Source organism: Larus michahellis, chromosome 3 (assembly GCF_964199755.1).
Source record: "Larus michahellis chromosome 3, bLarMic1.1, whole genome shotgun sequence".
NCBI classification, from domain to species: Eukaryota; Metazoa; Chordata; class Aves; order Charadriiformes; family Laridae; genus Larus; species Larus michahellis.
Window position 1 is genome coordinate 73,674,049 of NC_133898.1, and position 62,645 is coordinate 73,736,693.

General features: G+C 43.8%; 1 protein-coding gene and 1 long non-coding RNA gene across 2 annotated transcripts; both read left to right on the forward strand.

Moving 5' to 3' along the window:
- Positions 1 to 31,989: 31,989 nt before the first annotated feature.
- On the forward strand, positions 31,990 to 34,036 carry LOC141741019 (uncharacterized). The gene is made up of 2 exons (XR_012586232.1): positions 31,990 to 32,129; positions 33,289 to 34,036. It is a non-coding gene; the product is annotated as an uncharacterized LOC141741019 (long non-coding RNA).
- A 16,150-nt stretch (positions 34,037 to 50,186) lies between these two features.
- On the forward strand, positions 50,187 to 59,592 carry HDDC2 (HD domain containing 2). The gene is made up of 6 exons (XM_074580834.1): positions 50,187 to 50,417; positions 50,889 to 51,010; positions 51,958 to 52,060; positions 54,430 to 54,498; positions 58,105 to 58,243; positions 59,454 to 59,592. The coding sequence occupies exons 1-6, from the start codon at positions 50,352 to 50,354 to the stop codon at positions 59,546 to 59,548; spliced, it is 594 nt and encodes a 197-aa protein (XP_074436935.1). The 5' UTR covers positions 50,187 to 50,351; the 3' UTR covers positions 59,549 to 59,592.
- The last annotated feature ends 3,053 nt before the right edge of the window (positions 59,593 to 62,645 follow it).

Consider the following 62,645-nt stretch of genomic DNA (forward strand, 5'->3'; position numbering starts at 1 on the left):
CCCTATCTTAAAACCAGACCTGAAAGTGGCTATCTTGTCTCATCTCTGACTACAGGGGAATCTGGGCGACTAACTTAGATATTAGGATGGATGACTCATGGTTAGTGTGCTATAGCTAGAGCCATTTCAGTGTCAAATAATCCAATGCTGCTTTCTCAGTCAGCTTGGAAAAGAGCAATGTTAGGTTAAGAAACACACCATGGTGTGTAGAAGCATGTGAAATAAAAGCTCTGATGAAGACAGTGGTTACTGGAGATTAGCTGCAGAAGTAATTTGACAACAATGGCTGATTTTTATCAATTTCAGTTGATACAAATATACTTGAATCTATTGGTGTTAGATTTATATCAGCTGAAGTTAAATGTTCAAAGTGTTCAAAGTTACCCAAAGTGTTAAAAGTTTTTCTCCATCTTCCTGCTTTCCATTAAGCTCCTCCATTTTTCCTTCAGCCTCACACACCACTAAGTATAGAATCATAGATTTGTTTAGGTTGGAAAAGACCTTTAAAATCACTGAGTCCAACAGTTAACCTAGCATTGCCATGTCCACCACTCGACCATGTCCCTACGCACCACATCTACATGTCTTTTAAATATCTCCAGGGATGGTGACTCAATCACTTCCCTAGGCAGCCTGTTCCAGTGCTTGACAAAGTAGGGAGGAGGTTTCATAGGGATATTTTTTATTCTCACTTTCCTTTTGCGTACCTAGCTGATCCAAGTTAGTGTGTGATCCCAAGATTGCTATTGTCAATAAAGGGACACGGGGAGATGTGTAACAAGAGGTAGTTAAAGAGGGACCATGGCTTTGGCACAGGTTTGCTCATAAGCCAGTCTAAGCCAGTCGTGAAACCTCACCCTTGATTTATAAACACTAATTATCTTTTAATGTTACCATTGTAATTAATGCTCTATTCCCATTTCTTTGTTTATACCTCTCCCTGGGGGAATAATTTATATTTTCATTGTGTTTCTTTGTAGAGAAAAGGCTAGGAACTGCATTTTAAAATTGCATGAAAGCTTAGTAGTCCCTTCATGCCCTATTTTAAATCAGTTGGTATTAAATGACTCACAATAATGTTACCTTAAATCTTAGTAAGTGTAACACGTGTCTGGCCAAAGCAAAATTGTCTAACCCACTAGTCTGAAAACCAGTGTTTCCTTTGTGAAAATTTTGTGAGTGCAGAAGAAAAACTGCGTCTAACATTGAAAATCACTTTTAAATCTTTGCTATCCTACATAGACATGCAAATGTCTATGTCTGATAAGACAGTGGTGGTGTACATGAGGGATTCCAGCGAAAAGAAACTGAGTTTCGGTTACTAGGCTCCTACCAGATATGCTGGCCTCTTTAGGTGAACATCAGGAGACAACTTTTCTATTAATAAAAAATGTTTATGAGAAACATCATGATACATGTCTAAAAGGCTAACACAGAAAAATGTGGGGAATATATTCATCTTCAAAATGAAGACTCGACACTGCATGAATTTTGCTTTTCCAGAGCAACTTATGCAGAGGACAAAACTATACATCCCTTCTTTCAATGCCTTCCATTTAGTCTTTCAACTTTCATGTCTTTTAAATGAAGGCCTTTATGTATTAGGCCATAAATGCCTGAACTTCCAGAAAGTGCTTATTTATTAAATTAATTTAATAAATTTATTTATTAATTTATTAAAAAGCAATTGTGCAGGGGGTTGAATGGACTCACTAATATACAACTTTCAGACTGTCCTCTTCCATCCTGCTTAATATATCTATTTAACATGGGCTTTGTCCAAGTTCAGAATTGTGGAAGAATCATTATCCTCCCCCCACACTGCGTTATTACTAACAGGAATGACTAAACTGTTATGGGTTTCAATGCTGTTGAGTTAAACCCAAGATTACTGCAGGTCCTCACACAACTAATCATGACAACAGATAAAAAACTCTCTCCCTCGATCTTGGTGATATATTGCTAGGGTTAGTCAGTTCATGGTGTTTGAGATTTGTGTAATTCACACATCAAGTAAATCCCTGTATCTATGTGCTCAGGACCCAGCATCAACTGCTGTAAATGGGGAGCATCCTGTGGATTTGAATATGTTGCTTTTGAATCAGGACTTTCTGTCATTTCTGGGGCACTTTCCTACTGTAGGATGCTCTGCTCAGAGTATTTCTCTCTTCCTCCTCCCTTTTTCCCTCCCTTCTTTCCTCCCTCTTTTTCATATTCATGGAACCAAAATGTCCAAAATGAAGCTACAGCTATGGACAATACACAGGGCAGCATGTCAAACACTTTCTGTTTTCACTTTGAGACTGGAAAAAAAGTTGCTTCTCTCTTCCTCTGTTTCTTCAGAGCTGTTATTTTGATAGATTTGCTAGCCAATAATTGAACAACCAGCTTCAATTATAACAACGTAACCATAGGTAAGATGACTTCTGTAATAACTATGACAATTTGAAACAAAGCACTTGGCAAAAGCATCTTTCATTGAATGAGAAGACAAGGTGTCCTCTGAGGTCTGAAAAAGTCCAAAAGTTACAAATTTGGTCTTGGATCTCTCATTTTCATCCTGGGTAGCAAAGGAGCAGAACAGCACAAAAAACCTCCAAAAACTCTGAGTCTCTTTCAATCCACAGCAACTGCCTGAGGGGCAGTCTTGTCTATTATGTGCTTTTCTCGTAGGCTGTTTCTGGTAAACAGTTTGCCTTAAAAATGTCTGTCACCATTATCCCTGCACTTACAGGGAATGCCATTATTTTGAATGCACAAAACGTCCCACTGAGACAGCCATGTAATCAATACAAGACTGCCTGATGATGTTCTGAAAAATATTCCTTGAGGATCCTTCCGTATAGCTATTTCTTGAACTTGCTCCCTGTGGTAGAGTACAATTGCCTGAATTTTTCCAATAGAGAAACCCCTAGTAAAAAAAAAAACCTGTAAAAGTAGCCTGGTGAGCTGCAAAGGGACAAGAACCTTTGCGTGGGCTTTTCTTTTTTCATGGTACCGCTTAGTTACTCTGAAAGACGAGTGTCCTTTTTTACTCTTTGACACATGAACTTTCTGAAAAGTAAAGTCCAAGCAGCATGCCATTCCCTCCTTAACTGCCAGATAGATTGTATTTCTTTTTGCTATGTTATATGCTCCACTGAAGAGAACCTGAAAAAAATCAAAAGCACTGCAAATTCGGGCAGCGTGTTTATGGTGGTGGTGTATAGGACTCTATAAGAACATAAAGTAACAGAACATTGACTGAGTTCATGAAAATACTACAGGTCTACCTATGTCCCCTACCATCTTGTCCTGTCTGCAGGTAAAAATATTTTCACAGTACAATTCAGTTCCTGAACTACAACTGAAAATCAATCATAAAATATTAATGTGACCAATATCTATTATGAAGTTACAGAAAAATCTGAGGAGAGTTCACTAAGATCCTTACATCCTCCAGCAACACAAAGGAGGGCCTCAGAATTTCCACCTACATTTTATTTGTTGCAGATGAACAGTGTTACTGCAAAGAAGGAAGACCTCTGGAATGTAACAACAGAACTTTTAATTGTAAAATGTAGGAGGTTGTTGTCTCCTCTTCCTCTGGTGAGGTCTCAGTAGTCCAAACCTCACCTAGGAAAATGAAGGGACCCTGGGACACTACCGTTTGTGAAGCACGCAGTAAGAAGAATAGAAGGAAGAAGGAGCTGAGGTTAGGAAAATTTGACCTATGAGAAGGCTCAGAGGAAGTGAGTTTGTTTAGTCTAGAACAGACAAAAATGAAGGAGAACATGATAGCAGTTTTCAAGTATGTAGGTATTTATAATTAATTGCTCACTATATCCATTAGTCTTAGGACAAGAAATAATCAGATTAATTTTAAGTAAAAAAGGTTTAATTTTGATCTTAGGAAAAAACACTTCTTACTAGAGAAATATTAAAACAGTGGTACAAACAGCCTAGGGAGGGTAGAGGGAGATTTTTGAAAGGAGGTAGGACAAACCTCCCATTCAGGTTGTCTTGGTAAATGTTATCCTACCTCTGAGTAAGTGGAGGGCATAGATAATCCCCTGTGGTACTTTGCAATTCTATATTTCTGTGATTCTAGGATTAATTTCTGGAGATACATAAGGTCTCCAGCAGCAACAGCTCTTTCCAAAGCTGCTCAGCAGCCTTCCCACCTCTCTGGCAAACCCATGGCACCTGCAGTGCTGGATCATAGACCTTTTCCATCTTGGCCACACCAGAGAACCTTGCTATGCCTACTGGATACACTAATAAATACCCAAGATAAGATAACCTTATTTCACCCTGGCAGTGTCTGATATTGTCTTCCCTTCAACCATCTACGAAAGGCTACATACAAAAAATCCACATCCACATAACAAAATGCATGAGACAGAAGACCAAACCAACTGGCCGGAACCTTGTAGTTTTAATATACAAATACCATGCCTGGACACAAGGTAAAAATAAAGTCTAGTCTTCCTGTTGTCCATCTTGGAAACCGTGTGAGCAATTACAGCATCTTCTGTTGTAGAGGCCTTGACCATATTTGTCCAACTAGGACAGAATTATTTCCCTGCTGTTTTTCCCAGTCCTCTACCTAAAATGGAAACCTACATTTTACAGCTTCCATTTTCTACTATCTTGTAAATCCTTTGTCTTCTTGCTAAAAAATATCAATAGTGCCCTGTATGAAGGAGGAATCTTATGTGTCTCTACTCACTGCATAGCAAGAAAAAACTAAATTGGGAGCCAAGGAAATTGTTTGGCTATTAAGTTCTGAGTATTGATAATGAAGATGGTTCCTTACAATTGTGCTTTTTTCTTGCTAGATCTTTCTTTCTTCTAGTAGCCTCCTAAACCAGACCTTTACTTACCAAAATTACTCGTAATGCTGCTCAAAACAGGAAAAGCAATTGTGGAAAAGAAGAAATGGTTTGTTCCCAGTGCAGCTCACTTAATATCCTTCAGCTATCTTACACGCTTAGAGACCCCTGCTGAGTTGCCTGTTCAGAGGAGTTTCTGGTATTCTTTGTGAATGTAACTGATTCTAACTCTTTTATTCAAAATTAAACCTTTTTTTTCCTTTCCATTACTATCTTTGAGACCCACCTGTCCATGTTGGGTCTGTGAGGATGCCTTAAAAGGCTCTGCAGTCCCACTCCAGGCCCATAACAGAGCATACATGAATGCCCTGTGAGAAGGAATGCAGGGAGGCCACCAAGATCTGCTTTGTCAGTTCTCACCATCCCGTTGGGGAGAATAAAACTCTTAAATTGTTTCTTATTCCATAAAGTTGTCTTTACTCTTCTAATTACAACTGCATTGTTGAGCAATCAAGTACGTGATTTCTAACAGCCCCAGTCAACAGCCATTGCCCCAGTCTCTTCAAATTTGTCTTGGAGCAAGCTGTAGGTTGCACAACTCCTCATCTGATCATGATATATACACACATTTTAATGAAATACCTGGTTCTCTTCTAAAATGTAAAATCCATTGCTTTTCTTCAAAGATGGTATCCCAACACATTCTGTTACTCTTTGCCATTGCATGCTATATGTAGGTCGCTTCATCATTTCAAAATCCTCATTGTGTTGCTGTATTACTGCCATCTCACTGTAGCCAAAAAATTACTCCCAGTAACTATAAGCCGTGCTTTCCTTGGCTTTTCTTCTTTTTTACTTGACTACATGCTGCCATTTATGAAAATGGGCAAGTCAAACTGAAAAATTGCCTGTAATCTATCCATTCTTCCTTAGCATTTGAGATTCCTGTACACTTTCTCTGTGGAGGTTTCTTCCCATATAATTCTTTGTTGATCAACAACCTGTCAGTTTCTCCACTTTAACACTGTTCAAGACTCTCCATAGCACCCTTGCTTTCCATCCCCTACTCCCTCCCTTCAGCAGCATTCATGGTTTATTTTGTCAGCAAAAGTCCTTTCCCCTGAGTTTGACAGATCTTCTCATTCAAGTGGGACCTTGATCTGTGATTTGCTCAGGCATTCGTCACCTTGAACTATGGAAATGATCCTTATGTAGTTAATGATAAAAATTATTCTGTGGTTTTTTGCATGTATTCCATACATCTCCATTTCAATACTGTTTATATCAAAGGCATTAGATCCTCTATACATTAATTTGCTTATTCCAGAACATTCAGCACAAACAATGCTCAGCAGAACAACACATTAAACAAGTTTGTACTGTCTGGGTCACTTAGAGAAATGCTCTAGGGACTCATTGGAGGACTCTATCTCCAGAGTATCATAGAAGAGCTCCATTCTACACCCAAGTCTGTCACAGTTTGTTGTAAAATTTGTCAGAAGTGAAGAAATGTGAATTGAATATATAGTTGCTTTACCATCCTGGAAATGGGATCCAGAGAAAATAACATTAGAGTAGGCCTTGAATTCTCTGCTCCTTGCTTGTGTTTCCATTTGCACAGGAGAGACTCCAAATAATTTCAGCAAATGAGTCACAGCAACAAAAAGCAGGAAGGCTCTGAGACCACGTCCCTGTGTAGTGGAATCTGTGCAACACCATCCTAAGAGAACATTTCTGCTGAAATGACCATAAGCCTGAGCCTGATATTCTGCACAAGGGTTGTTTGTGGCATCTCTTATATACCTCAAGGGAAGAGTCTTACCTCCGGTGCTGTTTGCCTTCTCTGGTATTTGCTCACAAATCTGACACTCTGGGTCTCACACTTTTTCTCTCTTTTTAGTACTGAGATTTAGATGAAAACAAGGAATCCAATTCAGATACTTAAGAATCACCAGCTCCAGAGTGCTGGTGAGTCTCATAAACCTCTAATAACATCTTGAGTGGAGCATCCAAACTGGAATAGAATCCCTACAGTGCTGATGGCTCTCCTTACAGACAGAAATAAGCCACAAGGGTAGCAATTTTGTCCATGTGTTTCTGGCATATAATGATGCTGGTGGAGATCACTGCTCACTTTCTAAAGATTCATATGGAGTTTTCCAGGAAGATCAGACCATCAGAATCACTTCCCATTTACCAGTGGCTCTTCCTGGTCGTCACTCACAAGCAAGAAAGCCAATGCTGTTTGCTCCAGACTATCCTTTCCCTTCAGCTCATCCCTCCTGGTTGCCTTGCTCCCTGGTCTAAGTTTCTCCTCACCACAGGGTACAAACCCTTGCCTGTTACAGCAATAATGCTCATACCCTTGGTTGGTGAATCAGTGAGTTCAGCTGTCTTTGGGAGGTGATTTCTGCCTTTAGCTGCAAGGAAGCAGTTCCAGGTTACCCAGATGCTTAGGAGAACAGAGCTCTCTCTGCCCTCTCCGTGGGAGGCTGCATTCATCTCATCAGGAAAGGGAGGGCTTTTCCCTCCCTTTCTCTCTAGTTTAAATAACCTCAAAGCAACAGACTGGCTTGATCAGAGATGAGGGGTGCACAGTCTGCTCTGGTGGTTGTCAGCAATGAAAGTAATGTAAATTCTTTGGGTTTTCAGGCATCAGCCAAGCCCAAATCCTCTAAGTGTGGAGCTGTCATGTGCATGACTGGCTGATGAGCTGCATTGGCCCAGACATGCTTGACTAGTATACAGACATGCGGCTGTGGGTAAGCCTGATGCAATGATGTGACGAGACTAGACCACAGGTCCTGAACTGGCAAGAGAAGTGCAGTGGAAGTCAACTCAAAGTCTGGAGCCTAACGGGGAAGTGTCTCATCCCCTTCATCAAGAGATGAGCTCACTAAACATAGCAGAAGGAGCATTGCTGCTGCTCTCACCATAGAGACACGGAGTTACAGTGGTCTGTTTTGGGCACCTGCGGATCAGAAGATTAAAGAGAAGACAAAGCTGTGAGTGGATTGCCCATATAAAATGAATTCTGCTATTTCACTTTGTTCTTTTCTTAGCAGAATACAAACTTACTAAAATAGCAGCTGAAATTCAAAATGCAACGTACCTGAGTCTGTGTTTAGTTAAGTATTTAATCTGTGTCTTTGAGAAATATAAACTGCTAAAACTCTGAAGGTAGAGTGACATGACATAACTCACTCTGTATGTATTGAGATGTAAAGAGAGAAACTACATGTAGTAAGTGTTACGATACAACATTAAAGAGTATGGTAGGGATCTCCTCTTAGCACTGAAAGTTACAAAAATAATTAAAAAAACTAGATTCAACTTTCATTCTGAGTGTTTCATCATATTAAAATTTGAATTATAACTTATTTATTGTGCTCTGTTTTGAATTCCTAACCCAGATAAAAATTCCAGTAACTGGTTTCACAAAGGCCTGAGTAAGGCATTGAGAACTGGAACCATTGTTTTTACATGATAGTTTCGCAAACACATGGGCATGTCTTTGAATGAAACCAATGGGAACATTAAGCATTGCCTTCTGGGAATATTAAACATGGAGATTATTAGCTGATCTCCAAGAACACAGCTTTGTGTCAGGTTCTATTTTCTCTGTTTCTACACAGAAATACTCCGTATGTATGCTGGGCTATGTGTGGAGCAATTTACTCTCATACACCCTCATTTAAAATTGTATTTAGTAGCTTAGATCAGGACCAGTTTTATATTTCCATCATTCCTTTTTCTCTTAGAACTCAGTTTTAATATGGGGTTTGCAGAGATGTGGGTACCTGGGGTGTGGAAGGCAATGTGGAAGAGGAAGCTGGGCTGGGAGCATGTAGCACATTTTTCATTCCTCCCTGGAGCAAAGATGACAGCTGGGATTCGTGCGCCTAAGCAGTGTCTAATACAGGAATGCTCGTGGGCAAAGCGCCATGCCACAGGCTATGGCAGAAGACATTGAGAAATGAAAGGAAGAAAACCATGTTAAGATCCGTGAGTTACTTAAAATTTAAGGAAAGAAAACTGTGCCTGTCTTACACAAAATACTTACGAAAACAACTCTTGAACAAAAGGATTTTGGGAAGTATTCTCAATAGCTTCAAATGGCATATTTCCAAAGTGTCTCTTGAAAATAAGGAAGGGAAGATTTATTTAAAGGTGCCTGTAGGGGGAGATGGTTGCCCAGGAGATTGGCAATAAACATTTCATCTCCAGGTCACCAGCCCAAGCCAGCTTTGCTCACTAGTGGCCAAAAGCCTACTGTATTATTGTCATTTGGAAAGGACATGAATCATCTGAGAGTCTGTGGAGACATGAGAATGTCTGATTCAATAACATATATAAATTATTTTTTTATAATCCTTTTGGGGACTTCTGAAGTACACACAAACACAAACATCTTTCTGAATGTTTATACAAACACTAGTCTAGAAAATCTTAGTCATTTTAATTTAAAAAATAAACTCACTAACTACACCAACTAACTTAAAGCCTCACCTCCATTCCCTTCCCTTCCCTTCCCTTCCCTTCCCTTCCCTTCCCTTCCCTTCCCTTCCCTTCCCTTCCCTTCCCTTCCCTTCCCTTCCCTTCCCTTCCCTTCCCTTCCCTTCCCTTCCCTTCCCTTCCCTTCCCTTCCCTTCCCTTCCCTTCCCTTCCCTTCCCCTTCCTTCCTTTCTTCCTTCCTTCCTTTCTTTCTTTCTCTTTCTTTCTTTCTTTCTTTCTTTCTTGCTTGCTTTCTTTCTTTCTTTCTTTCTTTCTTTCTTTTTCTTTCTTTCTCTCTTTCTCTTTCTTTCTCTCTTTCTTTCTTTCTCTCTCTTTCTTTCTTTCTCTCTTTCTCTCTTTCTTTCTTTCTCTCTTTCTCTCTTTATCTCTTTCTCTCTTTCTTTCTCTCTCTTTCTCTCTTTCTCTCTCTCTCTCTTTCTTTCTTTCTCTCTTTCATTCTCGCTTTCATTTTTTCTTTCTCTTTCATTCTCTTTCTTTCTTTCTCTCTCTCTTTTCTCTTTTTTCTCTTTCTTTCGCTTTCCCTTCCTTCCTTCCTTCCTTCCTTCCTTCCTTCCTTCCTTCCTTCCTTCCTTCCTTCCTTCCTTCCTTCCCTTTCTCTCTTTCTCACTCTTTCTTTCTCTCCTTCTCTCTCTCTTTCCTTTCCTCTCTTTTTGCTCTCTCTCTTTCTTTCTTCCTCTCTCTCTTTCTCTCTCTTTTTCTTCCACTTTCTCTCTCATTCTTCCTTTCCTCCCCCCATCTCTCTTTCTCTTTCTTTCGTAAATAAATTCAGTTGATTTATGAAGTCCCTTAAAGAAGTCACAAAACTTTATAAGAATCCTTTATCATCTGTTTTCTTTTAAAGTATAGCAGACCATTGGAATTTTGGAGAAAAATAAATTATGTTTGGGACCATTTTTCCTCTAGAAAAACAATAATAAACAAGACACTAAACAAAATGTTTTGCAGCAGCCACTGTCTGAAGTGTATTGTAGCAAGGCATGATATGCTAAAATGCAACTTGATCAGATTTGATTTGGGGTGATGTCTTTCTTTAATCCACTGGAGAAGAGAACAAAGCTTAAATGATTTTATTTAATAACAAACAGACAATAATATCAATAGTACTTCCCATTTAACTTATGGCAACCATTAATATGTGCTGTGCGCATACCCAAGAAAAAGAGGCATTTTCCCCATTTGGTTGGTTTCATCTTTTGAAGTATGTCTCCACCAAAAAGCAGATTTCAATTTCCTTCAGGGACCACAAAATACCCAGCTCTTTTCCCCTCCCTCACTGTGGTTAGAAGTTTATTTTTCAGTTGTGGTAAGTGCTTTGCACCATATTTATCTGCATGTTGTTTGTTTTAGGAGTAGAGCGTAGAACATACTATTTTCAACATAGTCTTCTACCAGGGGAAAGACTAACAAGCAAAAGACTGTACAGAAATAGTTTAATGAAATTGTTATGGGTAACCATACTGGTTGAATCAGAAAGTCTGCGAGAGTCTCTAGACCATAGCTGAGGAGCTGCTTCTGCAAGAAATATGCAACTGAGACGCACACAGGCCCAACCAGCAGTGGAGCTGGGTTGCCCTTGGTTTTGCACATAACCCCAGGCAAATCACTTCACTTTCCTGAAGCTTTGCCCACATAAGGTACATTTTCTATATAATTTCTGCCCTTGCTTCTTTCAGTTGCCTTACAGCTTGTTAGGACTGACACTCGTACAGGGTTCTCGCAGTCTTTCATATTGTTGCAATGGCAAATTGACATTGACAGCTGGTGAAAGCATAAAGTCTCATGGAAAGTAGGCAAGCCACCCTAAAAGGGCTCTCAGTTTCCATAATTTGTGTGATGATCCTACCACCAGCAATTTCAGTAATGCCCATACATTTTTAAGCAATTTGCAGGTATGTAAACCTGAGTAGGACTTGGTCTTCTTTTGGAGGGCACCAGAGACATGGTGGTGGAAGTGATCGCTGTGTAATGAGATAAAAAGGTTTGTCATCTTCTTTTCTTCTGTTTATTCTGAGGCAAAGAGAGAAAACAACAGCTAAACCAATATTAAAATGCTTGTTAAATACATTTGTGTGTGTGTGAATGCGTGTACATGCACATTTTTCACATTACAAATTCAAAGTTGACTATATTTTTCTTCCTGAAGAATTATCTGCATGAATGGAGAACAAATATGGTAAAGTATCTTTAAGTAAAGTCTCAGCAGTCTGCGAAAGATGATTTTAATTCATTGTTTATTTATTTGTTGTGAACATTTGTTTTGTGCAAACGCTCCATAAATGGTTGAATGGGGTGACCTAGAAGATTTTATCTGAAAGTAGGAAAGAAACAGATGAAATTCTGATACTTCCAGGTAAAACTCATGAGGAAAAATGTGTGTGTTTCTTGTTTACATGTAGAAAACATGATCTGTTTGTTTCTTGATTTGTCAGGTTTGCTTTATATATTTTTGCTTTGAATGTACTCCTTAAGATTCTGGTCTTTATTTGTTATGTGAACCACTGCAAATTTTGCAGCTGCAGTGATTCTGATCCCAATTTCATTACAGTATCACTCTTCCATCTTCTGATACTATCATGTTGAAATCAGAATAAACTCAGTGTGTCTCAGTCTTGTCACAGCATCCCTCTTACACATCATTACTCTTTTTCTGAAGTGATTGTTAGAGCTATTCCAAATGCATTTTTCTGAAAAAGCATTTTTTGTCTCTATTTCCAGAAATCCTGCCCGATCTTATTGTTGAAGTAATTTTTCACCCCTACCTTTTTGTCCTTGCTTAATTATTTCACCTGTGCAATGAACAGTACAACAGATTCTTTGCCTTCCTTAGTTGCCCATGTTTGTATCGACCTCATACAGAGCTGCATTAGGCAGCGTCACCAGCAGGTCAAGGGAGGTGATCCTTCATCTCTGCTCAGCACTGATGAGAGCACACCTGGAGTGCTGGGTCCAGTTCCAGGCTGCCCAGTACAAGAAAGATGTGGACGTGCTGGAACCAGTCCAGCAGAAGCCACCAAACTGGTTGTGGGCTGTAGCGTACGACTTCTGAGGAGAAGCTGAGGGAGCTGGGCCAGTTCAGTATTAAGAGGAAAAGGCTTGGTGAGATCCTTGGTGGGATGTTCAACATTTGGAATTGCCTTTTCACATAAAGAAATTATGCATTAAAAATGAATGTAATTTCATAGTTAAAAGGAAAATAAGGCAGCTAATATGTGTCACCAGTCTGCAGAGGTTTCCAACAGCTGGAAGGAAATATCACAGGAAACAAAGAATAACGAAACAGGGGGTAAGACATGGAAAAGTGTGATATTTGTTTCACCAATAAATGTAGCATACCATCATGATAAAGTAACATCAGAGAAAAAATTGGCCCAAAACATTTTGAATGTCATTTATCTAAATCATGCCACATCTCTGAACTGAGATGGAAGCTAAGGATTTGAGTATGCAACATGTGCATGTGGCCCCAGAAGTTAAAATAATATGACTGAGGAAACGCTTTCTATTACTTATTGTATAATAAATCGACATAATAAACTTTAAGAACTTTTGGAAAATTGCCTTTTCTACATCAGTTGGGTTTTTTGGGGGGCATAAACCACTTGGAATTGATGACATTGAGGCAATATTTTTGTGTATATTGGGTAACATTTATGTGCAGTGTAATTTGATAGAGTCATAGAAGGGTTTAGGCTGGAAGGGACCTTAAAGATCATCTAGTTCCAACCCCCTGCCATGGGCAGGGGCACCTCCCACTAGACCAGGCTGCTCAAAGCCCCATCCAGCCTGGCCTTGAACATTTCCAGGGATGGGGCAGCCACAACTTCTCTGGGCAGCCTGTTCCAGTGTCTCACCACCCTCACCATAAAGTAATTCTTCCTAATATCTAATCTAAATCTCCCCTCTTTCAGTTTAAAACTGTTACCCCTCATCCCATCACTCCACTCCCTGGTAAAGGCTCCCTCCCCATCTTTCCTGTAGGACCCCTTTAAGTACTGGAAGGCTGCTATAATGGGTTTCCATCAGAAGGTGAATTTGGCCCTTTGAAAATAAAATCTGTCCATAGCTGGTAAAGTTTTGGCTTTCATTAGTTTTTGGCACATGGAACATTTTGGAAGAAAATGTACTTTTTAATTAAATAGAAACAGTGGATAGGGCCTGAACAGTAAATTAAATATATGAATGAAAATGGGTGGGAACTTAAATAGACATGAACTGACAGGGCTGCTCTATGACATTTTTCAAAAGTAATTTTTAATTAATCTACAATCCAGTTCTTTTGCCTGCATTGTTTTTTTGGTTTGGGTTGGTTTTTTGGTTGTTTTTCTTGTTGTTGTTGTTGTTGTTGTTGTTGTTTTAATGTACTTGCACATATATATTGGTACTTTGTATTAGCCTGCAAAGAATTTAAACAGATTTAAAACTGAAAGAATGGAATTTTAGCAGCTCTACTAACTCTATCAAAAGCCATATTCCACAAAGCACTTTCATCTAAATCCCTGTTTAAGCAGCATTGAGAAGTACTAAGGGTTACAACACGACTGAAGCAATGATGACATTAACACTTTTTTTTTTGGTAATTAAGAATGAATCAAATCAAACAGCCTTCACAACCTTTGTAAAACCATTTCTCAGGACAATTCCCACTGATATCAATGGAAGCCTTGACTGAGTGTAGACTGAATTCGTATTAAGAAATACTTACAGTTAAGCCAGAATTTTTTTACTAAAAGCCTATAACATATTCTGTTTTAGGGCCATTTCCAATTTTTTAAGAGCTGCATTTAAAATACAGATATTTTTAAAACCCAGTTTAATGTCAGAGGGAGTTTAGGAAATTTTCATGCTAAATTGTGACACATCGTCATTAATGCTAAAACTGAACCCCTTTTTTTTCTTTCACTTTGGTTCATGTGAACTTGTACTTCTGCACCTTTTAGGCATCATATTCAAACAAATTCACAGTCACCATGAAGCTTAACTGAACCGTACAGAACAACGAATCTTGCATGATTCCAGTCTACTGAGTTTTTCCCCCAGCTTTTCCCGCTGCTGAGCCCAGGGCACTCATCAGCACGCAGCAGTCGTGTTGCAGAGCTCACCTCAGGTGTGGGCTGATTTCCAAGACCCTGCTCAGGCTCTGGTGCGAGGTTCGTGCAGGAGGCTTGGCAGGAGCCCTGCGCTTCCCTTCGGGAGCATTGGGTGGGAGGAGGTAGCAGAGCCACTGCTGACATCCCCTGAAATGAGACCTCGTCCCCCAGGGCAAAAGGATCTGTAGAGAGCAGCTGCCGATGCCAGGCACGACGAGGCTGTCATGTGCTGTGCTGTAACGCTGCATCAAATGGCAACTTGGTTTTCAAATAGTACAGGCTGGGGGTTTAATCTAGGTTTTATTTACACAAAAAGCCCCAACCAGTTGCAAGACCAGCTGGGACATAAACTGGGACTTTGCTGCTCAGGAAAATGGTCCATGACTACCAGCAGGGAACCTGTCAGCTGCTACCGGCTCTGCATTTAGCAAAGATGCTGAATAATGCTAAGTACTGCGGATGTTGACAGGTAATGAAAGCAAGGTGTCCACAGCCTAGCTAGCCCAAAGAGACCTGCGGCTTTAGCTGAAAATGCCTGCAAGCAGGAAGAGCTCCAACAGCAATGATGAGGATATTTGTGTGGTCAGCTATTTTTTTGCAGTGTAGTGGTTACTGTCCATATGTATGAAATATGTACGGTCATCTATGTAGATAATTAGCAAATGCATGATCCTATATTTTAGAAGTATTTGGTTTATATAGACAGACTGGCGTGTGACTTCTAGATCCTAGCTGCAGGGTGCTATACCCATTGCTTGATGTTTGGCCAGTATTCTGCTGCCTGTCACACTGCTTGAATGGAGGAAACTTGAGTAATGAGTCTGATATCAAGTCAAATTTGTAGCAGGAGGGGGGTCTCATGACTCCAGTTAATGGGAGTGGTAGCCCTGAGAGAAAAAGTCATTTCCATCTCCTAGGAATCCTAACTCCATGCCAATGCCTGCTCCACAAGACCAGCATTGTCTCAAGCACTGATTCTAATCAGAGACCAACGCAGAGTCTCCCTTGTTCATGCCCCATCCCCATCCAGCAGCATTATTGAAAGAACTAACAGTGCCAATAGCATGTGCTGTTAGCATGAAGTCTTTGCCTACACAAAGGCATGTGTAGGGTGTACTTTTGGGACAGATCTTTTGCCTAAAGGATCCCAGACCTCTCTTGCGGACATCTAGTGCCTCCTACCATGACAATAACAGTCTCTAATTGTCAGTCACAGCTACTTAGCTCTTTTTGATCTTTGTTCTTTGCCGCAGGACTCACCCTGCAATAAGAAGACAGGATGCCATGTGCTTCCTAACAGCACTGGGAAAAATTTAAATGGAGACCTCTGATCTAGTAGCATGTGTTATTGTTATGAGTTTCAGTACACTTCGTACTACTTTTCAGACTTAATGGTCCTGGGACAAACTTTTCCTTAGACTTTTTCAGCAACTTTGCAAGCAGAAAATTTGCTGAAGTCAATAGAAAGTATTCCAGGGTGAAGCCTGCTGAGGATATGGGGACCTTCTCCTCACCTGACTGGGAGGAAGCAGCTATTAAGCAGCACTAGGAAAGAGTTAGAAGATTCATGTGATGGTGTGTAAGATTAATTGTCATTTCTGCTTCTGGAGAGCCCGAGTAAATGTGATGTCAAGAGGGCATTATTCCATAACCCCTTTGTATAATGACAACAACTACCTAAAAGATAAAGCAGCAGCATCACACCCCCGTATCTCCTGCTGAAATTGAGAGAAAATTAGGTTGTCCAACTTCAGTTACTTATTCTGTAATTTGGCCAAGATAACAAGGCTAATCTCATTCTTGCCAAATCTATGTCACAGGGTATTCATGTGGTCAGCACCTTGGCAGCTACATTGTACGCAGACCCTGTTTCGATAACTCTTTTCATACAGATACTGTAGAAAGACCTGGCTTTTACATACAAAGTAATTGTGAACCAGAATGTTCTTATTGCATGAGTGCAGCAAAATATTTCTGGAAAATTGTTTTCCTCCTCCCCGCTAATCAGTTACAATCGCATGGGATAGCCAGGGTGTAGTGCAGATGGAAACAATCAGGGCTCAGGAAAATATTCAGTTTCCATTAGGAGATTACTTTTTTTTTCCCCCCAAAGCTTATGGTTTGATTACTCTTATTTTGATGTTCTCCAATCTCTTGCAGCACAAGATTATCCTCTTCTCCTAAGAACATCTTGATTAGAAGTTTGAGAGTACAGGTTTAAATTCAATAGAACCATTGACTTATTTAGAGAGGAAACCCATGTCTTGCACAAGGTGACTCTTCTTAGACTCCCACTATAATCAGCAGAATGACAGATGCTCCTCCAACCAATGATTCACAGGTCCCACTTCAGGCTCTTGCTCTGAATCTGTCAATGATACCAAAATTAGGTACATAAGGTGAGGCTAAGTGAATCCTTTCCTTTGGTTCTTTCTGATGATTAGTGGGTCAACTTGCATGAGATTTGCTAGACTATCTGTTTATTTTCAGAGAAAACAAATAATATCCTGAGAAATGGTTTAGACGTGTGTAAAGAAAGCAGGAAAGAAATGTTCCTAGCTGCCACTTTATGCCACATTGACCCTTGCCTTGTGGCAAGAAGAAATACCGAGGAGTCACCACAAATCTCCCTGACTCTTCCGTGTACCAAAAGGTTGTCCTCCTCCTAACCCCACACAGAGTTCCAGCAGAAGGCATTTTGGGGGCAAGCTGAGGAAGTAAGACAAAATGCCCAAAGGAATTTCATACAGCGGTGATTTTGTAGAGGGTCATTTCAAAAGGGATGCGTGTTGGGGTTACTGGTACTCTACCAAGTTGATGCATATCAGGCCTCAAAAAATTCCACGTCATTAGCATTGGCACAAGGATATATTTCCCTGTTATCCTTAACATAAGCCAGTATAGAGGAAGAAGTACTGAAGGGAAGGCATGACAGATGTGAGTCACCTCTATTAACTTGCAAAAGTCATGTACATGTGTCAAAGCAGCATATTAAAATGGATTAGCCATTCATACAAATAAGAACAACATGTGCATTTGTTTCAGCTAGGATAAAAATCACAAAGGCAATCAATTTTCATACAGCATATGTGAAAGAAAACTTGGCACAAAGGACAGCTTACCCCAAGTGTTCAGATACACGTTTCAAGTACGCATATTATTTTTTTTCAGCTTTTAGGTTACTAGTCTGCTCCAGCAAGCCATGAGAAACCACAACTTGAAGGGAGAAATAATAACTTTACGCTCCCAGTTTATTCTCTAAAGTCACTACTTTTTGTCTTATTTGAACTTTTTTTCCATGTGGCTTTAAATCCTATTCACATAGCCATGCTAAAACAACATTAAACTGCACAGTAAATACACTGTAATAAATATAGTTTTATGGATAATAAGTATGTATTTGGGGCATTTTTACATGACTCTTTTTAATGATAATTTTAGCATATACAGAGTTGCCACTTAGCATGCATACAGCACATTTTCCAGCAGTTGGACTCCCACTGTCAACCATGCATGACAACAATGTCAATGGATGGACTATATTTAATCAAAAGGTTTTGGACCAAAGAAGGAGGTTACAGCTTAGACAAGCAGAAATATTTTGGTATTGCCACATAATATTCCCAATAATTTGCTCCTTTCATTGTGATTTTGTAAACAGCTACCAGCCATGCTTCAGAGATGATAGGAAGTGTCACTTTGCTCATTGGTTCTCACATGCAGCACAAATTTGTTGTTGTCTAAGAGCACGGAGCCATGTCACATACCAAAAAAAACAGGGTAGAGAAGCCGTATATCCCTTGGTAGAGATGTAATTCCTTAGCTCCAAAAACACTTCCATAAGCTCTCTGATAGAGCAGGGGATCAGAGTAACAGCTCAACAGACACTCAGCCTCTCTGCTCTACAGGTATTCTTTCTGAAAAGTAGCCAGATAAAAACATTTGGGGTAGATAAAATCAGAGTAGTCAATTCTCCTTCATTTCCTCTGACAGCTTAGCATATCCACATATTGCCCACTCTTAAATTAGACCCCAGTGTTCTTTTTATTTCAATGGCAACAACAAATTTACACGACTACAGTATTGCTTTGGAAAACAATTAAAAAGCCTGAGATATTCTTTTGGTCACACTTTGGGTAAGTGCCCTTGCAATTGCAAAGACACCACCACAGTCACCCTGTGTTTTCAAGCATAAAAGTGTAATGATTCCTCTTCTGAAGCAGAAGCACTTATGCCTTGTGCAAAATGCAGCAATTGCATCAACACACAGCCCCGGGAGCAGAAGCTTACTGCTAGCAGAGATAGGCTGTGTGGCAAGGCAAGGTGGGAGCCTCCGGATTCGCTGGTGGATTTTGTTATGTGTTGGCTCTATTCAGGGCTGGGGAAATGCGATATAATCACAACACCAGGTATCAGGTTGTGGCCATACATAGAGATTGCTGCCTGCTGCTGTTGAGCCAAATTAGCTTTGCTGCTGGTGTCAATAGCAAAGGATTTGATTCTCAGGCACCTGGCTCATAATCCACTTGAAATCTTTTAATTGTTTCCAAATAAGGTCTCTTCTCGAAGTTGGTCACTTTTATGTTTCCCCTTACATGCCAGAAATCAAGTGAATTAAAAAATATCTCAGCCATCCCTGAGGTTTTTTGCATTCCCATCATTCAAAGGTGGAAACAGTTTTCTGTTTTAATTAATTGGAGAACAAAAATCAGTATCTGGCTGCGATGTAGAGTGTTGGTTTTTTTCCCATGGAATCATTGCCCCCACAGAAAATAGACATTTGTGCTGGAAACGCTGACTCAGATGAAATCAGAAGACTGTGATCGGGGATGTCAAGAGCACCAGAGATTAACGTTGCATTAAATCCTTGCGGTTGAAAAGAAGCCACAGCAGTCAAGACCCTTCTCCCTTGGACACCCGCTATGCTTCATTGCCTTCCAGTTTCTCCCTTCTTTCTCACATTTCACGACGTGAGTGTATAAGCGTGTGTGCACACACACATGTGGGAGGGTGCTAAGCTCTGCTCTCATCATGCTCCGTTTCCTCTGGTAGTGCCTGCTTCCCTCCCTGCTGCTTGCGCTGCAGTGCGTGCCAGCAGCATCTATGCACACTCAGTGAATTATGCCGAGTCGCCTCAGAAGCCAAAGGAGGAGGTGACAATTGGTGGACATCTTTCTCTGCCTGACAGGATACGTAGAAACAGTCCAGCTGGACAGACTTCTTTCTGTGCAGAGGGGACCAGCAGATTATTTTTGCAATTTATTGGCTTGAAAGCTCAGCATTTTAATGCCTCGCTGACTAGAAAGCTATTGGGCACGAAATCCTGAGAACACGAGAACTGGCCTTGGAAAATGGTGTTTGTTCCTCCCCCCATTTTTCTGTCTTCATTTCAGCAGGCAAAGAGTATAGTCAATGTTGAAAGGAGAGGTATAATAATACTGGTAATTTATAAGCTGGCAGTGGGATGGAGTTCATAAAGTAAAGCAACAGCCATTCAAGTTTCTGAAAATCCCTGTAACGAATAGAATTGTAGCTGACGTTGTTTTGCCGTTCTCCTGTCTCTTCAGGGAAAGCTCAGCTGGTAATAAACAGCGATGGAAACAGAAGTGGGCTTTCATTTGCAGAGATGGTCCCTTCAGCTCAGGTGGAGGCACAAGGGCGAAGAAGGGTAAAAAGCAAATACTCCTGCTGCGTCTGTCATAGTTACAAGCATCTGGTCTCTCAGCATCAGGTAATTCTGCATCTTTTGAGATCTGGAAATTATTTTAACACTTAAAAGAGTTTAAAGGTTACTGTTATTCCAATGAAACCTAAAGCAGGACGTGCAGGGGGCAGGAGGAAGGGGTGACGGCCCTGTTGTCAGTGTGGGAGCAGACTGCTCGATCCTGTACTTGCCAGCGAGTTTCCTGCCAAAGGCACTTGTCTTGCTCAAAGGCCATTTAGTTCTCAGGGGAATGATCTTCTTGGGCTGGATCCTCCTGGGTGATGCTCTGTACTGTGCCTCTGAGGCCTTTTCTTGTCCAGGAAAAAACAAGGCTGGTCCTCTGGGCACATTTGCTCAGGGCTCCCAGCCTCAGCTGGAGCATCTCTAGGGAGCTACCCTCCACAGTGGCCATGGGGTCTCCACAGTCCCACAGCTGGTCCTCATGCTGCGCATTGCCAAAAGGTCCTCAGCACCAGCCCCGATGTCACCCCCCAAAGTAGCAGAGATGCTGCAAAGCCCCTCCTGGGCTGCTGTGAGGTACCTGAGCTGCACTCACAGACTTTTGAGCACTCCTCCTCTGTTTAAAAAGACCAGCAGAGAGATTCTGCACTACAATTGCCCTTGCAGGGAAATTGTCGCAGAAAGCAGTTGTTCTCCCCAAACCTTGGGGAACAGTCTTTTTCCATTACAGTCATCATAAGGGCAGTGACCTAAATGCAATGGTGCTTGCACAGTGGATGCATAAACAGCCCTCCCGTATCATCTTGTTTGTGAAAAAGAAGCCAGGTTTTGAATCAGCATGTCTCAGTACAGGCCTTTTGGGCAATCAAAGGATATGTGATGTACAAATTATATTTCCTTTGTCCTGGTGCCCCTAGGAGAGCCAGGAGAAGTTATTTTGAATTTATGCATTTGGCCAAGCACCAAATATTATGAGCCAGACGGAGTAAAGGAGTTCCGTGCTAACATTTGACTTGTAACGTGATTATTCAAGTGCTTAAGCTGGGACATACTACAACATTTTCCTGAGTTTGGCGTCATATAGTCAGTTACTACCTCCCACTGTGGAAAACATAAGCTCTGTGTTGTTCAGATCATGCTGAAGTCTCTCAAGAATGGGATGGCGCAGATCTGGATTCCTCTTTGCCTGATCTGTGTGTGAGCTGTAAGCACAGGGGCTTTCCACGTAGTTTTAGTGAGTATTGTTTAGGGCACAGAGCATATTTCAGTTTATCTCTTACCAGGTAAAACATCACATTTCCCTGATGCTATGATGCTATAACTGCTCATCATGCTTGTCCCAGAATTACTTATGTCTATCTTGTAAAGGAAAAACATCATCTCAAGTTTGAGACGTTTTTTTGTGTAGGCAGGGTTTCATGTCTGCAATATGCAGATTTGTTAGCAAATGGGAAAGCCTAAAACAATCCCACCACAGAAAGTGAAAAACAGGGAGACAAAGACATCTTGAATATAAGAAAATTTGGTGATGTAAAATAAACTGGTTTTTGAGGTAATCATGCTCCATACAGTAAAATAAAAGCTACAGTTCTTTACCTCTAACAAGAAGAAGGACTTGCTTTTGTATGAAAGACTCAACTTTCTCTTTTATCACGTCTCTTTCAAAAGGACCCCCACTACAAAATAAAAGATCCACAGAAACAAAAGGCTTGTATATAAATAAAGATGAGGTACAACAGATCTGGGACACATTATCTTCCAAATGTACAAAAAGACACAACCACAAAAAATGCAACTCACAACGGTTTACGTTCTCATACCAATGAGTGGAAGCTCTAGATCCCTGTACGCAACAGACTGTTCCTACGAGTCTATGATCTTTTCCGAGACACCTTCTAAGCCCTGTTTGGAGCTTGAATGAAGTCATGTTGTGTACTTGCTTCTAATTTGTAAATCTAAGTAACTTGGCTTAAAAGCGTTTCAAAATGCATTTTAAAATATATCTTTATAGTGTTGAATTAGAAACAGAAGGCATTAGTCTTCGAAGTAAACTTCCTAAAACAAGCAAAGTGCACCCCCAGTGCACCGAGAATTACTTATATAACATCCTACATATATAACTAATGGTAGGTAAATGTAATAAGAATTCCTGGTGGTTACGTCTGTTCATATAACTTTATTTGGGTGTATAGATATAAACCAATTCGTTTAATCTAGCCTGGGTAAAATGTACATGAGGGGCAATTATTAGAACAGCAGGTACGTGCAGCTGTGCTGGTGGATCTCTGCAACCATCACATAGAGGGTATTTCTGTTCCTTGCTGTTATTGCCACTGCTTTCACTCAATGTTCCCCAACGCAAGCACATATTCACACACACGCTTCACACCTTCCAGACACACAGCCATAGCCACAGGTGCAATCTCAGAGGACCGACAGCCCACTATTCATTCCAATACCTAACCCACTCTGCCTGCAAAAGGCATTATTACATATGGAAGACTCAGCTGGACTGAGAAAGAAGTGATTTATTGGCCTCATGTTTAAATTTAATCTTCATAATCTAGGAAAGAAATACGGTCATTCTTTACAACAGAGCTCCGCTGGATTTCCCTGACAATAATTCTAGATTTGCTACATACCTGCCTGCAGAAAAAGTCCTACTGTAGCTTCTGAAAGCACTGAGACTGACACTTTGAACTCCGGCATCATTTCTGGTGTCACAGATTACTCAGCAATTGCAATTATATATGGCTGGGCTCTTCCTGCACTCTCTAGGATCCTGCAAACAACTTAGTTTTCTTTCAGGCACCAGTGGTTCTGCTGACACCAACTGAAGTCAGATGAAGTTAAATTTATTGTTAAAAAGTGTTTAGGATACTGAAATTTAGTGCAACAGCTATGAAGACAGGTCAGCTGCTTAGTAGGTCAGAAAAACCTCAGAAATAAATTCTGCAGAGCTTTCTGCAAGTCTTGTTAGTTTTGAAGACAATGGGAACTTGGATGCTCAGTACTGAGCAAACGGACACAGGTCTGCTCAATGAAACCACTCCAAGTAATTGCAGCCTTCAAAATCATGCAGGCAAAGCCAGGGTTGGAGCACCAAGGTCATAATCAGTGAGACAGACCACGATGTCATCCTCAGTCTATGGGGTTGGGGTTGGTTTCATAGCCCCCATCACATGGTGCAGGAGCAGGTCTCCCCACCAGTAAAAGAAGGAAAGGCAGGGAAGGGGCCAAGCCCTCCTAGTCTGTCTCTAATAAATCTCCTCTGGTCTCAGACATCTCTGTCCCATTTTAATCACGACTTCCATCTTCCTCTGCCCTGCTCCTGTATGTGCCAGCAGCCTAGCTCAAAGCAACCTGTCCGCATGAAAATGTTTCCCAGCCCTAACCTGGTAGCAAGGCTAGAAAAACGTTACTGGCCAGCCACTCTGACAGTGACTTTATGTCCAGGTTGCTCTCCTGCTGAGGCAGGGGCAGGACCCAGCCTGCGGGCTGTTGTCATCCAGCCTCTCCACAAGCCTCTTTCTGCTTTAGCCCAAGTGCCTAACTGCACCCACAAGGCTCTGGAGAGTCCCCAGGATGGCTTTCAGCAGTGCCTACACAGCTCAGCTGGGTTCAGCATTGCCCATCTTCAACTCACTTCGATCTGAATGTCCTCCTGCGCCTACTACTGAACCGTGACCCCAGCCTCAGGGGTCCTCCCGTGACGATTGCTTACAACAGATGGAGGCAGGTGGAGGAAGTTCAGAGACCAAAGGAATAAACGGAAGGAAAAGCCTTCTCTTTTATCTATTTCAGTAAAATTTGTAATTGCCAAATGCATCTTCTCTTTCCTGAAGTGATAATCCTGTCCCCCTTCCTGCGTGACCTGGCTGTAGCCCTGGGAGGAGGAAGTCATTTATTTCAAGCCCTGTTGTTTTAAACGTGTCTCAGCCTTTAGCTTGGCATCTGAGGCTGCCCAAGACCCGTTTTTCACCTGCCTGCCTGCTTGCCTGCCTCCAGTCACCCGGCAAACAGAGCTGGGGACTGGGCAGCCGCAGCGGGAGCCCCTCACAAAAGGCTGACATGGGAGCCCAAGCGAGGCTTATTTGTTTCACACCATTCCCCCAGCGCCCGTGCTGACAGACAGACAGCCTCCCACCAGTCCCCGTGGGGCACCGAGCAGCCCCGGCACCGCGGGCGTGCAGCTGGGAGGATGCCAGCGCTCTGCATCTCCTACCTGTTGCCTTAGAAACAAACAAAGGGACATCGGCTTTTTTTTCTGTCCTCCTTTCTTTTTCTCCCCTTTTTTTTTTTCCTTTCCTTCTTTTTGCTCCTTGGGTAACGTGCTGTGTGCCAAGTCTCAAGGTGGGAGGGAAGAGAGAGAGGGGAAAAAAGAAAGGACAGAGAGAGAGAGAAGTGAGAATATTGAAGAACAAGGAAACATATTTTGAGGCTAAATCTGAAAGCAAGAGGCATCAAGACAGCTACTGGGCTCATCCCTGACTGCTGCTCTTCTGCGGCGTGCAGTGGGAGGTCATGGCTGCCACACCGAGAGCAGTTGCACGAACCAGCTGTGACATCTGGCTTACATTGAGGGATCTGAACGCTGGAACCGGACAATGTTTGTTTTCTCTTGCTTGAGCCTGAATCGAAGTTTTAATTAAAGAAAGCTCAGAGATGCTTTTGGCGAGACTGCCCAGGATGAGCGTGCAGAGGGTGCTTTTTCAGGGATATGAGCTGGTCATGGTCCGACCTGCTCCCTGAGGCAATGGGTGCGTTTTGGGGCAAGGGAGGAGTTGCAGAGTCTAAAGCAACGGAGATGGATTACACTCAGAAGGACCCTAGAGCTGCATTTGTGTCCATGGAGATCCACACCCCAAGGAATAACCACTGTCCCCGAGGATCCCATTGCCTCCCATGTGACTCCTCTTTTTGCCCGCAGCTATTCCCATGGCGGATCAGCCTCACTGCCTTTATCCTTGCAAAATTACCTGATTCTTCCCGTGGTTCCTCTTTCATTTACAGCCAGTCCTAGGGCTCTCCGCTCACCGTTCCCAACGAGGAGCACTGCAGTGATGCCCACTGCCACCACTGGCTGCAGTTCTGCTGCTGCTCAGCTACTACTCTACGCTATTAGTTCTCAAGCTTTTGTATTAGGCAACACTTTTTTTTCAGATAATTGTTTTTCAGCCTGTTAGTAGCTCTTTAGGACAATTTCTGAAATAGAACAGCCCTATCCCAACTTCTGGGCAGCCAGTACCACCATAATAAAATATTTCAAGCACATCAGATCTCTCAAAACCCCTTAAGTCAGCTCCCAATCCCCATTAAAATTGCAGCAGCAGTTCATCTCTCCAGGGCTAGGCTTGTTTGGAAAAACACCCGGCGCACATCCTATGCCTCCAATGCAAAGCACACCCTGTACAGCTGCAGCTCAGGCAACTCAGCCCAGAGTCAATATGTCACAGTCGATCTGTAGCAACAACCGAAAAACAGAAACCCAAAGCAGAGAGGTAGGTTTGCAGGATCCCCTTCTACAAAGAACATTATTAAAAAGCATTAGTCTGTTGGATATAGCTGAGACTTCTAGATTGGCTGATGGTGATGTCACAGCCACCCGTGTGCCTTATAAATCTATTTTTTTGTTTTTATGTGCAAATGATGTAATGCCCACAAGCTTCCTCAGTCAGGGTTCATTATTTAATTTCTCAGGTGGCTGAAGTCGTAGGCTTTGTGGCGTCTACGGCCACCCACGATGTGTTCTCTCTGCCCAGAAATGAACTTCCTCTCAGGCCTTGTTTTCTAATTGGCATCTGCAGAATTAAAAGTCCACTGACCACTGCATGTCATGGGAACACTTGGGAAAGTATCTCTGGAATGATAAAACCATTTTGATCCCAAAATAATGCGTATGCTCAAACTAAGGCCTTCTCTGATAGAAAGAAGACAATTAGGGCCAAGTTTTGATATGGTGCCATGTTAAGAAAAAAACCCAGTTTTCATGAGCAAACATCTGCTTGGAAAATAACATTCGCCAAGCAAGATAAAATCTTTGCTTTACCTAATCTAATATTCCACCTTCGACAGAATTTTATCCCGAATTTTCTTTACTAAATGGGAGTGTATCTTCACTAACATCACCGAGCTTCTAAGTCATTCCTGGGAGTGGTTCTCATCAGTGGAGCCATGAGGGTTTATCTGTCTCCTTGGTCTTACCTATTGGTGATAAACACATCTCATGCTTTCTTTTAATCCTGCTAAACTCGATCCTCAGTGTTGTTTGTTTTGCCTAAATGTTTATAAATCCAAGGAGTTAATTATCCGTGAAAAAGTTTCCTGAACTCGGAGGCTTTCCTACACTGGTCCAGCTGGCCCTGAGAAATTAGCCTCCTCCATAATTCTGCCTAGTATCACGGTACCAAGACCAGTGATTTTCTGATAATATCTGTGATCCTTCACTTTTTGGCAGACTGAAATATTGTGCCTTATTAGCAATTAAAATAAATTTAATGGAGCAGTGCAAAGGTCAAATTATTACTGTATAAACACTGATGAACATTCCTTAAACTGTGTAAATCCTTAAAGCCTGAAAGGATAATCTTCACAAATTACTGTTACTTTCATGAACCTGGAATCAAACATCTCAAATAAAACTAGCTTTTAGAAGGGCCTGGTCCAAAACCCAGTGAAATCTATGAGAATCGCCTGCATCCCAAAGATTTAGAGCAAATTTCCTCACTGCCAGAGTTCGGGTTTTTACTGAGGAACGACAGTACAAAAGACAGTAGTAGATAAAAGCACATATTTATATAGGAACATAAATATATTTGCAAATATATTATAAGCTTGCAGGCAAGTCCATTCTTCTACAGTAGGAAAGTCACATACAAGATACTTCAGATAGTGATTATTTGAGTGTACATGCATCATAAATACTGCAAGAACACAGGGAGAGACATAATTTTCTCACAGAAGAAAATCAGATGAAGAGAATTTTTAATCTACAAGGTTGTGAATGACTGAACCATATTATTTATCTTCTGAAAGAACTTCAACAGAAAATAGCACCATCAGAAAAATGGATGTTCATGCTGCAGACAATACAAGTAGCTCCTGCCCTTTCTCACAGTGAAAATGCTCAAAGAATGTCTTTGGACAGGATGTTTCCAGCAAAGAGTCTCAAAACAGCATTTTACTTTCTCTCAATTGAATATAAACCAGAAATTGAATGGTGGCAAAGAGAAAAAAAAATCATAAGGAAACTTTTTTCCCTCAGCAGCACCTTTTTACTCAGGGAGAATTTCTGCGTTGGAAGAAGAGGCAAAGACAAAGTGGAGCTAGTCAAAGGATTTACTCCCAAATGTTTCTTCCTGTATTTTCATTCAGTCTTTTCTTCACCAGATGTGTATTACCAGGGTTTCATCACTGTAAACCTGTTCCCCCCACCTTCCATCTGATTTTGATGTCCTCATCTTATCTTAGGACTTCCAGCACCCCCGGTCTCCCCCATCCATCCATTCTCCCCCTCTTTTCATTTTTTTAATCAGCCTTATTTCTGGTGGGGCAACGTGTGAGTAGCATGGCACAGGACTCAGCAAGATCACCTTTTACTCCCAGCCTCCCAATGGCCTGGACATTACCCAAGTAACAAGTGATAGGACAAGAGGAAATGGCCTCAAGTTGTGCCAGGGGAGGTTTAGGATAGATATTAGGACAAATTTCTTCACCGAAAGGGTTATCAAACATTGGAACAGGCTGCCCAGGGCAGTGGTTGAGTCACCATCCCTGGAGGTATTTAAAATACGGGTAGATGTGGTGCTTAGGGACATGGTTTAGTGGTGGTTTTGGCAGTGTGAGGTTGATGGTTGGACTCAATGGTCTTAAAGGTTCCTTCTAATCTAGGCGATTCTAGCATTCTATGATTCTTCTTTGCTTGTTTTCCCCTACCCGCCAAGCGCTTGTGCCTCACTAGAGCACTGCTCCAGGCACTGGCTGTCTATCAGCGGGCACAAGTTTCATGAACACGACGCCCGGGACCCAGCCGGACGCTCAGCCTTGGCGGGCGCCGCCTGCCAGGAGCAGCACAGTGCCCTCACCGTGCTCGGAGAGGGGGCACACAGGTCACAGGGCAGAACCCAGGGCACTCAGTGATGTACCAAACAAATTTTGCAGTGCTGACTTCCGAATATTATGAAGATTTCCACGGAGGGTACGAACAGGGACTTAGAACACTCTTCTCAGGAGGACCCAGCCCAGCATGCCGTGTTCAGTGGCAATGCATGGCTGGCCGCAAAAGTCCCCTCACGTCGCAGACCTGCAGCTGACAGCCAGAAAGCCGCGCCATGAGGAGAGCCGAGCATAAACCCTCCCCTGCGTGCACACAAGGCCTGCTGATTCCCAAGTCTCGAGATGTCCGCCCGGGGCCCTGAGGGCTGCGTCGTGGAGGGCAAAAAATAAACAGCTGAGCACCACAGGCTGCCGCCGGGCACCCTGCATTCCCATGAGAAACTCGCCCAGGCGGGTAAATGCGTCACAGCAGCCTGCAAACCGGAGGCCTGGAGGGTTTAAAAATACTGCCTAGCCGCAGATTTCCCAGGCCATATATAGTTCACACATCTCACGGTAGCAGGAAGGAGCTGCAAAGACAGGCAGGGACACAGAGAAGGAAGAAAAGAAGGGGGGACGCGGCTGCCAGCGGGCAATAAAAACAGGTTAAAAATAGCCCGGGCCGCAACAGCTCCCTCCCAGCAAGGGGGTGCGGGGGCCGCTGGTACTCCCTGCCCTCGCCGGGCCCTCTCTCCACCGCCTGCTTTCTGCCAGGAGGAAAGGGCAGGAAGGAGGCTTTCGGTTCCTGTAGGCAGAAGGAGAGAAAACGACAGCCCTGCTTGGTTTTGACACTGTGCGGGCTCACTGAGGCTTGCACGGACATCTGGCCGGCGCTGCGGGACCCCCTCCCCGAGGTATGGGCTGGGGGCTCGGGGGGAGAGCGCGGCCTGGGATGGCCTCGCTCGCAACCCCCAGCAGCAGCAGGTGTAACCCCAAGGGATGTGATGCCACACTGCCCAGAGATGTGATGCCGCCCTACCCAGAGATGATGTGACGCCATGCTGCCCAAAGCGCAGCCTGTGCTTCAATAAGGGCTTTAAAACAAGTCTCATCTTCCTCCCACCACCCTCTGCGTGTTCAGTGCTGACCTGGAGGCAAAGCCGAGCTGTCCAACCCTACTCTGGTAAAACAAAGAGAAAGCAAAAACTGCTTGTTGTGCCCATTGCCTCTCCCCTCCCACAGCCCAGCCTCTCCATAGCCCCTGCAAAGACAAAGCAGCCACATGCCACACAGGGTTATCTCTCTGCGAGGATCTTCTCCATCAACATCTCCTAGCCTGGACCCTTCCAGGGAAAGCGAGAGTATGAAAGTGACCCTTGGCCTCCTGAAATCTCCTTGCTCATTGGGATTTCCAGCAGCCAGGTGAGCACAGCCTGACCTGTGGCTTGGGTGGAAAGAAAGAGATGTTGGTATGTCTCCAAAGGCCATGCAATTCATCGTGGGGCCAGTTTTAATTCACTCCTTAGAATGCTGGGATTTTTTTTTTCTTTTATTCTTGGTCACTTGCATCCTGCAGGCCTGGCTTCCCCAGCCGCAAACAACTTCTATCAACTCCTAGATGCCGACACGAGGCACCGAAAGGGATCCAAGCCAAAAGTCCAGATTCCAAACATCCCTGAACTTTGGGGAAGTTCAAATCAGAGCACACATCTTTAGTGAGAAGAGGAAAGCTGTAACATGATCCCAGCCCTGGGCAATAGAGGTAACACTCCAGTGTGGTCTGAAGGTGACTTCCAGAATATGCAGTGTGGAGCCGAGCAGAGGAGGAGAGGAAAAAGCATGAACACATTTTTCATATGTTAAAAAAAAAAAGCTCTAGGAGGGAACTGGGTGTCTGCTATCTGTGGGAGGGTGAGAAAGGTTGCTGACAGAGTAAAGGAGGTTAAGAAAGGTGGATGAACTCTGAATGGAACAGGGAGTGACACCAAAGAGCCCTGTAGGCTGTCAGAGAGGTGTGAAAAGTCAGGAAAGAGCAGAAAGACCAAGAAAGCCAGCATTCAGGAAGAAGTCCATCAGAGAACATCTGGATATCTGCGAGGTCTTTAGACTGACAGCTGCATTCAGGCTCACACACGTCCCTGCCATGCTCTCTGCCTGCCTTTCACAGGGACCAAAATCCTCCCAATGCCTCAGCTCCAGTTCTGTTTGCAGGGGAAGGATGCCTTCAGCTGGAGGGGCAGCGCTGGGCACTGGCTGCGCTGAGTGTGGGACAGTCAGGAGCATCACCCCTCTGTGTGCTGCCGGCAGCACCCACCCCAGCGTTGCCAGCTAGACGGGGAGCATGGGCTTTTTGCTCTGGAGCAGAAGCAGCTGCACGCTGCTCCTCCAGCTCTTCATCGGCTTGCATCTCAGTTCATCACTAAGGCTTGCAAGAACTAAAGCCAGGCACTAACAATGCCAGGCTGCACAAGCAGAGACGCCCTTTTCGCTCCACGTCAGAATATAGAGTCTGATTCCTGTTCCCAGAAAGGTGCCTTGGATGGCCCACAGAAAGGCAGCAAACGGCCTAACTGGGTTTGCCTAATGCTATATTAATGTGCTGGGTGTGCTTGGACATACTACTCTCTGCACGCCGCAGGAACAAGCTTCAGCCTGAATTTAGAGGGCACCAGGCTGCAGGACTGGGGAGACACTCCCATCAGATTACACAGCGTTAAGGTTTAAGGCCAGAGCTGTGCACCGATTAAGGTGACGGTGGTTCAGGCCATCCTTGCAGGAAGGTGGGATGACGACCCCAAGCGTGACCATGCATGTGGTGTGCATGCAAGGGTGACCCTGTGTGCGCCATGCCCCTCACGTGGGTCAGAGGAGCGAACTCCTGGAGATATCTAACCTCCCTTCAGCCAGCCGCCAGTGACTGGTTAGATGGCTTTCCTGCCATGCCACAACACCGGTGACAGAGAGTAAAGGATAGCTTCCTGGCTCTCACTTCCTCAGTTAACGAATACCACCACTAATTAACTGACAGTAACATGGAGCTATTCTTGGCCCTAGGTGGATCTTACTGAGGTCATACGTTGCGGATAATGTAATTTATTACCCTGTGAGGCACTTTGGGATACAGTGTGAGAAGACCACTTGGAAAGTGCCAAAGCAATAATCCAAGTCAGGATTTTCCCCAGTAAGGTAATACGTTCCATACTTGCTGTGCCTCTGAGAAATTAAGCATCAAAGTTGCACTGGCTCCGGTGCAATGCTGTAAAGATTTCCAAATACATCGGTGGAAACAGAGGACTACTGTGCTCAAGAGGTGGGTCCCCTCTTTGGAGCAAAAGCAGTGCAAGGCATTTCTTTTTTTCTTAAAGCAACTCCGAGGACCAAAAAAATCCCACCCTGTGGAAAGACACTCGGCTGCCAAAGAGAAGTATGGTGCTTTGGGCAGGCGTGCAGCTCTCCCGGTACAGCAGTGGGGTCACGCCATCCGGCCCACGTTAGGGCTGGAGCTGTACTCTAGGTGAACTCTACCAAATTAGCTGTACATGCTGCTGCATTCCCGCCTTTCTCCGAGGATCAAAGTGGCTGGACCCACTCCCAGCTTTCTGCAGATAAGCAGGTCACAGGACTAGTTAGCACCTCTTTGCTGCTTGTAATACACCGTGTTACAGATTCCTCTGTATTTCCTAGTTTGTTCCTATATACGCTGGATACTGGTGGTCACATTTTTTCCCTTTAGCCCTCTGAGCTAATCCAGTGACCTGGGATACTTCTACAGACTCTTCACACCAGTACAGACTCTCTGGCAGCGTTACATCTGATTATACACTACTGCCGCTGTCCTTGCCCAAACGCTCTTTGTGATTCCCTTGTTTTATATAGAAACCTCATTCTGTCCTTCGAAAGTCTTCTCCCACCAGCTCAGCAGCACGGGGGCAGGTGCAGCAGCAGCTCAGCAGCCTGCCTCGGATTAAACCCTTTCGGGATGGTGGAGGGAGAAAGACGAGGCTATCCGGTTTGGTAAGCCACGAGGCATCCCTAACGCCTAAGCAAAATGCATGTGAAGAATAGGGGGGAAGGGGAAGACAGGAATAATTGGAAATCCATTTCACTTGTATAAAAGCTTTAATTAGTTGTTTATCTGCAGGCACACTGCGGGCTTCACAAAGGCACGCACAAGTTACAGCAATTAATTACTGGGATCTGGGAGACTGTCTCTGTAATTAAAATTTGTGATCAAGCAGCAGCAATGGGTGATCCAAATGCAAACAGCAGAACATGTACAAATATATTCCTCTTTAAAAAGATAACATAGTTTTGTGTCATAGGACTGGGTGATAAATTGACTGTAATTTTAACCATTGCTGCTGTTTAAGCAACAGATACATTTCTAGTATGCAAGCGATAGCTTTAGAGTGTCATTTTTTTACCTATACAGCTTATCTGTCAGTAGAAGCAGACACATGTTGAAACTATGCAAGAATTTACATCAAATCCAACAAATAGCTTTGAATGAAAAAATAGCGATAGAATTGACAAAAAAAAATGTTTTCAGAAAGATTTATTTAATTTTTGAATGATAGCTCATGACCTAATATTCCTATTTGAGTTAAAAAATAAAAAGAAATCCCGAAATCCAAAGTACTCTGTTGATTTGAAGATAAATGTTTTTTCCAGTTCTCACACCCAGCTATAGCAGCACATGATCCCAGTGTCCTTCCTCCCCAGAACATAAGAAGTTTTTAAGGGATGAATGAGAGACAAATTTTAACAGAGGCATCTTATCAGCAAAGCAAAAGACATGAAAATGCTTTGGATAAAGCGTTTAAATGTTTTATTTAATTTGTGAAAAATACATTGAGTATAATAATAGAATAGCACTGAATTAAATTTGCACAACTCCAGTGGGACGGGAAGCATCCTGAAAATTTTGGCTTGGGATCCTTCTTTACAACATTTTTTTAAAAATATCTGATAACTGGAGCAGTGAAGACCATTCCCAAAACAAGATTGACCTTCATAATTGTTTTCACATATGCTATTTTTGGAAAGGCTGATTGATTGAAAATGATTTCCAACTAGTGCATTTTAAAAGTGACACTTTCGTCTTTTCTTGTTGTGAACTCTTTAATTGACAAAGATATTTATGATTAAAAATTAATCATAACCTCTTTTCCAGAATATTTTTGTCCAGGGCGTCGTTTCAGACAAGCTGTGAGTATTGTCCTGCCTGTATCTGAGCTGTGTGCATCACAGTCACGGTGGCATTTTCTGTGCTGTGCTGGGTGGCCGAAAAACACTTGCAAAAAAAGTTTTGAAGGCACTGCTTCCAAGTGTCCATTGAAACTCCCATTTCCATGTTTTGCAAGCCACGAAAGATCTACTTTTTTTAAGGAATATTGCAGCCAAGAAGCCAACAGAAAGGTTTGCTGCAATGTTTCCATGCAGACGACAGAAAAAAATGAGCCGGATGAAGTTCAAACCGACGCCAACAAACTGTATTTAGCGGAGTACAGCCTGTTTCTCACAGCTGCGTTCAGAGGCGAAGAAAATGTTTCCCTGGGTCTACGGACTCTCTGAAGGGGAATGGGCTTCCAGCAGGGAGGATGCCCAGCGCCGTCGTGCAGGAGCTTCACAGCCACGAAATACGGGAACCTACGGCAGCCGCTTACTGCAAAAGGTCTTCCCTTTTTCACATGTGGCAAGTCACAAATTCAAAGCAAAAAGTCGCATGAAATGGAGCTGTAACTTTATATCTAAACGTGTAATTCCATTATAAACTGAGTATCTTGGCCATCGGCCACAAGAGAAGAAATGTCCGATTAATCTGTGTTAAAAAAAAGAGAGTTCATATTTCAAAAACAAAAAGTTAAAATCCAATACTAGCCCTTAATTACCACACGATGACCACAAAAAAACCCCACAACCCCCCCCCCCAAATTCAATTATCTGAAATATTATTTCTTGATAGTACTTTAGCCTTCTAGATTGGACACTAAAACTTTCCTCATGCAGAAATGGCAGAGGGTGAGACCAACGTTTTTTCCCCTGGCGACAAACTTGGTTTTGCAGCTTTTCTTAAGCAGAATGCATTTTCCTTTCAGAATAGTGTTTACCTAAAACACTTACCTTATAACATATCGGCTAGGAGCTATGTTATGAGGGAATAGGAAATTGCAAAAAAATTGGTGGAAAAATTGAAAAAAGAAAAGAAAGAAAAAGAAAGTGAAAAGGAAAGAAACTGAAGAAAAAAGAAAATTGAAACTGGAAGAAAAAAAGCACGTAAATCTTAGATCATGGAAAATCAGCTTTGTGAGAAAGTAAGGATTTATCTTTCACTTTTCTGCACATGCTTATTATTTTTTTCGTTTTTATACCAGAATGTTTACAAGCAAAAGTCAAATAACAGCAATGTAAAAAAAAAAAAGAATCCAAAATACTTGTGAAATCAAGGATTTTTATTTTTTTTTTTGGGGGGGGGGCAGAATCTACAGTTTCCCCTTAGAATAACTTTTAAAAAAATAAAATGCTTACCATTAGTAGAGTCACGATCCACACCAGGGAGGGTACGAAACTTTAAGCCGTGAACTGAGGCTGAAGAAAAAGTCATTAGTAAATTAGCAGAGACGAACTTCAGTCAGCCAAGTAAAAGACTCCCCTTTCTACCAGTTAATTTAGACAGCCGGTCCTCTCCAGCTCGACAGCCATCTGCACCTCTTTAAGTTGTCATATTTGGTTTGATTGAAATGTTCACATAGTAAAAAAAAATAAAATATCCAGAACTTTGAGACAGCAGGAATCTTACTGACAAGTTTTGTAAAAATCAAACCTATTAACCAAAAAAAAAAGCAGCTAGACAAAGAAGCCAATATACAGACATTCTATTGGAATGGGTTTTATTATGAATTATGAATTGCACAGTAACTAATTTACAAAGGTCGGCCAACTATGTTCTCCAAGACAATTACAAATCTCACCCCAACAATTTTATAATGTGACTCTTTCGCAGCATTATTTGGAATGACCCTCCAAATAGCCAAAAACCAGTGAATACCTTTCACGTTGAATCATCGTTCAAGCATTGCTGTCATCTTCCTAATGTCACCGCACCGACCTGTCAGTGCCCTGCAATGGAACGTTTTTTGCACAGCAGTTTATCGGGGTGCCTTGCACTGGGATATTGCAACCACCAGCAGTCTTGAAATGTTTTCTTGAGTCTCTCTATGTGTGCTGTGCCGCTTCCACATCCGGAGCTCTCTCTCTGACAGGGATCTTGCTCCTCCGCTTACGAAAACATTCAGCAATTTTACTCTTAGCAAAAAGAAAAAAAAATTAAAAAACAGAATACATATTCTCACAGAGGAGAAACACAACTGCACCTGCACATTTGCCTCACCTAAAGAACCTTAGTTTAAAAGGCGGGTAAGTTAAAATCAGTATTTTTCTGCACAGCAGAAATTCAGGTTGATACTGCTGTATTAGATTTCCCATATGAAAAATACAGGACATGAAAAGCAGTGGCACCTCAGAAGACAATTCATAATACTGAAAAATACCTGGGAATTTCAATGGTACATGGCTGCAGGTCTTAGCTTTAAAAAATTGTGAGGATTTATGATCCACTTGCAAAGAAACAGTAAAATTGTGGGTGTAAAGAAGCACATCATAAAATCCTTGCATAAATTTTTACACGTAACTAAAGAATGTGGAGTCAGCAAAGCAAAACCTGGAAATGTTAACATCTTTTTAGTTCTCATTCTAGTATGTCCTTCTTTTTTTTTTTTTTTCACTTAAATAGCTGCATATGGGAAGTCCTTCTATTTTTAAAAATGGCACAAAGGGATGATATTTTGTCACTAAAGATGCCCAGAGAGGTTGTGGAGTCTCCATCCTTGGAGATGGAGTCGAAAGCTGTATGGACGTAGTCCTGGGCAACCTGCCCTTGGTGGCCCTGCTTTTGGCAGGAGTGTTGGACCAGATGAGCTCCAGAGGTCCCTTCCAACCTCAACCATTCTGTGATTCCGTGATCTTCATTAAGAAGAACAATGTTTGATGTTGCAAGAACATGTCTACAAATCACATACTGCTGAATATTGTGTATGTGCTGTACAATAAAAAATAAGTGAAGTATTTTTAACAAGGAAAAAAACAGATAACTGTCATAGTTTAAATAAGATTAAATTATACAATTCTGATTTCATAGACAGTGTCTTTCAGCTGAAGGCCTTAGTGCATTTTAAGTGCTGTAAGATTTAAAAGAAATTCTCTTGCCTGAGTTCTCTAAGTCTTTATTTGATGATTAACAGACAAAACAAAGGGAGACAGCTTACCGTTCTAAATATAGCATTTCATGGATAGTTCATCATGGCACACATGATGATTTTACATGATTTTAAATGTAACATGGAACAAAACTGCCATTCCCTACCCCTACCCTGCACTGTGTTTTTTAAGAGAAAGAAGAACTCCACAACACAAAGCGTAAACTTGTATTTAGAAAGTCTCTGTCTGAACCATCAGTGGGGCCTTTTCTTTTCCCAGTCAGAGTCCTCTTGGCCGGCTAATCTGTATCACGTAAGATCACAAATCACAGTGTTTGTTTTTCAGCGCATGCTATTTTCTATGCTGTCTCAGGAAAGCTCACCTACAGTTGGCTCCCCTCCTCCCATTTTATTCTTTGTACTGGCGGATGGTCTAAACCAGGAGAAGTGGTTGGACTTTGAATGCATGGTCATTTTTCATAAATTTACTGTGCATTGTATACACTCCATTCCTCTGTTTCTCCCTTACCCAACCTCTAGCCGGGATGAACTCTCCACCAGCCCCAAAGTGGCTCCCCTGAGGTTGAATGCAACTGCAACCACTTGCCTTCACATCAGTGGTTGAGCAAGAGTGCAGTCATTCCTGCTTGTTAAACTGTGCCTAAAGGAAAAGGATTTGCTGATACAAATTTGAGCTGTAAAAAAAGTTACTTCTGGGTTAAGAAATGATGGGTAGTTGTAAACAAAAGACTATCTTGCCCTACCTCTTGGAGGCTGTAATATTTTTTCTCAGCTCCCCCTCCATAGTGCCCCATAGTTTGTAACTGCACTTGGCAAAAGCTTATCTTCCACAGTGCGAATGTGGAAGGGTTTTGCTTATCTATCGTGTTCATTATTATGTGATTAGACAGTAGCCACCACATGCTGTAACTATGATGTGAAATGAGGAATGTGTGAAGATTTACTGCTTTCTGTCTAAATGCAGCTTGGAAATATACCTCTACAGGAACAAACTTGCTTTTAGACGTAAAAAGTATAGCGTACATATTGCTTCAGGACGCTGAGGAAAATCCACATAGCAGGAAATCCCCACGTTGACACACTCAGGTTGGTGCCACAGTTCTGACCTAATCAGGAAAGGAAATGGCTTACAAGTAAGACCTACAAGCCAAGGTCAGCAGCCTCCGTGAAGCAGCAGTCAGGGGTGTTCGAGGCTTGGGCTCGACTCCCATGGCGGCATTCAGTCATGCCCATAGCACCTTCTCAGCCTCCCAGCTTGTTAGAAGTAATAGACAGACATCAAATTAAGAAGAAAAAGGTTACAGTGGAAGTAAAGAAAGGCTGGTTTCTTCCTTCCCACTAAACCGTTGTATTCCCTCATGAGTTTCCACAGCTCCTCCAACACCATTCTTCTTGGACAAAAGATCATGCACTGTCATTCGACTTTGTAGGTCTCTCGTGCTTTGCCTTCTGTAACTATTCCACAATGGAAAACGCTGTCACCTTCTGATGACTGCCATGCACTGCCAGGAAGGCTTGTGGGGCAAAAGACAAAAGCTGCAGGCGGGCAGCATTTCATACACGGCCAATTTGGAGAAAGTGGGAGAGTGATAAGAAGGAGACACCTCAGACAAGTGGTGGGGTGCATGTATTCCCTTCAGCCATATTTGGGCTGTAGAGAGGAAAGCCATCTACACACCTCAGCCTCATCACAGAGTGCTCCCACACGTTGCCCAGGCCAGGTGGCCAGGGCACCAGGCCCCTGGGGACTACTGCTGTGCCCCGTGGCAAGACATTGCTGTGCCCTGTGGGAATGCTAGTGCCTGCTTAGGACAGGGCAGGGTGCCAGAACCTCAGTGAAACCATACAGAGACAGTCACACAGAACTGAGAGAGGAAGTTAGTCTTGCATGGCTTCCCCCATGGTCCATGTCCTCCCCAGGCTGGTTCAGAGGTAGAGGCTGATTTAAGGAGTGGTATCAGGGAATGTGAAAACCCTCCCATTTTCAGCTGTCAAAGCTCATTAGGATTTTACCCACACGTCTCCTCTCAACAATGGCATCTCAGCAACATAGTGCCCCTGCATCAAGACACAGTATCAGCTGCTGAGGGCAGGGTTCCCCCTGGGCCACCCAAACCCCTCACAGCTACATCAAAGGAATCATAGAATTGTTTATGTTGGAAAAGACCTTTAAGATCATTGAGTCCAGCCATAAACCTAACACTAAACCATGTCCCTAAGTGCCACATTTACACGCCTTTTAAATACCTCCAGCGATGGTGACTCAACTACCTCCCTGGGCAGCCTGTTCCAATGCTTGATAACCCTTTCAGTGAAGAAATTTTTCCTAATATCCATCCTAAACCTCCCCTAGTCCGACTTGACGTCATTTCCTCTCGTCCTATCACTTGTTACTTGGGAGAAGACACCGACCCCTACCTTGCTACAACCTCCTTTCAGGTAGTTGTAGAGAGCGATAAGGTCTCCCCTCAGCTTCCTTTTCTCCAGGCTGAACAACCCCAGTTCCCTCAGCCTCTCCTCATAGGACTCTAGACCCCTCACCAGCTTTGTTGCCCTTCTCTGGACACGCTCCAGCACCTCAATGTCTTTCTTGTAGTGAGGGGCCCAAAACTGAACACAGTATTCGAGGTGGGGCCTCACCAGTGCCAAGCGCAGGGGGACGGTCACTCTCTTAGTCCTGCTAGCCACACTGTTTCTGACACAAGCCAGGATGCTGTTGGCCTTCTGGGCCACCTGGGCACACTGCCGGCTCATATCAGCCAGCTTGACCAACGCCCCCAGGTCCTTTTCTGCCGGGCAGCTCTCCAGCCACTCTTCCCCAAGCCTGTAGCGCTGCATGGGGTTGTTGTGACCCATGTGCAGGACCCAGCACTTGGCCTTGTTGAACCTCCTACCACTGGCCTCAGCCCATTGATCCAGCCTGTCCACATCCCAGGACTCTCCCCAGAACTTATTCATGAGTTTTCTTTAGAGTCTTCCCACATGAAAAGTACGGTGGCATTAAACTGTGTACACAATTATTTTTTTTTAAACAAACAAAGCCTCCAAGCCTGACAGGCAAGGGCAGGGATGGGATTAGGCAAACATCCTATACAGACGGTTCCTCTTTCTGTCTGTCAGCTTGTAAGTGCTTTCTCTACTGGAACTATACAGTACTAACTGAGCCGGAAACAGCTATTTAAAAAGTGATTATAGTGTGACATTTTTGTTTGACCCAACATCAAGCCATGTGCAGCTTAAATGTCAGCAAAGCTATTTACTATAGGGGCAGACAGGCCCTAGCATGCTTAAATCTACCCAGCGTCTTAAAACTGCTTGCTGTCTCCACTCAGTGCACATGAATGATGCTGAAGCCAAGATGTAAAGTAGAGCGCTCCGTAAGCTGTGATGATTGACTAATATGCTGGGTGGCACAATGCATTCCGCGAGAGGCTCACAGGGAGGAAGACAAAATAATGTGTAATTAAAGTCAACCTCAGGTTAGAAAGCAGAGGCCCGTGCAAAAGGCTCCCTTGGATTAGCAAGAGCTTGCCAATAGCTGGGGTGTTTTGTCCAGGGATGTCTGAGGAGCTGAAATATTTGGACAAAAATAGCAAGCAGAATTATAGAATCATAGAACCGTTGAATGGTTTAGGCTGGAAGGGGCCTTAAAGATCATGTAGTTCCAGCCCCCCTGCCATGGGCAGGGACACCTCCCACTAGACCAGGCTGCTCAAAGCCCCATCCAGCCTGGCCTTGAACACCTCCAGGGATGGGGCATCCACAACTTCCCTGGGCAACCTGTTCCAGTGCCTCACCACCCTCATAGTAAAAAATTTCTTTCTGATACCTAACCTGATTTAGATCAGTTTGAAGCCATTACCCCTCATCCTATCACTACATGTCCTTGTAAAAAGTCCTTCTCCAGCTTTCTTGTAGGCCCCCTTCAGACACTGGAAGGCAGCTATATAAGGTCTCCCTGGAGCCTTCTTTTCTTTGGGCTGAACAATATTTTTTTTTCTTAGTGCAGGAGCTGCATCGGTCTTGTGAGGGAGGAGGGAGCAGAGCCCCTGGCTATGGCCACGGGTCCTGCCCTCCACAGCCCCCACCCCCCCCCCCCGCAGCCCCTGCAGCAGAGCACCGTGGCCTCAGGGCTGTAGATCCCCCCCGGGGGCTGGCAGAGCACAAATCAGGCCGCCCAGCTGTGGCTGCCAGGCAGGGTGACAGAGGGGAAGGGAGGCTTCAGAGCCGTGTCACCAGCCAGCAAAATAATAGCCGAGCAGTGGGGGAGAGCGTGAGGCTAATGCAGCTAATTACGTGTGTTTCTCCTTGCGTGAGAACCGACAGGAGTGAAGCGGATTCAGATCCTACAAGGATGCACGAGCACGTACGGCTATAAAGTGATATACAGAGTTCTATAGTCTCATGAGCTCTCCCTGGAAGACAATGAACTGGTTTGCAACGGATGGAGATAAGTACGCTTATAGGTCCTTAATGGGACTGGAGGCATATATTTGGACAGGGATCCAGTCTGACCTTCTTCTCTGAGCCTAAAATAACAAACAAATCAGTGTGCCTTTATTTTGAGAAAACATTGCTCACAGTAATAAGGGTGGGTGGGAGCGCTCAAAAGGAAGCAGAGCTGTGATAAAACTTCCATTTTGTTCTTTCTTGCATGTCAGAAAAAAAAATTTACGTTATAATTCAGAGCGCCTTTCAGGGTTTATTTTTCTTTACATTGTTACATGCCTGATCACATCTGATTTTGGAAGCTAAGCAGGGTTGGACTTGGCTGGCATTTGGGAGACTGCTGAAAATGCAGTAGACTGAGAAGGATCTGTGCATTCGTTATATGAACATGTAGTGAGGGGGAACTACAAGAATACTCACAGCTTTTCCATATTTTAAAATATTGCTTTTCTCCATACATAACAACTGAAATACCACCATGACCAAAAATAATATCATGAATCCTAAATAAGCGTTTTTTCAAATAATAATTTAAAAATGAGACTGCTTGTGAATACTTCTTAATACTCTACAAAGAGTACAGAAAAACCCTTTGAGCAAACTGATCATCAGGTCATTAGAGATAGGAAATAAATTATTGAATTTCTGTCTGCTTGGTATTTACTTTACTAAGTGTTGACAGTGGCAGGGGACTGCAGAGACCTTTTCAAAACTCATTTAAGTACAATAAGTGAAAACAGTATAAACTTTTTAACAGAGAAGATATGAGAGATAGCCAGAGGATTTTTTTTATGTGGGGTTTACTGTTGTTCTTGGTGTTTTAAGTGATGACGGGCTTGATTATATCATATAAAGGTTCCTTCCATCTTGCTTTACCTTAGAAAATTCCAGAAGATCAAGGCTGATGTGTTACAATTTTGCTTGGAGGCTCCCAAGCAAGAGTTAAAACAGAAGTTTCCTTCATTAAATATGTTCATTTGTCATTGAAGTTAAAACAAATATTGTTTAAATAAAATAACAAATGTAACTAGAACTCCCTTCCTCTGTTGCTTTCTTATCAAATGTCATCAGTGGATATCGCTCAGATCCTGAGTGGGCCTTGCAGTGCAAGGTGAGCTTCATGTGTTTTGTTGTGTCTCCTGTTCCGCCCCCCACCCCCCCCCAAAAAAAAAAAAGGCAAAAAGGCAAAACCAACAGTGAATGTGTTACAGAGAAAACAGACCTCCGAGTATCTTTTTTCCACCTTTAAACAAGAAATAAAATGACACGGCAAAGCAAGGCAAGCTTCACATGTTATAAGCCTCTCCCAGGTAGTGCCTGAGATGCCCTTGTTCTGTCTTGCAGCCCTCCTTTGTTGTACCAAATTGTGAGGGATTTCTAAATCCTGATTTGGATGCATCCCCCAGCAGCAGAGAGAAACTGACAATTACTGAAGCAAGGCAAGTTTTTTTTCAGTTTAGCAGGTTTTTTTCTAAGCCAGGCTTGTGGTTTCATTTAAAGTCTGAATGCTCCCATTCTCTGAGAAGCCCAGTGGCTTTTCAATAGCAGATCAAATGATGTTAATCGGGCAGTGTGACCTAATCCTCCAATTCAGCTGCCTTTTTACATTAGAAATGTTCTGCTCATGTAAGATTGATTTGCTCTTGACTTTTTTTGTTGTTGTTAAATGTGCTATTCTAAAGTTCTACTCCTGGCTCCGCAGACCTGTTACACAAATAAGGGAAGATCACTTTTTCTTCATTTTGTAGGTTTAGATAGGCTAATCCTAAGGGTTCTGATAGAAAATCTCTTGTTAATCACAGAAAGCCCAAGATGTTATGCAACAGCAGTAAGAAGAACATTTTTCTTTTTGGTAGTGATCCCACAGGTTACCTACGCTGAACAGGACTACTCTGGTCAGCTATTGCCGACTATAGGAGGAGTACTATAAGTGTCATTTCTCCTCAGCCTTCAGAGATACCTTCCATTGATGTTCACACGTGTTTCACCAAAGACCGAAACAAGCTCCTGATGTGGCAGCTCTGGAGCACGGCCTCCTGTGATGGGGCTGCTGCACCACTGCCGGGGAAGGGCTCCTCTGCAGTGTCCCCTCTCCCTCCACATCGTGCATCCGTGGGTAGATTGCAGATTGCAGCCACACCTGACGTGCAGGACCACAGGAGAGAAAATAGCCTGCTGTGTTGCTCCGTAAACAACTGATGGCTTATGAGGTGCCATCTGAAATGGCCTCAGGCTGGCATGAAGGTGGGGGCGGCTGGGTGACCCCCCAAACACAGCCTGTCGGACGCAGCAGGTTTTCTGACACTGTTAACACCAGAAGAGCTCCTGAGGGCTACAAGCACTGACAGACAGACCATCAGCACCGGTTGTGTCTACCAGCCTTCACAGCAGCATCCCCTAACGAAGGCCACACGAGGGGAGCCTAGCCAATTTATAGGCCACTGCATTTACCTGTATTAATCAGTTCCCGTGCACACGTTTGGAACTAAAACTCTAGAAAGCCTGGCAACAGCCATCGCTCCCACAGGCAGCACGCAGGTGCCTGCCTTCCTGCACAAACCCGAAGGCTGGACCCTCCTGAAACACTCAGCTCTGTGGTCAAATGACTGTTAGAGGCCAGCACAACTTAAGTGTCGATCACTTAGCAATAGGCTGGATTTGGCCAGTATTTGCAGATAATAACCAGCCCATAGTTAACACTATCAATGTTAACCTACTTCCTTTGACCTTGCCGGCTTGAGCTGCAGAGGAAGTCTCAGCAGAAGATGTCCAGCCCTTGGCACAGACATCAGCGCGTGGTGTCTCTCTGACCTGCTTTAACAGCCTGCGTAGGGCGGCAGCAGGGAGCTCCCTGGGCACAAGGACACACAGCCCGGCACCTGCGCGGTGTGTGGCAGAGGGAAGAGCCACATGGCACACACGTACCTGTCACTGCAGTCGTTTGCTCTTTTCTGGACCATTACTGAGGATTCTTGCAACAGATTTTCACTGGCTACTTCCACACCGTTGCTAAGATTGCCTCAGGTGCAGAAAGGTATAATACAGTCTGGAGAACTAAAATGACCATTTACAGTATCTGGCAGGTGCCCTTCATCTATTTGCTCTTAAGGAGGACATCAGGGCTGTTGTTCCTACCTGTTGGGTCTGTGATACGCAATCATTTCGCTATATCCAGTGAACTACCCAATGGGGTAGTTACTTTTCACTTTTTTTTTTCCCTACCAGATGGTAACAAATGAATCCAATCAATTAATTACTTTGCCTGAAGGTACTTTGCCAACGCGAGGTTTGCAGTGTCCATGTTGGCAGAACACATAAACGTTTTCAAAATCCCACGTGTTATTGTTGGCGTTACGTAAGCCACAAGATCCACCTTACGAGTAGTTAATGGGTCTGTTCCCCAGTCACCTGGCATTTGTGGGGATGATTTTCATATTACTGCGACGAGTGTGTAAAACATCCCCTTTTCCCCAGCGCTATTTTCTTAAACAAATTGAAGCACAACTTCAGCCTGGCACTGGGTAGTAGCAAATGTGGTCGAAGCAGGAATTTGTGGGCAGAGAGCGCCATCTCCAGCTACCAAATAATAACTACTTCGTGGTAATAAAACAACTACTTTGGTATTTCTCCTTTGGAATTGCCATCTGTTCCAGCAAAAGACGGGGGAAAAAAAAACCTGAGACTGATGAAACATCGAGGCTTAAGCCTTAACACTGCCTTAATATCCCATAGGGAGACTTTGCCAATCCTTGCTAAAGTTTCTGAATTAAACAAAAACGGTGCTTAAAATTGTAAGGACCTGAGCATCCCAAATTTGTTTCTGTTTTCGGGCTACTTAGTCAAGAATAAAATCACATCAGATTTTAACAGAGGTAACGTTTGTACTATATTATGGTCCTCCAGCCTACAGCGAGTCTACGCATCTAATACTACATTTGATAAGTACTTAGAAAAGCTCATAAATGATAACTCTAGTGCTGTCCCAGAATGACTGGGTAGAAAGCTACTGTAAATAAGAACTACGCAAAAATAGCATACAAAGTGCATGCAGAAGATTTACATACAGGCAAATATTACAAAATTTAGAAATATTACAGAAATTATGCTACATAAATATGATATAAATACATTTAATTACATAAATACAAATACTACAAATATCACAAAAAATTACATACCTACAAATACAAAAGAATTACGGCACTTGTATTAAGTACAAGTGTATTTTGTGTACATTTTATCCCACATAAATGGTACATGATAGTGTATACTTTTAAAGAAATCTGTGCTGAAAAAAATAAACCAAAACATTATTTCTAGCTGATGCCTGAGAAATTGTTCTCCGTCACGACGTTAAGTGATGTTGTTGACATCCTATTACCCAGCAGCTTTCTGTTCTTCCTAACACCACGGGAAACCTCAGGTCTCCAGATCATTCACCACTCCAAAGGGCTCAAATGAAGCAGAGATTTTAAGTGTATTAGAAAATCAGTCTGTGAATGCGGGTATGCTGCTTTTGGTAGTGTTCTCTAAACTACACGGACAGCCAAGGTTGGGACCTGCGAGCCCAGCCTCATTAATGTCATAGAAGAGTTTGTTCTAGAAAAGTATCTTAAGGACACCCGTGGCAAAGGCATCACAAAATAAAATTTAAAATCATGCCTTATGTGTGTACAAGACTCATCCATATTAAAGAATTGTTAAAGAATTTGCAAAAGCAAATGGATTACTAGATTTCAAGGGCTATGAATACTAAACATGTACATCGAATAGAAAGATTCAGGAAGGGTTAAAAGACAAATATCTGTTATCAGCTAGCCTTAAAAATAGCATTCCTCAACTAGATACAGCATCTTATTTAAAATGTAAATTACTAAATTACTCTGTGTTATTTTTATGATTGTCTGAGTTCAGAAGGTATTTGACAACCGTTCAGAAAACAAAAATCCAGTTTGCAGCCACAGAGACTGCAAGATACAGAAAGAAAGTTGATGAAGCTCTAGTAGAACAAGACCTGTAAAGGACAAGAAGGCAATCAAGAGCAGCTGGCATGGATTTATGAAGGACAAATCACACTTGGCCAACCTGATTGCATCCTGTGATGAAACGGCTGGCTACATGGACGAGGGAGCAGTGGACATAATAGATCTTGACTTCAGTACAGCTTCTGAAATAATTTCCCACAGCACTTTCACTCACAAACTGAGGAAATATGGCATGAACAAGCTGGCTGTTAGACGCATTGAAAACTGCCTGGACTGACAGGCCGCCCCTCCATCCTGCACTAGTAAAAGCAGAGTCATCCACACTTGCTCCTGCCCCTAAGGAAGGTTCACCTGCCCCAGGGCCTGTCTCCAGCCAAGCAACTGTCCTCCTCTGTCCCCTGCAGGACCTGCTGGCTCTCCTACATGAGCACGGGCCATCTACGGAGGGGATCTTTGGCCGGTGGCCGGCGAGCACACCTCCCAGGAGCTCAGGGAGGCCCTTGACAGTGGAGTGGAAGTCCACCTCGAAAGCTGGCCTGCACACCTGCTGGCCGTCATCTTGAAGGTGAACCCTGCTGACCTGGAGTCTGGCAGCTCCCAGCTCTGTCAGTGCCGATGGGCACCTGCAAGAGCAGGACCCAAAGCCCAGCCACCTGCTCATGAGCCAGAGTGCCAGGGACACTGCCTGTGCTCCTGGTGGGAGTGATCAAAGCCTCACCCGGAGCCCTTGGCATTGCAGGACTTCCTTCCCCTCCAAGGTCCTTGAGGTAGAGCTCTGCAAGGAGTGGATGGGCACCCTGCAGAAGACCAGCAGGCAGAAGCTGGCAGGACTGAAAGAGTAAGTGTGGCCAGCAGCCTGCCTGCTCCACAGGGACTGGCAGGGGCTGGGACTTGCCTGCAAAGTGACAGCCTGTCTGAAAAAGCCTTGTTTTCTGCCAGCCACCTCTTGCTGCTGTGGGGTTCGGTTTGGGGGGAAAGTGGCACAGAAAAGCATTTCTCTCCTTGGAGCACTCCCTGCAGACATCGAGGGTTGCTCCACAAAGGGACTCTTGCCAGAAGAGCAGGGAAGGAGGCAGGTGGCCGCATCTCAGCAAAGGTAGTCCCTCTGCTGTAGACCAGGCATGGCCAGGGAGCCTTCCCTTGGGTGGGCTTGGGTGAGATCAGCCTGGGAGGCCTGTGTTGACAGCATCTACTTTATTAGCGTTGTGTTTCTGTTCCCTCAGGGTGACCAGCAAGCTGCCCAAGGCCAACCTCCTCCTGCTCAAGCACTTGCTCACCCTGCTCCAAAACATGAGTAGAAACATGGCCAGCAGCAGGATGACTGCTGGCAACCTGGCCATCTGCGTGGGCACAAACCCGCTCAGCCCACCCAAGAAGGACACGCTCCCCCTGGATGTCCTGGTGCAGGTGACAGGGAAGGTAATGCTGTGTTTACCAGCTGGCTACAGCCTTGCGGGCCCAGCTAAGCTTTGCCATTCAGAGGTGCCTGGCTGCCTCTTCTCTTCAGCAAACGCGCATCGGGGAGCTGCTGGGGAGAGCAGCTCCACAGCTGCAGCTTTCTGTGCAGAAGTGAGGGTGAGGAGTGGGAAAGGCTGCTTGACCCATTTTTCAGCCACCTAGGTGGAAACCAATGGTTTGCTGTGTGCAGGTAATGTGGCTGGTGGAGTTCCTCCTTGAGCACCATGGGGAATTCTTTGGGGAGAAGATGTCTGGGCTTTCCTATGCATCGGCCTAGGAGTTTCCAGCACTGGGGGTGGAAGCAGAAATAGCAGAGATATGCCAGGGCCACCAGCAGTGTGACAACAAAAACTTCCCCCCTCAGAAGTTGGGACTGCTGCCGCAGGGACAAGCAAGGTCACCCACTAGCGTGCAGCTCTGAAAAAGTGCAGAATAAGGCTGATGCAGGTTGGCCATTGCACTTTGTGCGGTGAACCCACCAGAACTGGCTCAGCTGAGCTGAGCAAACCCATCCACAGGATCTGCCTTTCAGATCTAAGGTAGCAATTGGGCAGGCATGTCCTTGCCACCTGTTAACTTCCACATTTCCATTGCAGGTGCCTCCAGTCGCTTCAGAAAGCAAACATCTGAAGAGGTCATCCAAGGAGAGAAGGTAAAATGAGCTAGCTTTGATTAAGAGTAGCATTTGTTTATGCTTATCATGGCTTTACCTGTCTAACAATACTATTGAATGGAAAGGTTGCCAGGGTCTTCACAAGAAAATGGAAAGAGAAAACCAACCTGTGAAGAGGGGAGTGCCCTGAGGGTACCACATGTGCTAAGAAGGGGCTGAAGCAACACCGTAGTCACTGCCAGTAAGGATTCCCTCTCCTCTGCCAGAAGCAACCCCCTTTTTTACAATGTACTTCCCAAAGAACCAGGGACAAAGTCACACCTATTCCTGCCTTCAAGTCACACTTTCTGACTCTGTCCTTATAGGTGCTGATGTATTTTGCTGCTTGGATGAGCTCTGACCCCTGGGCTTTGAGGGGCACAATGCAGCCCCAGCACCACCGCAGCAGAGGCAAGGAGAGAGGCACCCATGCCCTTCTGCTCTAGCCAGCAGATTTCAGTTGCACATCGCTAAACTGGAGCAGCCCCGCACCACTCTCAGACCCATCCCACTCCTCACAGGGGGCCTTGCCGGCTCCCTCATCAGCTCCGTGTGCAAATGCCCATCAGACGGCACATCTCCCCATGTGAACTTCAGATTATATGGAGCATGGTAGTGTGCATCATCTGAGAGGGACAGGAGGGACAACATTTACGCTGGACAGCAGATTCCATACTATAAAACCCTCCTGGTTTTATTTACAGGCCCCATTCTTGGCAGACAGATGCTGAACCAACTTGCTCAATACAAGAAGGGAGCACCCATTGCTTCTCTTCGGTCAGTGCAAGTACTTGTATGCAGCCCACAGCAGAATACCCATTCTCACAATTCTGTCTCAAACATGACTAGCCTGCAGGTAAGGTTTATAGTTTATATTAGGTTAATAACTCAGCTACACCCAATATTCCTTTCTTACTTCTTTTCCTGCAGATCAGCCCTCTCTGGACTGATGCAAACACACCCCTTTCTGTCAGTCATAGCTGGCGTTTTGAAAGCAGCTTTTCCGAAGGAGCCAAATACTTAAATAGCCTCTATTGCTTTGATACTTGAGCCCTGTATGATGTCTAATGGGGTCAAGCTCCTTTCAGAAGGAAAAATACAATTGCCAGCCACAACAGGGGAAAGAAATTGCACAGTTGATCTGCAGGTCTTGCAATGATTGTGCAGGAGTCAGCAGCGTGTGGAAATTCAGGTGCAACTCTCTTAGCTGGCAGCTGAAGTGTTTCAGAGGCAACGCCCCATCTTTTCTTCATGGGCAAAGGCTCACTTGATACCCTCCACAATCACAAGTAATTAAATTCCCAACTGCTAGGGTCTCTGCACCATGGTAAACCCGAGGGATTTTAAGGAAAAAAAAAAAATCACTAAATCAACGTTGGAAAATAAAAAATCCCTATGAACTCAAAAGGGATAAACATCAGATCTCCAGAACTTAGCGTGGTCTTTCTTACCATTTCCCTGCCATTCATTTATCTGCCCCTGTGGTAAATTGAGAACTGCAGATCACACTCTCGCCTGGAGTTACTAACCACAATGGCTGTGGGAAGATAGCCTTAAAATGGTCACCAAAATGTTACTGATGTGGGAGCGGAGCGTGTTTCAGTATACACATGAGCAAAAAAATGAAAATACTCTGCCATCTGTTGGTATCTGGCAAACTGCAGATGTTCTTTTCTGAAAACGCAGTATTTCATTGCCACATTTAAACTACTATCTGCTATTTCACTCCGTTGGTAGTATAAAAACAGCAAAGAAATGCAAAGCCATTGATTTGTAAAGTAACTCAGTGTAAACTTGTAGAAGTGATGGAAGTGCCTGCAGCCAGACTCCTGGACTCCCCAAAATAATTTAAAAACTCTGAGTGCGGCGACTCTAGTAACTACCCTCTCTCCTCTGAATAATTATATGTTTGCACCATTTACTAGTTTTGAGGTTTTTTTAAAGTATGAGTTTGCACTACTCACTGTGGGTTTTTTGAAGTATGGTAGAGGTCACTGATACGATCGAGTTTTGACTGAAGGAGCAGCTATTCCTGCCTGCGTGACGGCCTTCCCCTCCATCACACCAGGGCCTTCTCTCTCTCCTTCCTGCACCCCAGGAGAGGACACACCACCCCCCTTCCCCGTGAGCAGCCTGCCTTCCCTCGCTGCTTTCCCCGTTGCGATAGCAGCCTGAGCCGTTATTATTAAAGCGCTGTTTGTGTTTAATTAATCCCCGAGGAGCCAGATACCCTTTCCCTTCCCCTCCAGACACCAGCAGGCCCGAAGCTGCAGACGCGCTACCCCACCGCCGCATCCGGAGCGGCTGGGCCGGCCGCTCCCCTCGCCGGCCGCTCCCCCGGCGCCGCCCAGCGCTGCGCCTGGGCCGGGAGGAGGAGGAGGAGCAGCGGGCCGTAGCGGTCGTTGCTGGGCGGCGGATGGCGGCGGGGGCGAGCGGCGGTGGCGGCCTGCTGCCCTTCCTGCGGCTGCTGGGGCAGCTGAAGGCGAGCGCGGGGGCCGGGGGAGCGGGAAGGCCCATCTCGGCGGGGCTGCGGGCCCGGGCGACCGCGGTGTCTGGCGGGGTGTCCGCCCGCGGCCTCCCCCTGGGGCGGGCCGGGGCCCTCCGGCGGCGTCCCCAGCAGTCGCCGGGCTGGGAGCGGGAGCGCGGGTGGTGGCGCCCGGCCCGGCCGCCGGGGCCTGGTAGCAGGGCGGCCGGCGGAGGGACGAGGCCTCCGAGGTGTGCCTGTCGGCCCGCCGCGGAGCGGGGACGGCCGGCCCCGGCGCTGGGGCTGCCGCGGGGAAGCGTGGGCGCCGAGCGGGGGAGGGCAGGGGCGGCCCGGCCTTTCGATGTGAGCGCCGTGAGGATGAGGAGGGCGCCTGGTGGTGGGACAAAATTTTGCTGGTGCCTTTGAAGTGGGGTCCTTCAAAACCTAAGGTGGTAACGTCTACATCGCTGTAATGCTCTCCTCACTCAGAGAGTACCACGGACGGGATGGGTGTACAGGAACGTGTCGAAGCCAGAGAGCGTATCCGATCATATGTACAGGATGGCGATGATGGCTTTGGTGACAGAAGACAAAAGCCTTAACAAGGACAGGTGAGACCGCCTCTGGTTATCGTGACCATCTGTCAGCGTCATAGGAGAGGTGCAACCAAAATGCTTAAAACAGCTGTCATCCTGAGGAATAGCTTTTAAAACACGCTGAAGGAATTTGAAGTCCTTTCCCCTTTTCCTTTCCGCCCATCCTTTGGATAGGGAGAGCTGAAAGGGGCTGAAGGCTTTAATTGCTAAATTCCAGGTGCTGAGGCAAGTCATTAATGCAGGGGCTCTGAGCTGGCCTTCTGTCAAGTCATAAGTAAGTGAGCTGAAGACACTCTGTTAAAACACAGTTTGTAACCACAGACAGCAAAGGCAAAGCCATAGCCATATACTGTGTGGATTTTGACAGACCCTCAGCAGCAGTAAGGAGCCTCAGAAATCATACAGCATAGAAGAGGAAACATCATTAGTGTTGGATGAGTTGTCAAGTCTAGTATGGGATCATACTTGCTGTGTCCCTTCAGGAGCTGATGAAAATAGTGAAGGGGTTTTTTTGAGTATTCTGCTGCAGACCGGCACAGCTACAGAGCTGAGTGTCAGATTATTTACTGAATTTGGCATGGCTCCAATCAGATTGTCTTCTGCCTGTTGCAGTGTTCATGTGAAGCGTGTAATGTAGTTAGTTATCATAACATCTCCGAAAGCCAAACATACAAAAGCTAAGTATATTATTTTTGAATGCTGTGCTCATGTACAAACTGTATTTATACTTGAATCTACATTTACAAGCAGCTGTAACAAGAAATCAGGAATTAAAATCATGTCTAGGTGGAAACTACTTCCCTTAGCAAAAAAGTGAAAAATGTTACGTAAAAGTAAAAAACAAAACCCAGCCATGTAAAATATATGAAGGGGATAAATTACGCAGTCTCTTAGCTTTATGAATAACAAGATATAATTTAAAATGCTGAAAGACTAATTATTCTGTCTTTGCTTCTTGTCAGATGCATACGATTAGCTTTGGTTCACGATATGGCTGAATGCATTGTTGGAGATATCGCTCCTGCAGATAATATCTCGAAAGAGGAGAAACACAGGAGAGAAGAGGTACAGACATAAGGCAGAAAGCCACATCTGTGAAGTGTTCTGCATGTTTTTAGTGTTCTGGTGGCAGTGAAGAGACCCTCTAAGCAACATAATACTGTCATTGGCATTGGACAAATATGCCACAAACAAAGTTTTCAGCTCATGATTTTTGTACATGTAATGTCTCCAAGTACAAAGTTAGGGAAGGAGAACCTTTGAAGTAATCTTCATGTAGGCCATTTGTGAAGCAGATGGAATTTTGGTAGCCTGAATTAGTCATATTGACCAGTCTTACTGAGAGGTGGGGAGCAGAGGTGCACTGATGCCCTGAGAAGGGTGGGTGACAGTTCATGGCAGATCATTTGTGCGGTGCCAGATTGTGTGGTTGTGACAGACTTTATGTAAACCATTTGCACAGGACTGCAGACACAGGTGCACGGGTCATGAGTCTTTGAGTGAAGCGTGCCTAGAATTATTTTATTTTTAGCTTTGTATGTGTCCAAATGTTGGTTTGTCATTTCTGGTTTGCTGCATTATTTGAAGAAAATGTAACCACTCCTCCAGCCACAGCTAGAGGGCAACGTGACACCTCAGAAACTCTTTAGAGGCTACAGTTACCTCTTCAAAGAGCATAAAAAACAAAACAAAAAATCAAATAAAACATCGAACACCACTACCCCCCCCCCCAAAACGTTGCTGTAATTATACACACACACACCCACTTTTATGCTTTTCTGTTTAAAACATGGGGTTAGGGGGACTATGTCTAAATCTAGGAGTAAGCTCTTTGCTAAGAAACTGGAAATTAAAGATAGGGGTATTCAGTGTCTACTGCAATTTTGGTATTTCTTTTTTTCAGTGTATTTCCTAGTGTGTTCTTACAGTAAACAAACCAAACCACCCAGCTCTTTCGTGGAAGCCTCCAAAGGTTGTTTTGTCACCAAGGATCAGGCTTCAACTTTGCCTAGAGGGAATTCTCGTTTTTATTTAGACAATGACAAAGATATTTTGATGCCTAGGTACGTTTAAGAAGTTTTCTTAAGTACTTGGAGCTCCTTCTGCTCCCGTTTCACTCGATGAGGACTTTGTTATTGACTTTGCGGGGAGGAGGGTCAAGCATTAAACATTTAGGCTGACTCTGAAATACTTTGTTGTAAAAATACACCAAGGGTAACGGTTACGTGAGGTGGCTTGAGCTGAACTATCAATATGCTGCTTCCGCTGCAGAGTTCTCCTTTTTTTCACTTTGCTCTACAGTTGATGTTGAGCTGGTTCTGCTTGTTTGCTTGTTTCAGAAGTTTGCTGCTTGTGCTGTAAGTTTAATCGGCTAGTCTCGCCAAAGCTAAGGCAGAAAATGAACTTGATTTGTTAAAAAAAAAAAAAAATTGGGTTTTTGGAGAGGTTGTTTTGGTTGTTTTGTGGGGTTTTTTTTGCCAGGCGAATCATTTTGCTAACCTTGAAATCTGATGAGCTCCAGAGCTGGAAGGAAGTGGGAAGGAATGAGACCTTGATGGTGGGGAGCAGCTGATTCAGTTCAGCTGTACTGTGAAGCTATACCCTGTATTTGAAGTGGAGAAACAGTCATGGCACAAAGCCTTTGTCTTGCCTGTGATGCTGATTGTTTCAGAAGCAGTCCTCAATGTTACTAGGAAAACAGTAGAAATAGCACCAAAATGAGACTGATCAGCTGGGAGAGCATGCAGAACAATTTCTGCTTTCTGGTTATACCATCAGTCTGATACTGTGTTAAACCTTGTACCAAGATTTTTTTTGTTGTTGAACAAATGGTATCTCAGCCTGGGAGCACTGCATTTCATTGCTGCAGAATATTAAATGGATTTTTTCGCTGTTTTTCAAAATTGGAGACTTTTAAAGACTTACGTTGTGTTGCCTGCCTGACAGTCAGTAGCTGTTTGCAGCTCTGCTAGTGGAAATGTGCTAGTTGAGTGTTTGGGAGGGGGCAGTTGCTTGTCAACACTGGGAGTTAGTATTTTGAAGCTGCTTTTATGAACTGCGCCTATCACCCTATTAAGTTCAAATGTTGCCTCCACTAGTTAAATCTGGAAGGCAGAACTGGTAATTGACGGCAGTTCCCTGGCATTTGACTTGCCTGTTTTGCTCTGGGCTTCTTTTTGGTCTCTTGAAGATAGTGGCTGCACTTTCAGGTTGTTTTCTAACAGTTAACTTAAGCAGCTCCCAGAAAAGATCCTCCACTGAGTGGTCCGACTGCTTCTCTGGCAGATTTATGTACACGTGCACTTTAGAATAATCTGCTGTGTAGTGTATGTTTCTGCAAACTTGGTAATGAGTAGTTAATTCTTCAAAAAAGATTACGGTAAAAATGTGCTTGCTCAGAAAACGGATAAATGGAAATGACTTCTTTATTTCAGGCAGCTATGCAACAACTGAGCCAGCTTCTGTCAGAGGACCTCAGAAAAGAAGTCTATGAACTCTGGGAAGTAAGCTTGCATTCTTTTAATCCTTTGGTAAAATTCAGGATAACCCGTTGTCTTCTTCTGTTTACTTAGGAAACTGTGTCATCTCTTAATTTGACTTCACACAAGGTAGATTCATTTGCTTGGGAGATAAGGGTATGAGTCAAGGTCACTTTGTATTCATTTCAAAATCAAACCCCAAACTTTGGTAGAACAGCCAGCTTCTGCCTTTGGCCTCTGAGAGTTTCCGATGAACCCATGCAGGGCTTGTACAACTGAAGGGAAGGGTTTGTCCTCTACATCCAGCACTCTTGGATATAAATCCGATTATTTTTTTTACTACATTATCTCTTTTGTTTGCATCTGGCTGTTTGCCGCTCATGATCTTTTAATACAGGGAAAAATAATGGGAGCTGATGGTGCCATGGAGTATTGCTTTTTATGCCAGTAATAATTTATGTGGCTTCCATTTCTTTATTTTACAGCCCATTAGGCTAAAATATTTAGTAGTAACTTCTGGTTTGAACTTAAATGTGGCCCATTGACACAGAACAGTGCTTTTCTACAAACAACACATTACTGGCTGGTCTTGGGTATCTTAAATGGTTGTGTTGGAAAGTATCTTCTATATTTGAAGGTGATATAACTTTTTGATGTGAACTCGTGCTGTTAATTGATAAGATCTTTTATACGTACTAACTAGGGATGATTAGATTATTTCCAAGCAATTCAAGTTTATAATTACTGTGCTTTATCTTCTCCTGGCATACTGTCACGTGAGGATAAGTGCATCCACAGTATCTTGTTCACATGTTGTTGCAAACAAAGCATTATATTTTTCTTGGACTCAGTGACCTGAAGCTGTATTTTATGCTCATATTCTTGCTTTTCCATGTGGACTGTATTTAAATTCCAGATATTTTTAGCCAATTTCTGCCTTTTGTTACAGCACCCTGTTTGTTTGGTTCTTTTTTTCTTGCTGTAGTTGTGTGGTGAAACTGGCAATGGGGATGGGTTTTCAGTGCTGTAATTCAAGGTAAAGGGGCAAACCAGTATAACTAGATCTGGGAAGTAATGTGCATGCGTTTGGTTAGCACTGGTTCCTTCTTCCTTGGGAAGGTGTTATAATAGAGGAAAAAGAGTTTTTGATAACATTAGTGCTGTAGGACTTCTTTTTTTGCATATTTTTGTTTTTCTTTGCCTCAGTCTTCTGATCGTGTAAGAGCTGGTTCAGTATGCAGTTGGTTCTTCAGCATGTTAGCTTTTTATCATTCTCATTAACTATAATTTAACATATGCATGTGTCCGATCATTTGTTCTTTGTTTCTACCTTCAGGATAATTTATTGGCATTGAGTCTCCAACACAGCAGTGTGAGTGTAACCCACATAGCAGCAAGTGTAACCTAAAAATCTAATATTCACATGTAGTCCCTCTAGTCTTAAGTGGAACAACTGCATGCTTCTTAAAAACAAAGAAAAGACAGAAAAGAAAAAAGGAAGAAAATAAGTCTCTGATCACTTGATACTCTGCTTTCGGCTAGCCAGAGGCATTTCCCTCTGATTTCTTTTTGTGAGTGTAGGAAGTTATGGCCCAGAGCCGAACAGTGGCTGGGATAAGATCTGTTGAGACTCAGCAAGTCCTTCCTGCGCTGCTCTGTCCTCGTCTCTGCCCCTCTTTCCCTTTCAGCCTTACGAGGACTATTGCTTCGGACCGTATTGGTGGGCACTCTGCAAGTGTAGGGGAGAAAGGTAGCAGAGACATGCCTCCGATATCTTTTCACTTTCTAACTTAATCTGGAATACGTTTGAAAAAACATTGAAGTAAATGAGTCAGCACACTTCAGCTCTGTCCTGCTTTTTTATTTTCAAGAGCAGAAGTACAGGAGCCTTTTTTTAAAAGGCAGACTGTGGTGTTTGAGAGACCAGTTACTGTTTTTCCAAAGTATGCTGTTATTTTGCACTCTTAAGCACCTGCAGGGAGGAAACACCAAGTGTTTATTCCAGCACTGTGCACAGTTGCACGTAGAATAGCTGATGTTTCTTGAAGCTAATGTGAGCTGAGGTATAAATAAGATCTGGTGGGTTGCATGGCACAAAGAGGTTGGTAACAGATTGATACTCCCAGTTAATCGCTGGAGGTGGGACAGACCTTTACAAGCAAACAGCCATAGTTCTACTTCTCCTGAAGTTCTCCCTTGTAATGCTGCCAACAGTTTGTTCTCTTTGGTAGCCAAAAAAAAAAAAAAAGTAGAAATAAGCAGATTTAAGAAAATAATAAGTAGTATTTAAACAATTTAAAGATGGGGCAAAGCTCAGATTGAAAGGAGGAAAAGGTAAAAGTGTTGAAATGAAATTGATTACTAAAATAATGATCAAAATGTAATTGAAATTTCAAAGCAGTGTTCAAATCTGGGTAGTATATGAATCAGTTGTGGCTATCAAAATCTGGATTTCTGACTTTCAAATGTAAAGCAAGAAGCATAAGAACAAACTGGCTCCTTATAGTCTGTCAGACAGTGACCATGACACTTGTCTGAGCATCAGTGTGCTGGAATTACAACCCAGGATCTTGTCACTGTGAATGATACCCACACGCGCAGTTGTCTTTTTAAAAGGCAGAAAGAGATGCCACATTCTTTGGTCAGTAGGAAAAACTTCCTGTGTTTGTGCCGCTCTCATCTGTGGAACTGCTGTGCGTCGTGGGTTGTGGGGATCTGAAAGCACGAGTGGGCCCGGTGTGTACTTAAGCTGCTGCTCTCGTTATTGGCGGTGGTGATGATGAATGGGGTCAGACCTGCTGAGGGTAGGGAGATGATGGTAACCTGCACAGCAGGAAACCTTTGTGGAAGTCAGGAGAAGACCAGGTGATGAGGCATCAAATACAAGGCAGTAGATTTGGAAAGGAAAAATGAAATAGCAAACCTGTCTTCCACCATCACTGGAAGCAAATGGCAGCAAAATTGTTCCAGTTCACTAGAAATGTGAATGACTCACTAATATATACTGACGATGACTGGAGAGAGGGAAAAGATAGCAGAGAGATTAAAGGACTTGAAGTCTGAAGGGGAGGAAACCCCTTAACGACTCCCCTCCCTATCTCCTAGGAGAGACATAAAGACATAAGCAGCTCAGACAGATTAGACCAAAGAGATTTAAGAAGGAGTGACAGGAGAAATGTAAAGAACAGTTCCTTATAAAAACAGCAAGTGATGGAGAAAAGTGCAAAATAGGTCTTAAAAATAGGTAATGGTAATACATAGGCACACACTGTGGTAATTTATAGCCTTATCCAGGCCTGAAAAGATCTTTATATATAAAATGCTGTTAAATGGAACCTATTATTTAACTCGTATATCATGTAGGGTTGTCTCCATATCATCCCTGATTCAGCCAAAACATTTGGTATGTTTAGAGTTAAGAGTATGCAAAAGAATTGTGTTTCAAGTGTTTTCCTGAATATCAGTCTTAAAAAAAAAAAAAAAAAAAAAAAAAAAAAGAGTGAAAGACATAACTGACGTGAATATTTAGGGAGCGGCTTGTACTAGTGAAGAAAATTCTAGATATATAAAGAGCTTCTAATACTCTGTGAACAACACAATTTTTTTTCTTGTAACTGCAAATCTGTTCAGGAATACGAAAATCAGTGTACTGCAGAAGCCAAGTTTGTAAAACAGTTGGACCAGTGTGAGATGATTCTGCAAGCATTTGAGTACGAAGAGTTGGAAAACACACCTGGCAGACTGCAGGATTTTTACGATTCAACTGCTGGTATGACATTTGGACTTTTTTTTTTTCTTTTATAAATGAAAAATATAAATTGCCTTTTTTTCTGATAAACATTCAGAGCAAGTGAGCGCTAGTTATTTTACTCATTCCACAAGTGTCCTAAATATTTCAGGGGAAAACTTACTGCACTGTGAAAATAACTTAGATTTATCTGTATGTGTTGAAGCTGAATTTCATTTATGCCAAGTTCCTTTTACATCACTTTTCACCTGGAGAGGCCCAGCTTTCATTACACTTGAAGGTGTTTAAGGATCTTCCTGTACCATCGGAGGGCTATGAAGGAGGCTTCAGTCTTCGCTGATGCTCTGTCAGCAGCTTGTTTCGACTTTGTTAGTGTTTCGTGACCCAGTGAAGTAGAATTTGTTACCCCAAGGTGAGCTGTGGTCTTGTGTGACCTGCCCCAGGTACATGCGAGAACCAGCTCAGAGAAGTGTTTTAGGTGCAATCGTACTTTTTATTCTATCCACTGCTTTTCATCCTTTAAAATAAACTGATAGTGGAAAGGAAAAATAAGTAAAATAATAGTCTTTATTATTTTAGCAAGGGAGTTGAACGCCACAAGAGGACTGTAACTCCAAGTCATCCTATCCTGGGAAAAAACTAGGGACGGACAGACGTGGGGAGAGAACCGGCAATCACCAGACACAGTCCCTGACAAATCCCTTCTATGCTTTCGTGACCCCTCAGGGAAATAATGAGCTCTCTGCAAACTGCAATAATGTGATTAGGGAAGAAGGAGAAAAAAAAAGGACAACATCAGCATAGCTGGAATACTTAATTTCCGAATTGACGTCTTTGCCCTCCTAGTAGAACTCAGTAACTTAAACTAAGGTAGAGGCTCAGCAGAGCCTAGAGCAGAGCACATACCCTATGTGCACCTGTAATTGGGCTGGTTTCCTGTAGCAGGATATATAGTGTGGGATTGTCAGGGTCAGAGTGGGTCCTTTTTTTCAGCTCTTAAGTGTCTTAATAGAGCATGAAATATTTTTATAAGTTTTGGGTGGAAAAAACAGCTATTCTTACAGGTATTCCATAGTTGGTGTAAAATGGGAGTACTCTCTTTCTTAAAAGAATAATTTGGCGTTTATTTTGAGCCTACAGCAATGTCACTGCTAACCGTTCACTGCCAACTTTTCACATGTAGGAAAATGAGAGCATTTTTAATTAACTTTCTCTTTTTTTTGTTTTGCAGGAAAGTTTGTTCACCCAGAAATACTCCAGCTTGTATCTCTGATTAACACAGAAAGGAATAAAAAAATAGCTGCTACATCTCATCCACATTCCTGAGGTGTTCCTAAACACTGTAACTATAATAAATATTTTGTTTTATATTCTGTGCATTATTTTTCCTCCCATAACATCACTAATTCTGCCAGCAGATTTTTTAATGTGCGTTCACTGCTGAAAATCCCAGGATCGCTTAGGTAGTAGGTCTAGGAGGCAGGATAGTTACCTAGATCAGAGTTAAGGACCAAATATTTAGAATGAGTTTGTTTGTGTTTTTCTTGTTTTTAATCAGCCTCTGATTGATGCAGTCTCGGTTACAAATAGATTCTCCACTGGGGAAATTCAGGTAAGTTTAAAATTTAGCTGATTGCAATCTAATTTGTTCGTGTAATGCACTGACTGGGACGGGTAGTTTTGTTCTGTGACTTGTAGGTATGTATGGATTTAAGTACCTTCAGATGGGTGAATACCCGTTCACTGCGCTACACAGGAGCGAGACCAGTGAGTAAATTTCTGTAGAAGCTCTTGACAGAGACTAGCTTAGAGATGAGATTTCTTTGGAGTGCATCAGCCTTAAGAAGTGATGGTGGATAAAACTGGTAATCTCATTAATTACAGTTTCTCAATGCATTTATTGTTTCGTACCATTTCTCTGCTGTTCACGTGTTGTATCAGGGAATGGCACTGACATCCCCCCGACTCCCCCTCGCCCCAGACTGGCAGTTTTACAGACTTTTCACAGGTAACTGATGATCACAGAATAGCTGAGGTCGGGAGAGACCTTTGGAGCTCGCGCAGTCTGTACCCCCTCTACGCCCATGTAAAGCTGGCCGTCCCGTCTTCGGGCTGTTACACGCTGGTACTAATTCTGCTGTAAATGACAGGTTTCAGCAGAAGTAGTAATGCTAATGTGAAAGTACAGTATGGTTGTCAGGTAAAACTGTAGTGGTGGTAAATGCCATAGTGAGGCCAGTGTCTGCACCATTGGCGGTTGCGTCATGTGTGCAGCTGGAGATTAGGCTGATGTCACAATTACCAGGTATTTAAAGTTTGCACCTGCAAAAATTAGATGCTGGAGACTTGGAGCTGGCTTCTGTGCCTCCAGTCTCATGTCAGATGAGACAGCATAAAACTCAGTTGTCCTTCCCTTTAACGGTAAGCGATTTAGCTGAGCACAGATCGTCGGGCACCATGACTCGGGAAGTGTCTCCTTTAGAGAGAGCTCGGGGTCCTGGCAGAAGTTCGTTCTGCGGCACGGAGCGCTGCGCAGAGCTGCTGGGAGCTCCTGCCTCAGGGGCTGGCACAGTGCACAAGGGCTGCAGAGCGTATGGGTCCAGGTGGGACGTGAAAAGCCTGGGGAACCACACCTGGCAGCAGCTGGGCCTGTATCGGGTTTGCGTGGCAAGGTTTTGGTAGCCGGGGGGCTACAGGGGTGTAAGATTCAGCTAGCTGGGGCGCTACAGCTTCTGTGAGAAGCTGCTGAAGCTTCCCCCATGTCCAACAGAGCCAATGCCACCCGGCTCCAAAACGGACCCACCACTGGCCAAGGCCAAGCCCATCAGTCATGGTGGTAGCACCTCCGGGATAACATGTAAGAAGGGGGGGAAAAAACCTGCGGGGCAGTAGCCGTAAGAGAGGAGTGAGAATACGTGAGAGCACCTGCTCTGCAGCCACCAAGGTCAGTGAAGGAGTGGGAGGAGGTCCTCCAGGCGCTGGAGCGGTTTCCCCTGCAGCCAGCCCGTGGGGAAGACCACAGTGAGGCAGGCTGTCCCCCTGCAGCCCATGGAGGTTAATGGTGGAGCAGATATCCACCTGCAGCCTGTGGGGGACCTCACGCTGGAGCAGATGTGTGCCTGAAGGAGGCTGTGACCCCGTGGGAAGCCTGTGCTGGAGCAGGCTCCTGGCAGGACCTGTGGCCCTGTGGAGAGAGAAGCCCACGCTGGAGCAGGTTTGCTGGCGGGACTTGTGACCCTGTGGGGGACCCACGCTGGAGCAGCCTGTTCCTGAAGGGCTGCACCCTGTGGAAGGGACCCACACTGGAGCAGTTCGTGAAGAACCGCAGCCTGTGGGAAGGACTCACATTGGAGAAGTTCGTGGAGGACTATCTGCTGTGGGAGGGACCCCACGCTGGAGCAGGGGAAGAGTGTGAGGAGTTCTTCCCCCTGAGAAGGAGGGAGCAGCAGAGACAACGAGTGATGAACTGACCATTCCCATCCCACTGTGTTGCTCGGGGGGAGGAGGTAGAGAATTCGGGAGTGAAGTTGAGCCCGGGGAGGAGAGAGGTGGGGGGGGGGAAGGTGTTTTAAGATTTAGTTTTTATGATTAATTTAATTTTCTCCAAGACAAATCTGTTTTGTCTGTGACAGTAATTGCTGAGTGGTCTCCCCGTCCTTATCTCGACCCATGAGCCTTTTGTTATATTTCCTCTCCCCCGTCCAGCTGAGGAGGGCAGAGATGGAACAGCTTTGGCGGGCACCTGCCATCCAGCCAGGGTCAGCCCACCACAGCGCCCTCTGGAGACCCTGGAAGAACAAGCTGCCCTTTACTGAGCAATACAAAACTATTCAGTGGTTATGGGGTGGCTGATTGCTGTGCTGCAGGGGTGGCAGAGCAAGGCCCATCATTCAGCATTTTTGTCCCATCGAGATGGATACAAACCACAGTCTCCATTAGTTTGTGCTGAATTGGGGTTGGAACAAGATGATCTTTAAGGTCCCTTCCAATGCTACAGATGCATTGGAAGGCATAACTGAGAACGCTCTTGACAAACAAGAGAAGTGGCCTTAAAAAGATGTGTGATTGATAGAAACACACACAGCGCAGGAACAGTCGGTTCCTCCAACGCAGCAGGAGGCTTTACTGGCTGGCGATGCGCCGTTCTGCGGGGGGTCCAGGGGATGCGGCGCTCAACCCGTCAGCCCTGCAGCGGTGCAAGGTAAGCGTTATCCTGGGAAACAGAGACGGGGTTTGTGTCTGTGTTGTGTGGGGTTTGGCTTTGTTTAAAGAAATCCAGCAGGTACTTCATGTAAAGTTACATTCCCTTCTGCTCACTGCAGGGGCAACTGTGTGTCAGTTTTGGGCACTGCATTTTAACAGAAATAGGAGCTGGTTGGGAAGAGACTGGAGGAGAAAGTGTGATCAGAAAGTGTGAGCCGTG

What these genes read in the sequence shown, in the direction of transcription:
- HDDC2 (XM_074580834.1), top strand. Translation starts at nt 50,352, where the DNA reads ATGGCGGCGGGGGCGAGCGGCGGTGGCGGCCTGCTGCCCTTCCTGCGG. An exon ending in AGAAACACAGGAGAGAAGAG is followed by an intron (nt 52,061 to 54,429) that starts GTACAGACATAA and finishes TCTTTATTTCAG; the next exon opens with GCAGCTATGCAACAACTGAG. An exon ending in AAGTCTATGAACTCTGGGAA is followed by an intron (nt 54,499 to 58,104) that starts GTAAGCTTGCAT and finishes AAATCTGTTCAG; the next exon opens with GAATACGAAAATCAGTGTAC.